Raw genomic sequence first — 72089 nt, 5'->3', positions numbered from 1 at the left:
TTTTCTACCACTAACTTCCCTTACAAGTATTGATGCATTTCACCAAAGTCAAGGTGACAAGCATGGGAGAGAAGATGTGCATGGGGATGCTTATTATCCAAAAGATAATATGATGGATTAACCTTGCCATAATGTTGTAGGATTCTTCTAGGACTCTCTTTGATAATTTCAGCATCATAAACCTTTCCAAAAACACACAGCAAAGTTACCCTTATTTGACTAGGATTCGTTTTATGCTTCTGAAGCTTCCATCTGGGACTAGGTTTGACTTGCAATTGCCCTGTTTCTAGATGGTTTTGGATTCTACATACTCTATGACATATTGTCTTCTATAATGACCAATAATCTTCAAGAAAAACTCCAAGTAGATTGCTGAAAAAGATCTCCCAAAAAGTTTCATGAAAAATTGACAGTTTCTGGCTTATCGGGAAATAAAAAGCATGTCGCATTAAACCTCTAGAAATTGAAAGTCACGCCTACTACTTTATAGCCATGACATTAAACATACCTTGTAGTGTGCTATAACAAGAGCTTTTTACCAATAACTACAAAATGACACGACTATTTACCAATAGCAGACTCCAAAACCAATAGTCCATGCGGCCAACAATTGAAACAGGCTGTCAGCCCATTTTATAGAAAAAACACTCAAATATTAAGAAAATTACGAAACATGCCACTGAGACTCACATAACCCATTTCTCCCAAAATCAGAACGGTTACATAATCAAAACCATCACAAAATCCAAATCCCCCTTATATCGATCTAGGGCTCCGATGAAGGTAGGGGACGAAGCAGCTGGCGGAGCGAGGTGGCGAAGTAGCCGGCGAAGTGAGGAGGTGAAGCTGCCGGCGAAGGGAGGCTGCCAAGCAGGCGAAGCAAGGCTGTAACTCAGTGAGTCTGAGTCTGAGTGATGGGTCAGGGACTGAGTTGCGGAGCGAGTGACGAGCATGGGCTATTCAGGGCCATGCAACTTGGGAACCTGGCTCTTCATATTGGTGCAGCTAATGGCCAGATCGAGGTGGGTTCTTCCTTATGTTTTCGGTGATTGCGTTCAAAAATTTTGGAGAAATGGGGTTTTTTGGGTTTTTGTTTCTTGCTGGGGAATCAGTGTTCTTTTTTTATTTTTTTTGGTCTAATGATTTTGGGTTTGATTTGCAGATTCTTTCTCTGCTGTTGGAACGATCTATAAATCCTGATGCGTTGAATCGTCACAAGCAGGTGATGTTTTGGCTCTGGATGTGAAAGTTTATTGCTTTGAAAATGTTTGATCTTTAGTTTTTGCTGGATGTAATTTGCTCATGGTTTGTTGGTTTTGAATGGTTTTCAGACTCTGCTTATGTTGGCTGCAATGCATGGCAAGATCTCATAGGTGCGTAAGCTTCTTGAAATGGGAGCAAATGTATGTGAAAAATCACAGCTTCGGTATGGTTTGGATTTCTGAATTTTTTTTTTTCCTCCAGATATGAGTGTGAGGCTAATGTGGGCTATTGTGTCAGGTATTAATGTTCGATTGCCTTCACGGAAGAACCTGCTTGCATTATGCTGCTTACTATGGCCATGCCGATTGTAGGACAGTAGCTATAGTCTGATTATCAGTTTTATATTGCGGGTCAGTAGCTTTAGTTTTTTATTTATATTAGTTTCTTATGGGATTAGTGGTGTTGTGTAATGCTTTAGTTTTGTGTTTATGTTAGTTTGACAAAAAATTTGTTGCTTTTTGTGGTTATGTGTTCTTGCAAGTTCATGGATTATTTGCAAAATTTGCTACTTGTATCTTCTACTTCCTTTTGTTTTTTCTTTTCCAATTTTTATCTCAGAAAGAAATGGAAGAAACTATAGAGATTATTAGAGATTTGGCTCCAAGTTTAGTGACAGTTCTTATGTGTTTGAATGCTATGATTTTTGAAGAGAAATGATTAGAGTTGTTTCAACATATTTGAAGAGAAAGGATTAGAGTTGTATTTGCCAAAGCAGTTTTGGGCACACTTTGTTATCCCTTATGCTTTGTGTTGTCGGTTGACTTACAAGATGGAGCTAATGAAAGCAATGCTGAAGTGAGCAAATGTAAGAAGGTCAGGCTAGTATACTACTGGGGGTCAGTATACTAATGGGGATCAGAACACTACTGAGGGTCAGTATACTACTGGGGGTCAATATACTACTGAGCGTCAGTACTCCAAGAAATCCTGCTGGAGAAACTTCTTCACCATGAGAAGCTGTGAAATTCAAAACAACTTGTATTTGAAAGCTGCAAAGCCAAAGATAAAATGATACATTGTTCAAGTTTCATATTGTAATATTCTATATAGTTTTTGGAATTATTAAATAAAAATGTTTTGTTTCTAAGAAAAACAAAGACGGAATAAAGAAATATTATTTTTTTCATAATGCTACTGACATTCAGTAGTGTTAATTTACATTATCAAACCCATAAGGGCAGATTTGTAATTTATTTGCCAATAGAAATAATTAAAAAAGGAAAGGAATCTGACAGCAAGGTATAAAACCTTGCGCATGGGCCCTACACACTAAGTTATGGGAATTTGAAAAAACAGGCATGTTGATGGTAATTTATGAAAAAAAAGTGTAGGTAGTGGTAATTTGCTACTATAACAATATATAATTTCAAAAATTCCTTATAGCCGTGACACTAGATAACATACCTCTATAATAGGTATCTAATAAATTGCATTGCGATGAGGTATCTAAACCTCTATACCTCTTGGCATGATATTGGGAAAAAAAAAAAAGAAGGAGCAAAGCATAAAATAGCCTACCTTATAGCCATGAAAATCACTAATTATATATCATACCTTTGGAATAAATAACCAATGAAATAGCATAGAAACTAAAAGAGCTAATTTCATTTGACCTCCCTAACTTTTACACATAAAATCAGTTATGACTCTGCACTTTAATTTCATCACTGTACCCCGTTATTTTAGGCTAATTTAATCAATCATGTCCAATCATTATTTTTTTGGTCAAATTTTTGGTAAATTGAAAAAGTGGTTCTAATGAGCTCCCATTTAAGATGATGATTCACAGCATGCAAAACTATATCGTGTTTGACTACAATTTCAAATTACATCACAAAATATTTGGCAAAAAAGTCAAAAATTAAACAAGATTCATTGAAATTGGTAAGTACATGGGCACCTACAATGAAATTAAAAGTGCAAGGCCCTAAATAATTTGTCATGCCCCGATTTTTAATTTTGTTTTTAAACATAATTAAAAATCAATATAAATCCTCGAATTATACGTGCTTGATGGTTCAGCCATCAATATAACATACCTGGAAAATTATTCTTTTTAAACCAAGTACGTACTGACGCCCTGAACGCAAAAGATTAATACAGACTCACTCCGTAGAGTCATACGTTACACTATGCAAATTTATGAATTATTCTTGTCACAACAAAATAAAACGTAAATGCTCCTCGGAGCTTACAACAAAACAGATGTCTTATCGATGGTAAAGTCACAAAATTGACTTCCTACCATAATGTTGTAAATCCACGATCTCAGTTTCAGCCACGATTATCCTGACCTACAAGATTAACCCCTACAAAGACCAAACATTTAAATTATGTCACCCAAGACCAAAAAATGTTCCACAAATCTCCACACTTTTCAAAACAATAAAAATCAATACTTTGCACAGTATATTGTTTCCCGACAAGTCATATCCAAAAACAATAAAATGAACCCACTCACAAATATTGCTTTCATCATAACAAATCCACCAACACACACACACACACATATATATATAGTCATTCGCTCAGGAATACCACTAATAACAACTATAGTTTGGAGTTAAATAAATAACTACCAAAACCAATAAGGTAAATCCGTTCGTAAATGAACATTATGAGATTACTCACCTCAAAATTCCCGTTGCATCTTCACACAACTAGATAACTTACAAAATGCACTATGTCAAGCACCTATAGAAAAATACAATCTCAACTCAGTATGCGAAACAGAACAATTAAAGTTTGAATCCCCCGTTTGAACTGAAAACCCTAAAGCAATGTCAATCGAGACAAAACTTTATCCGACACCATCATAAATCTCCGGAACACTCCTTGGATCAATATGTCAAAATAACAAGTCGATCCAATGGTCGGATCCGCACGGATCAAAAACCGAGACAATCGAAATTATGAAAAAACCTAACATAATCAAACAATCTCCAAAAGTTAGAAATCATATATCAAAATACTTGTATCGACGAGTAGATGATAAATGAAGCAAGAAACTGCCTCGGACAAGGCCGGACGCTCCTCCACAGGCTGCTGCACAAGAGCTCAAAACCAGCACGGCCCAACCGTCCAACATGGAGTTTGCATTACGAGGATCAACTTTAATACCTGGGACTTGAGCCAACTTGCCATAAATTGCAGCAAATCGCCATTGCAAGCCAATAACCACTGTTCAACGAGAGTTGAAGCTCCTTCGATGTAAATCGATCCTAGGATAGAACGAGGATGCTACCAGGAGCAAAATGCAACTAGTTTCGAGTCCTACGGTCGCCGGAGGAGAGAGTTTCGGCTGGGTCAGTAGCTGCTGATCTTTGCCTCTTCAATCCACCACCGTGGATGTGAATCGAAGCAAGCCGCCACTGTCGGAAGGATCGAAAGGAGGAGGCGAAGGGATCTGGGTTCCACTATCATCGAAAGTCACCGGAATCGACAGAAAAAGCTGGGTCAGAAACCGGGTTCGGGTCAGGTATGTCAGAAGCTAGAGAGCGAATGGATTTCTGGAATTTTCTAGAACTTGCTTAAAACGGGAACTTTTTATTTTTGTGAAATATCTCTGAATATTCTCTATTTATACTAAAATTTTCAAAAATGGAAATAAATTTCGCCGACCATAAGTTCCTCATACAAACTCCGATTTATGCGTGCCATATGTCCACGAACTCGTATCAACTTGCTCTATACATTCATGAAAGAAGTTTTTGGAGAAACTCAATTAGGGATGATAAAAATCCCGAGTGAGGCAGAGCTTCATTGGATATATAGCTCCTTATCACGCAATTAATCAAATATATCTACATGGTTTTGATCTTGTAGTCTGCTATAAGCTAGTTAATTTGAGGGTTGCAGAGTAAAGAGTTTGGAGCACATAACTTTACAACTTGAGGATGTTCTTGAGCACATAACTTGCGAGCTCATTACGCACTTCATCAATTTCCACTTGACTATAAACATGGTTAGCTCTCCTACCCCACTGTAGTAGTTTAAAAATCAAAAATTAAACTCATGCCATGCCATTTGATAAATGAAACAATAGTACGTACTACTTTGAAAACTAACAGCAAATCTGCAGACTTTGTCATTTCAATATAGGTTTCAGGTTAAATTTCAGAAATGCAATAATGACACCAAACTAGAATAGCAAAATGAAACAACTATAAGATACATACAATTTATTCAGCAGTTTCATTAATCGCATCGTGTTTAAAAGTTCCTTGTTTGGTTTGGCGTCCTTTGACCCAAAGCATTGCACTATCGATTTCCTCCACCAGCACTGTTTTAGACTATATCTCAAAAAAGCTCCATCAGATTTACATTAAAATGATATATGATGTAGCCTAACAACTAAAAATATCTGACATTTGTACTAACCAGTGGATATTATTTATCTTTACTGAAGTTTCTTTTTATTAATTCACATTCATGTTAGAAGCATGTTCTAATATTATTTAGGCCACTGATGCTTGTTTTTATGCAGACGTCATTCGTATTGGGACCTGAATGGAAGAAGATGGTTTTAAAATCTGCTGGAATGAAATGGAGAGAATTTAAGTCAAGACTCACAACATTGTATGTGTTGCCATATTTGGATGCTCCTGAATCTTTACAATTTTCCCCATATGACTATAGGTTTATAACAGTTGATGACTGGAATGCTTTTGTAAAGGAAAGGACAAGCGATTCATTTTTGGTACGTTTCTTGATCAAATTTTTAACTACTTTCAGAAAGGCAGATTGTATTGATGTGTGCTTGTTTATGTAAATGAAACGCAGAAAATGCATGAGGAACAAAAGGCAAGGCATCGCAAAAATGTGTATGATCATCATATGTCGCTTAAGGGATACGCGGGATTGAGAGAAGAGATGGTTAGTACAAATGTCAGATATTTTAAGTTGTTAGGCTACATCATATATCATTTTAATGTAAATCTGATGGAGCTTTTTTGAGATATAGTCTAAAACAGTGCCGGTGGAGGAAATCGATAGAGCAACGCTTTGGGTCAAAGGATGCCAAACCAAACAAGGAACTTTTAAACACGATGCGATTAAAGAAACTGCTGAAAAAAATTGTATGTATCTTATACTTGTTTCATTTTGCTATTCTAGTTTGGTGTCATTATTGCATTTCTGAAATTTAACCTGAAACCTATATTGCATATGGTAGGAGACACTGAAAGGTAAGGAATATGATGGTGAGCTGACCGTAAATGGAAGTAATGATGTGCTGACATTAGCTTTGGGGACTCCGGAGCAAACGGAAGAGTTAGAGGCATAGGGGGTTATGTTTGTAACCCAAATGGATACTTTCCACCTTCCAAAACGCAGAAAGGAGAGAGTAAATGAGTCAAGGAGACAAAGTGTGAGGAAGATACTTGAAGAAGAGAAATATAAATTGGAGGATGAGTTGAGGGAGAAGATATATGCTGAAGAGAGGGAAAAGATAGCGGCCGAGGAGAGGGAAAAGATAGCGGTTGAAGAGAGGGAAAAGATAATGGCAACTGAAAGGGCATTCTTACTTTCTAGGATTGAACAGTTGGAAGCAAGAGTTGATGTAAGGAGCTATGAGGCAGTTACCACTGTTGGAGTAGGAAAAGTTGTGGCCACTGACCACACATCTGGCCAAGCAAGTTGTTCACATGTGATAGATTCATGTCTTAAGACTGCTAATAAATAAGACAATGTTGTAGAAGATGGTGCAGTGAAAAATGTTTTGGATGTGATGGAGAAAGAGTTGCTACAAAAACAAATGAAGAAGACTTCAAAGGTCAAGAAGTCAAACATTGATTTTGAAGCAGCAATTGAAGAAGTTGCCCATGAACATAATGTCGGGAAGAATCAGGTGCATATTGATGGGGTGATAAATGATAAAGAGGAAATAAAATCGGTGGATTTGACCTTGCTTGATCAAAGAACAAAGGTACATTTAGCTGCATTATTATTTACATATTGTTCTAGTTGCATCTGTGTGTGATTCAATTCTGGAATTCAATAATTTATAGGCTGGGTTTTTATTATAGTTGATATGTTGAATTGTGTAGCTGCCCAAAATCTGTAGATTGACCACTGATGGTCAAAACAGATTGTTCTTTTAATGTTGCACTAGTTTCTGCATATCAGTGTGCTCATCTTATTATGTGTACTATTATTTACTTATTGCTGGTATAGGTAAATCCTACTGAGAAGAAATGCAAGTTAGCATTCAGTTCAACTGACCATATTTTTACTCTTGCTACGGTTATGACAAGCGATGGTCCATTAGAAGTTTGTCATGGAACTCCATTGGGAGATGACAAATTACGTGTTTCTGTTTATGCTGCTTTGGCGGAAAAGGATGTGATTCCATTTGTTGTAGAAGATGAGATAACAACAGTCAATCAAGCTATGGGAGCTGGGTAATGTGGCCGAAAAAACTGATAATATTTGATGAAAAGGTACATATCTTTGCATATGAACAGCGAGTTTTTATTTTGATATTGTGAGGATTTTCCCATCGGTAACTATCTTGTTTGTTCATTTAGAAAAAAAAACAAGTGGTAAAGCAAGTAGGAAGCAGAAAAGGAATCATTTTGTGCAAGATGTAGAAGAAGAGTTTGACTTGCAGCCACTCCAATCAAGCTTGCCAGCCGCATTGCAGAAGTTATATGAGTGGGGAAAAGAAGGATTCAAAGATCGGAAAGCCGTTTGCTTTTATAAAGAAGAGCATGTATTTGGTATTAATGCTAAGAGCTATCTACTTGGCTTGGATGTTAAAAGGCTTGCAAACATGGCAGAAGTAACAAGAACCCTCATAGTGCTGTACATGAGGTAAATTTATGTTATTAACATGAAGTTTAGAACCTTTTTTGGTTATTCATTAGTATGTGATATATGCATGTTCCCTGTGCTTTAGGTACTTACATGATGTGCTAAAAGAGTCCAAAATGCTAGACATGGTTGGTTTCGTTGACCCTGCATTGACTGGTGATATAGGATGTGGGAGTGCACCAAAGAGGTCCCGAAGTATAAAAGATTGCCTGATAAGTGCTTCTCCAAATCTGATTTTCTTGGTGCCTTACAATGCATCATATGTATATGCTTAAACCAAAGCTTTATTATTCATATATTTGCCGCTTTTACATGCACATGGATATTTTCCTAAAATGATTTTAATGAATTGTAGTGCTCATTGGATATAGACTGTGATCGATCCGGACAATGACACTGTCTATTTCATGGATCCGTTAAAAAGATGCCTTGGGGGTAAAGGAGAATGGAAATATATTGTTGACACGTAAGTTGCTCAAAACTGACTTTTTACTGGAAGTTAATTTGTTCAACTATGCTGGTCCTTTTCTATTGTTAGTCACCTTATACATTGTTGGTCTTTTCTAATGTTGATTTGCTTATATATATATAGTGTCATACCAATGTTTAGAGCAAACCACAACAAAAAAGGACGAGGTTTTCCTCAATGGAAGAACATGGCAGTATGTGTTTGATATATTCATTTTCTTTTGAACAATAATTCAGTCAATAAGGAGTAGTATATGTATGTTGTTGATTGATGGTGCACGTTGTGTATTTTTGTAGGGTATTCCATCATAGCAAAACGACAAACAGTGTGGCTATTTTGTAATGAGATATATGAGGGATATCATACATGAGACAAACTTGGGTTTTGCAGAAAAGGTAACTGAGTTCGCTGTTAGTTTGCTATTTTGAAATGACAAAGTCTGTAGGTTTGCTGTTAGTTTTCAAAGTTGTACGTACTATTTTTTCATTTTTCAACTGGCATGGCATGAGTTTAATTTTTGATTTTTAAACTATTACAGTGGGGTAGGAGAGCTAACCATGTTTATAGTCAGGTAGAAATTGATGAAATGCGTAATGAGCTCGCAAGTTATGTGCTCAAGAACATTCTCAAGTTGTAAAGTCTGCAGTTGCTCATGGCCTAGAACCTCTGAAGTGAAATAAGCAAGAAATGTGTTTTTGTACGTGGTCTGAAGTGATGATTTAAAGTACATTTCTTCACTTATTTTGCCATTGGAGTAGCATATATAGCTGTGGTTCTTATTTTGCTATTGGAGTAGCATATACAGATGCTCCTTATTTTGTATTGTGTAATCCATTTAGGTACAATTATGTGGGTTATAACAATATTAGATTGATCTATATTAATATATATCTAATTACTGTTCATTCGGTAATTACTGATTTTGGAACTGTCACGTGAAAGCCTACTTCTAGCTATTTTTCTGTCATCAGAGTTCAAAACAGACAATGGATGCTTACAAACAAAAAAGTGGTGTGAATAAAAGTCCCACAACGCGCACAAAAATAAACAATCGTCATCTGAATTCAAAACACACAATGGATGCTTACAAACAAAAAGAATGGGGTGAATAAAAGTCCCACAACGCGCACAAAAATAAACAATCATCGTCTGAATTCAAAACACACAATGGATGCTTACAAACAAAAAGAGTGGCGTGAATAAAAGTCCCACAATGCGCACAAAAATAAACAAACGTCGTCTGAATTCAAAACAGATAATAGCTGCCTTGTAAAGAGAGTTGTGTGACTTAAACTCACACAACGGGTAGAAAATAAAGCGACATGTAAGTCGCAATCACACAACAGTTGCTAAATCTACCCGTTGTCTGAATAGCAGTCACACAACAGCTAATGCTATCGACAGACTGCCAGCATGTTGTCGACATGTTGCCGACAAGCTGCCGAGCCCTTCACACGACGGTTCCTACAATTGACCTTCATCAGACGGCGCTCGATATACGACAATTTGCCTCCCTATCAGACAACGGTTTTTAGCCGTCGTCTGATTCAATTTTTGTAGTAGTGCCTGCTACCTTAGAACCATGACGTTAGACATACCATATAGCCTTGACATTAAATAACATACATAAAGAATAGCTAACCATTAAATCACAAAGCAATGAGGTATGTGAAGCTATATAGCCCTTGACAATGCCTAACAAAAAACTCATAGCATGAAACAACCTACCTCATAGCCATGCACACCACTAAATAATCAATGAAACTCGTAGCATAAAAAATAAAAGAAAATAAAAAAATTGGTGGCATTAAACTTTTAGAACTTCAAAGTCTACCTAAACATGACATTAAACATATCTTATAGGGATGTCATTAAGTAACATTGAACATACCTTAGAGCCATAAAATTTAATAACATACCTCTAGAATAGATGACCAATAAACAAAGATGAGGTATCTAAAACCATTTATATACTTCTTGACAAGGTATCGGAAAAAAATTCATAGCAAAAAATAACTTACCTCATAACCATGAACATCATTAAATGTCATACCTTGGAATAGGTAACCAATGAAATTCATAGCATAAAAAAAATAATGATAAATAAAAAAGTTGGTAAGCATTAAATTTTTAGAAGTTGAAAGTCACGCCCGCTACCTTAGAGTCATGACGTTAAGCATACTTTATAGCCATGACACTAAATAACATACCTCTATAATAGCTAATTAATAAATCACTTAGCCATGAGGTATCTAAACCTATATACCACCTAACAATGTATTAGAAAAAACACTTAGCAAAAAAAACAACCAACCTCATAGCCATGAACGTCACTAAAAAAAATGAAATTAGTAGAATAAAAAAATTCAAAATAAAATAGAAAGCAGGTAGGCATTATACTTTTAGAACTTGGAAGTCACGCCTATTACCTTATAACCATGACATTGAACATACCATTTAGCCATGACATTAAATAACATTAAACATTCTTTATATCCACGGCATTCAAAAACATACATCTAGAAAACGCTAATAATCACATATCAATGAGGTATCTAAAACTATAATACCTCTTGTCATATAAAAAAAAACTATATACCAGTTGACATGATATCAGAAAAAAGTATTAGCATAAAACAACATATCTCATAACCATGAACATTACTAAATATCATACCTTTAGACTAAATAAAAAATGAAATTCATAGAAAAGAAAAAATAAAATAAAGTACAAAGCCGGTAGGCATTAAATTTTTAGAACGGCATTAAACATACTTTGTTTCTGTATAGTTTCGCTGGTTGTTAAGATTAATGAAATCACTGATATCCCGGTCTACAATCCTCTCGTCGCTTGATTTTGAACAATTGCGTGGTTGGGTGATACCCACTGCTTCGTAGTATGAACCGGTTAACAAATTTATATGCTGGTTGGCTGAAGCTGTCTACTAAACTATGTCAGCCAAATAGCCACTCTTAAGTATAAGACATGGAAGCAATAGTATAGGGATTTAAGAAAGATTGTCGAACCCACGAGGATTATATTCCTTTTAATAGCTAGGGTGTGAACCTAATGAGAGCTAGAATATGTAAATGTACAATCACGAACCTAGAATTACAAGGAAATCTAGGCTCATGGGGAGTATGTGCAAGACGGGAGAGTGATTTGAATTTGGTTTTTGAATATAGTTTTGAATTGAAAACAACTAGAGGCTTAAAAGTAAACTAAATTACTTTAATCTAAACTAGTGATCAAATTGATGAAGGTTAGGATTTAGATTTTTTACCACTAACTTCCTTTACAAGTATTGATGCATTTTACCAAAGTCAAGGTGACAAGCATGGGAGAGAAGATGTGCATGGGGATGCTTATTATCCAACATATAATATGATGGATTAACCTTGCCATAATGTTGTAGGATTCTTCTAGGACTCTCTTTGATAATTTCAGCATCATAAACCTTTCCAAAAACACACAGCAAAGTTACCCATATTTGACTAGGATTCGTTTTCTGCTTCTGAAGCTTCCATCTGGGACTAGGTTTGACTTGCTATTGCCCTGTTTCTAGATGGTTCTCGATTCTACATACTCTATGATATATTGTCTTCTATAATGACCAATAATCTTCAAGAAAAACTCCAAGTAGATTGCTGAAAAAGATCTCCCAAAAAGTTTCGTAAAAAATTGACAGTTTCTGGCTTATCGGGAAATAAAAAAGCTGGTCGCATTAAACCTCTAGAAATTGAAAGTCACGCCTACTACTTTATAGCCATGACATTAAACATACCTTGTGGCGTGCTATAACAAGAGCTTTTTACCAATAACTACAAAATGACACGACTATTTACCAATAGCAGACTCCAAAACCAATAGTCCATGCGGCCAACAATTGAAACAGGCTGTCAGCCTATTTTATAGAAAAAACACTCAAATAATAAGAAAATTACGAAACATGCCACTGAGACTCACATAACCCATTTCTCCCAAAATCAGAACGGTTCCAAAATCAAAACCATCACAAAATCCAAATCCCCCTTAAATCAATCTAGGGCTTCGATGAAGGTAGGGGACGAAGCAGCTAGTTTGACAAAAAATTTGTTGCTTTTTGTGGTTATGTGTTCTTGCAAGTTCATGGATTATTTGCAAAATTTGCTGCTTGTATCTTCTACTTCCTTTTGTTTTTTCTTTTCCAATTTTTATCTCAGAAAGAAATGGAAGAAACTATAGAGATTATTAGAGATTTGGCTCCAAGTTTAGTGACAGTTCTTATGTGTTTGAATGCTATGATTATTGAAGAGAAATGATTAGAGTTGTTTCAACATATTTGAAGAGAAAGGATTAGAGTTGTAATTGCCAAAGCAGTTTTGGGCACACTTTGTTATCCCTTATGCTTTGTGTTGTCGGTTGACTTACATGATGGAGCTAATGAAAGCAATGCTGAAGTGAGCAAATGTAAGAAGGTCAGGCTAGTATACTACTGGGGGTCGGTATACTAATGGGGATCAGTACACTACTGAGGGTCAGTATACTACTGGGGCTAGTATACTACTGGGGGTCAATATACTACTGAGGGTCAGTACTCTAAGAAATCCTGCTGGAGAAACTTCTTCACCATAAGAAGTTGTGAAATTTAAAGCAACTTGTATTTGAAAGCTGCAAAGCCAAAGATAAAATGATACAGTGTTCAAGTTTCATATTGTAATATTATAAATAGTTTTTAGAATTATTAAATAAAAATGTGTTGTTTCTAAGAAAAACAAAGACGGAATATAGAAATATTATTTTTTTCATAATGCTACTAACAGTAGTGTTAATTTACATTATCAAACCCACAAGGGCAGATTTATAATTTACTTGCCAATAGAAATAATTAAAAAAGGAAAGGAATCTGACAGTAAGGTATAATACCTTGCGCATGGGCCCTATACACTACCTCATGGGAATTTGAAAAAACAGGCATGTTGATGGTAATTATGAAAAAAAAGTGTAGGTAGTAGTAATTTGCTACTATAACCATATATAATTTCAAAAATTCCTTATAGCCGTGACACTAGATAACATACCTCTATAATAGGTATCTAATAAATTGCATTGCAATGAGGTATCTAAACCTCTATACCTCTTGGCATGATATTGGGAAAAAACAAAAAACAAAAAAAGTGCAAAGCATAAAACAGCCTACCTTATAGCCATGAAAATCACTAATTATATATCATACCTTTGGAATAAGTAACCAATGAAATAGCATAGAAACTAAAAGTGCTAATTTCATTTTACCTCCCTAACTTTTACACATAAAATCAGTTATGACTCTGCACTTTAATTTCATCACTGTACCCCCGTTATCATAGGCCAATTTAATCAATCATGTCCAATCATTATTTTTTTGGTCAAATTTTTGGTAAATTGAAAAAATGGTTCTAATGAGCTCCCATTTAAGATGATGATTCACAGCATGCAAAACTATATCGTGTTTGACTACAATTTCAAATTACATCACAAAATATTTGGCAAAAAAGTTAAGAATTAAACAAGATTCATTGAAATTGGTAAGTACAGGGGCACCTACAATGAAATTAAAAGTGCAAGGCCTTAAATAATTTGTCCTGCCCCGATTTTTAATTTTGTTTTTAAACATAATTAAAAATCAATATAAATCCTCGAATTATATGTGCTTGATGGTTCAGCCATCAATATAACATACTTGAAAAAATTTTCCTTTTAAACCAAGTACGTACTGACGCCCTAAACGCAAAAGATTAAAACAGACTCACTCCGTAGAGTCATACGTTACACTACGCAAATTTACGAATTATTCTTGTCACAACAAAATAAAACGTAAATGCTCCTTGGAGCTTACAACATAACAGAAGTCTTATCGACGGTAAAGTCACAAAATTGGCTTCCTACCGTAATGTTGTAAATCCACGATCTCAGTTTCGACCACGATTATCCAGACCTACAAGATTAACCCCTACAAAGACCAAACATTCAAATTATGTCACCCAAGACCTAAAAATGTTCCACAAATCTCCACACTTTTTAAAACAATAGAAATCAATACTTTGCACAGTATATTGTTTCCCGACAAGTCATATCCAAAAACAATAAAATGAACCCACTCACAAATATTGCTTTCATCATAACATATCCACCAACACACACACACACACATATAGTCATTTGCTCAAGAATACCACTAATAACAACTATAGTTTGCAGTTAAATAAATAACTACCAAAACAATAAGGTAAATCCGTTCGTAAATGAACATTATGAGATTACTCACCTCAAATTCCTATTGCATCTTCACATAACTAGATAACTTACAAAATGCACTATGTCAAGCACCTATAGAAAAATACAATCTCAACTTAGTATGCGAAACAGACCAATTAAAGTTTGAATCCCCCGTTTGAACTGAAAACCCTAAAGTAACGCCAATCGAGACAATACTTTATCCGACACCATCGTAAATCTCCGGAACACTCCTTGGATCAATATGTCAAAACAACAAGTCGATCCAACGGTTGGATCCGCACGGATCAAAAACCGAGATAATCGAAATTATGAAAAAACCTAACATAATCAAGCAATCTCCAAAAGTTAGAAATCATATATCAAAATGCTCGTATCGACGAGTAGAAGATAAATGAAGCAAGAAACTGCCTCGGACAAGGCCGGACGAGCCTCCACAGGCTGCTGCAGATGAGCTCAAAACCAGCACGGCCCAACCGTCCAACATGGAGTTTGCACTACGAGGATCAACTTTAATACCTGGGACTTGAGCCAACTTAACATAAATCGCCGCAAATCGCCATCGCAAGCCAATAACCACTGTTCAACGAGAGTTGAAGCTCCTCCGATGTAAATCGATCAACCTAGGATAGAAAGAGGATGCTACCAGGAGCAAAATGCAACTAGTTTCGAGTCCTACGGTCGCCGGAGGAGAGAATTTCGGCTGGGTCATTAGCTGCTGATCTTTGCCTCTTCGATCCACCACCGTGGTTGTGAATAGAAGCAAGCCGCCACTGCTGGAAGGATCGAAAGGAGGAGGCGAAGCGATCTGGGTTCCACTATCATCGGAAGTCACCGGAATCGGCAGAAAAAGTTGCGTCAGAAAACCGGGTTCGGGTCAGGTTTGTCAGAAGCTAGAGAGAATGGATTTCTGGAATTTTCTAGAACTTGCCTAAAACAGAAACTTTTGATTTTTGTGAAATATCTCTGAATATTATCTATTTATACTAAAATTTTCATAAATGAAAATAAATTTTGCCGTCCATAACTTCCTAATACAAACTCCGATTTACGTGTGTCATATGTCCACGAACTTGTATCAACATGCTCTATACATTCATGAAAGAAGTTTTTGGAGAAACTCAATTAGGGATGACAAAAATCCCCAGTGAGGCGGAACTTCATTAGATACCCGCCCCTGATTGGGGGGGGGGGGGATTCGGGGACAAATGGGGAATGAGAATGGGGATCCCCAATCCCCGCTATCTAAGATTGGGGATGGTATTGTGATCCTCATCCCCAAACCCAATAATATATACATATATTTAATTTATATATACATATATTAATTTATTTTTGATAATATAAATCACAAATATATATATTTACTACTTTACTTTAATGGCTATACTTTTACAATATAAAATGCACCATATAAATCCTAACTTTATAAACAACAACGCAACCATTCCTATCTTTCTCTCTAACCCTAACTAGTTTATGATTTACAAATTTAATCATGTCTTAATTTTATTTGTTGTAGATTTTGATTTTAAAAAACGCAATATGAGAAAAAAATTATTTTATTTATTAAATTCTTATTAGGGATTTGGGGCGGGTTTGGAGGCCTAATCCCCAGTAGGGATGGGGATGGAAATCCCCAATATATTTTTATTAGGGATTGGAACTGGGATGGGGGTGGAGAATGACCACGGGGATGGGGATAGGGACGGGGAATCCCCAATATATTTTTATTGGGGATTGTATGGGGGATGGGGGTGGAGAATGACCACGAAGATGGGGATGGTATTATGATCCCCATCCCCAACCAGCCCCATTGCCATCCCTAAACTCAATGTACAAAAAGTCAACCTTCGTACCCCCTAAAACTATGCGTTTCGAATAATTATTCGTCCGAAAATAATTTTCAAATCACAAATAACATATAAACAAAGCATAACAACAATAATTCGTATAGCTGGTCCATTATTAATTTAAATAACAAAAATTCAGGTCATCACATAATTTTGGCTGAAAATATCAAGGAGGTAAAATGAAATTTGCCCAAAATAAAAATAAAAGAGAATTCCAATAGGCATTAAATTTTTAGAATTTGGAAGTCACGCTTACTACATTAGAGCAACTCCAATAGTCTCCCTATAAATGTTAAAATCTTTATAATTTTTCTTCTATAATTCCAATATCTTCTCTATAAATATGGTAATATTTTTTAAATTTGATAAATGTAATCAAATAATTAATGACGAAAATTATAGAGTTTGCTGTAAATTTTGAGATTTTTATTTTTTTCTCTCTTCACATTCTCTTAAATGAGGATAGGTGCAGGAATCTATTGGAGCAGAAAAATACATATTTCCCCCCTGACATGGAGAAAAAATGATTAATGATGAAAAGTCATATAATTGAAAGAAAGAAGAAATAAAATGTAAAAAATTTCCAAAATGATAATTCTCTATAATTTTAAAGTTTGTTCTAAATTTGAGGATTATTGTTTTTAGAAAAAAGGTATAGCAGCACCAGACAAAAGTTGGAAAAATAGAAAACCTAACTTTTGTTAGTTTCATACAAATAAGAACACAAAGCCTCGAAAAAGCCCTCATGTTTTTTTGCGCAATTACGAATTACAACAATTTTTTGTACCTAATCATTTCAATGGAGCTGCTTTAGCCAAACGTGGCTAGAAAATCTTAATGGTGTCACAACTCGAATTTTGAATAAAGAAATTCCAATTCGAAACGCAATAAACCAACAATTCGCTCAAAAGTACTTAGAATTTTTTTTTCATTTAATTTAAGCAACATAAAAAATCAAGCCCACAAGTGTCAGTACCGATTCGTTCTCTAGAGTCACATATTACATTACAAAGTGTTTACACAAACTCGAAAGCATTAAAGTAAAGTGTAAACGCTCACTAGAAGCATACTACAAACAATGATAAAATAACAAATTAGATTCTGAACCTAACCTAACACTGCTGTAACAACAATCCGTGGTCTCAACCCTAGTTGCTCTGACCTGCAGGAATAACCCTTACACCATAGAATAGTACACAGGGTTGCAACAATAAACCTGGTAAAATTTTTAAGCTTGTTTGAGTAAATTGAACTAAAATGACTCAAACAACACATGCTTAATTATAATTTTCTCAACTTAAGAATAAATTAAAGCAGCCAACAATTAAATTCCAACAAAAGCACCCTTTCAACTCAATGAACAATCACACATTTTAAATGTGAAACTCATGTCTCTCTTGGACAATAAAAGAAAGAATACACTCAAAACTCTCTTTTAAAAACATATACTCATGAGTCGCAATAACACACAATTACCCCATGATGGTACAATGGTAGACATACTATCGCTCTAACTGATCGTAACCACTCACCCGGCCAAAGGCATGGTTCTCGATTTACTTGACTTGAGGTTATCATAGTAACCTCCGATCCGCAGGCCTCTCAATCCTCAAAACAAAACATAAAGAGGTCCCACATAACCCAAAAATGTTACACAACGCTCAAAGTAACTCTTTCAAAACATCATAAATCAACCTTATCAATATATATTGTTTTCCAAAAAAGAGTAAAGCCTCACAACAATATCATGAATAATCATAAATGTTGTACTCACCACAATTCCACACCATCAAGATTTATATTTCACGAATATAATTATATATATATATATAGTCATCCAGGAATGCCACTAATACCAACTATAATTCACAAATTCCAAAACCCTTGAAAAATCTTTTTTATAACAAACCTCATTTTTAACTTGCCTAAGAACCATAGACGATCAAATTCATATAATTCAAAACTTCTATTTATTTCTGAAAACGATTTCACAATTCAGCAAATAATCAAAAGCAAATAAAGTGAACTCCATTCATAAATGAACTTCATGAGATTTACTCACCTCTAAATCTTGTTGTGTTTTCTCTTACATACGAGATAACATACCAAATGCACTTCTTCAAGTTCTTAAGTAAATAAAATCTCAACTTAGTACACGACTAAAAACGAAAGCGGTTATAGTTCGAATCGAGCACTTGAATCAAAAATCGAAGATTTCATCCATTGAGACAAACTTCTTCTGAGGTTTGCCATGGTCTCAGAAACACTTCTAGGAACAATTTCTCAAAATTATACGACGGTCCAACAGTTGGATCCTCACAGATCACAAACCGAGTAAACCAAAACGACATTAAACCTAACATGCTTCAAATGATTACAACATGACCCCGTAATATATCAACATGCTCGTATCGATGGGTAGGACACAACAAAGAAAACAAAAGCACAAAAAGTGGTCGTATGCGCTGCCGCCTCAACCTTCAAACCTGCACACCTAAACAAGTGATTTCCTCCCGTCCAATCTCTAGCTCCACTAGGCAATGCCAATCTCTAGCTCCACTAGGTGATGCCATTTGGCTTTATTAGAAAGCCTTTTCACTATAAATATTAGGGTACCGTTGTTATTCAACTCACACCAGCTAGCTTGCTATTCCTAAATTGATTTATATCAAAGCTTCAGCATTATATCGCTCAAGTATATGGTTCCCTATAATGGATCAAGCTCGAACCCCAAATGCTAGTAACACTTATGCTATTGATCGACGTTCAGCTAATTTTTCTCCCAGCGTTTGGGGCGATTATTTTCTGTCATATGCATCAATGGTACTTGTGCTAGTTATTTTTGAAGTAATTTACAGCACCATGCATATATAAAATTATAAATGTCATATTTATTTTACCCGCTTCAAAATTTTCATCTATGTAGGAAACTGTGGATATTGAATCCAACCAAAATATCCAAGAACTGAAGGAAGAAGTGAAGAGGATGCTAATGAGTTCTCTGTCTTTACAAAGATTACACTTGATTGATTACATTCAGCGCTTGGGGTTGTCCTACCATTTTGAGAATGAGATTCACCAACTTTTACAGCAAGTTTACAATTGGTACTGTTCCTCTGATGATGATGATGATGATGACGACGACCTTCACACAGTTGCTCTACGATTTAGGCTGCTTAGGCAACAAGGTTTTAAGGTTTCATGCAGTAAGTAGTCATTCTCTCTGTCAGTTGTATTGCTCTCATGACCGATCATTTTTTGAAAAATTTGTATGTATTTGACATTGGATTATTTCCTCTTATTTCTTCTCCTGGTTGGTGGATTAAGAAGACATGTTCAACAAGTTCATCGATGTTGATGGAACATTTAAGAGCTCATGCATAGCTGACATAGTAGGATTGCTAAGTTTGTACGAAGCAACACATCTAAGGACACATGGAGATGATATATTAGATCAAGCACTGTCCTTCACCACCACTCATCTTGAGTTTGCAGTTGCAGCACACGGCCGTTTAAGCCCCCCGCTTTTGAAACAAGTATCTCATGCCTTACATCAGCCACTCTGGAAGGGAAACCCAAGGATTGAAGCGAGGCACTACCTCTCTATCTATCGGGAACTAGACACTACACATTTCAGCGGAAGTCTTTTGGCTTTTGCGAAGTTGGATTTCAATCAATTGCAACGAATCCATCAAAAGGAACTAAGTGACATCACAAGGTCAATCAGCTCCCATTACTCGATCTCTATATTCTAAAAATTGGTGCTAATCTATTTATAAGAATCTATGCTCATACTACTAAATTGTTAGCTATTATTTGTTAGTTCAGGTGGTGGAAAGAGTTCGACTTTGTAAACAAACTACCTTTTGCAAGGGACAGAATAGTAGAGTGTTACTTTTGGTCTTTGGGAGTCTACTTTGAGCCTAAGTATCATTTTGGGAGGACAACAGTATGCAAAGTTTTTGGCTTAGTAACCTTGATTGATGACACTTACGATACATATGGCACACCTGTAGAACTAGAGCTCTTTAGTGAAGCTGTTGAGAGGTACAAACGAATACTCGTAGCCGCCCAGTTTCTTTTATTAAAAGTTGCCTTTCAATTACATATTATCCTCTTTTATTTAAAAATTTATTGTGACATGCTAGGTTGACATCTACATTAATTGTTTTTTTTTTTTTTTTATGATCAATCAGGTGGGATATCTCTGCCATGGATTCATTGCCTGACTATATGAAAGTTTGCTATGAGGCATTGTTGAATGTCTACACTGAAATTGAAGATGAGCTTGCAAAGGAGGGAAACTCATATCGCATCAACTATGCAATAGAAGCAGTAAGCCTTATAAATTCTCAGCTAGAGCTGACTGATATATTTAGTGTTTATGGTTTAAGGCCAGAAAGCCATGTGGGTAATATATAATACAAAATATACATAACGTATGATGAATACACACACGCATGTTACTTAATGTTCTACTGCAACACATCCTTTTTTGTTTTCATCTACACGTTTTGGTCTCTGACTATATTAGAGAATGATTATATATATATATATATATATATATATATATATATATATTTTGGTCTCTGATAATCAGGTGCAAATTTTAGTTAGATCTTACTTCGAGGAAGCCAAATGGTTCCACCAAAAATACACACCGAAAACCTTTGATGAATATATGTCGGTGGCACTTGTATCAGCCGGCATGTTGACGATGGAAGCAACATTTATTGTTCCAATAGCCGATGATACTGTTACAAGAGATTCCTTGGACTGGTTGTTCAGTGATCCTAAATTTGTAAAGGCTTCGTCGATAATTGGGAGACTTTTAAATGACATCCGAAGCCACAAGGTAAAAATACATGCATAACACTAATTAATAGTAATTTAGTGGTCCTAATCGTTGATTACGCCTAAAAGAAAGGGGGATCTGCAACAGGTCTCTTTTGCAGATGTCTTCTCCGGTCCATATGGGGCCAATATCTCAATACCTTGACTAGCTTTGTTATAGAAGTTTGTAATTTATTTTTAAGTGTAATATACGCGTGCAGCTTGAGCAAAAGAGAGGACATGTTGTCTCAGCGGTGGAATGCTATATGAAAGACCACTGTGCTACAGAAGAAGAAGCGGTGATTGAACTAACTAAACAAGTGAATGATGCATGGAAGGATGTAAACGAAGGATTGCTTCACCCTATCGCTACTGTCCCTAGGCCACTACTATTGCTAATTCTCAATTTTCTACGCGTAACTGATGTTATATACAAGTATGAAGATGGTTATACTCATGGCGGAGTTGTGCTTAAGGATTATATAACTTCTCTTCTTGTCGAACCTGTTCCAATATAGGTTATAAATCAATATTGGACTTGTTCTTGTCTATATTAAGATAAATAAGGACCCGTCTAAGGCTGAGCCCCTTTGTGGTAGAAATTAAAATAAGTACCGAGCCAGTGCTTATGGTGTAATGAGCTGGATTTTCATGTTAATTTCTTGTATTTGGCGTGAAATTAATAAAATTCTCAGTTGGTACAAATTATAGTTTCGATGCCTTGTTCTTATGATTAATTGTGAGATAGAAATTGTTTCTGACATTTATTCGCTTGGAATGCTTTGATTTAAGGGTTGACTTTTTATATGTCAGGATTCTGTAAAAACTTCCTTCATGGAAATCGTAGAGCGCGTCGATACGAGTTCGTGGACATGCGGAATACGAAAATTAGAGCTCATATGAAGAAGTTATGGTCATCTGAAAAAAAAAAAGAAAAAAAAAAAAAAAAAAAAAACAAATCATTTTTGTATATAGTCCAAAATTTCAGAAAAATTGCAAAAAAGCCCAAGTTTCCAAAATTGGAAACCCGAGCTCTCTCTCTCTGCCCCAACCGGAAATCGGCCTTTTTCTTCCTCCGGTGATATCTTTGCCGTTCGGCCACCGTTGGATGCGCCACGGTCCCAATCACTTCGTCTCTTCCTCCACCTTTGATCTAGGGTAGGATTGCAACCATCTCGGCCTCTAGGCGGCGTAGCAAGGAGAACCCTATCCAAGCTGCAGTTTCCGATCAACGGTCATTTCTCCTTCCTCTGGCCACCTCAGGCCCCGTCACCGGTCATTCCTTGAAGCCCAGAAGACGCTGATCATCCTCTCCAATTGGCTTGAACCAATTCGAAGTGTGGAGGAAGAATCGAAGCAGATCGGAAAATTGGGATATATATTTTCGATTTCTCGAGCTTTCGAGGTAATTTCAGGCCAAATGGCTTTGATTCAGACTTTGTGCTAGTTGTGAAAGTTGTTGTACATGTTGAGATGAAGACTTTGGTATAGGTCATTCCACCCAATTTGGGGGATACCAGCGGCGCATGGAGCCCAGGCTCAGCAACTGCTTGCGGCTCATGGCGGGGCTTCCGATTGGATTTTTGGGTTATGTTTTCATGGTTGTCACCTGCTTGTCAATACAAGCTTGTCGATATATCATGACATCATATTGTGATAAATTGAAGCATGCTAGATTTACGTAATTTCAGTTTTCTCAGTTTCTGATCCGTGAAGATCCGATCGTTGGATCGTCTTATAGTTTTGCGAAATTGATCTTAGAGGTGTTCAGAAGACCTTGGGAGGTCTTGAAGGAAGTTTTGTCTCGATTGACAAAATCTTCGGTTTTGGGTTTAGATGCTAGGTTCGAACCGTAACCACTTTCGCTTTAAATCGTGTGCTAAGTTGAGACCTTATTTTACTTAGGTGATTGATAAAGTGTGTTATGTACTTTATCTCAATTGTAAGAGAAGATGCGGCTGGATTTAGAGGTGAGTAAATCTCACGTGGTTCGTTTATGAACCGAGTTATATTATTGTTTCATTTAATCGCTAAGTTGTGAAATTCTTTTCTGGAAATAAAGATGTGTTTTAAATTATATGAACTTGATCGATTACGGTTCATAGGTAAGTAAAATGAGATTTTAATTATAAAAATAATTTTTCTTGAGTTTCGCGATTGTGGACTATAGTTGGTATTAGTGACATTTCTAAGTGGATGACTGTGTGTGTGTGTCACGCCCCGGATTTTAAACACACATAAAATTCGATATATATATATATATATATATATCTTTATTAATTAAGTCAATTTTCAGGAAGAATGGTTAAATTTTTTAAGTACCTGTAATACCCACGATTTATTAAAACTCCAAAAGTATATAAATACTGTCCAAAGGATATGATGGTAATCTTGACAATAAAAGGCAAACAAAAATTACGGGAAGAGGATTTTGCTGCGACAAAGAAGAGAAGAAAAACAAAAAAATTCCCGAGAAATGAGAGAGAGAGAGAGAGAGAGAGAGAGAGAGAGAGAGAGAGAGAGAACAAGGCGCAATCGCACACGATCTCCAAACCAGAGAAGAACTGCCAGGCCATGATCTCAACACAGACGGATGCTCAAGATGACGTGGGAGAAAATCGATGTACAAATGGATGCATCAGGACTCATCCTTCTTGCAATTTACAGTTGATACGAAAATAGAAAACAGAGAAAGAAAGCATATCAAAGCAGAATCAAACCCATAAGGAAGAGAAAGAGAAAGAAACAAATCGGAGAAAATTATTATCAACTCGGCTGACAGTTTGCAGATTCACTTGAAGTCAGACTTGATATTGTTATTGGGTAATTTTCGCACAAGGAAGAAAGGCCTCTTTATCTCATTCTACATCTTCAAAATCTCAAGCCTCTAATTCTTCATCCGCACCGCCTAAGCATGTGCATTTTGGCCCCACTACTCCTTTATCATTACCTAGGGATCTTCATCAAGGGGGGAGGAATAAGGCGGAAGCTACTTCATCTACTTCTATTGATACACATGGTTCATCCTCGGGTTTGAGTTCTAATGGTTCACCGCCTATTTCGTCATCTAGTGAGCATCGGGAACAACATCAAGGGGGAAGTAATAAGGAGGAAGACTATTCTCATGTACCTTTGGATTCTAGGGATAGGAGTGGACCGATCCATTCTACACTAGGCGAGGCCTTGAGGGCTAGTAACCCTAGTGGGACGGTTACCACCCTTAGGGGTTCAAGGGGGAGTCTCACTTTTTCTCCACCTCTTGATTTGAACTCATCGGAGCCTAGACTTCCCTATCCACAAGTTAAGAGGGATCAAGATCAAAAGAAGCGGAAGGAGACACAAAAGCAAGAGTTCATTGAGCTATTCAAGTCTGTTAACATCAATATCCCATTACTTGATGCCATCAAGCAAGTACCGGCCTATGCAAAATGCTTGAAAAACATGCGCACTAGTAAGAGAAAGTTTGTGGAGAATGAAGATATATATTTAAGTGAGCAAGTATCAGTCGTACTTCAAAGGAGGTTGCCTCCTAAGCTTACTGACCCTGGATCTTTTACTATTCCATGCACCATTGGGTCACGAAACTTTGATCGAGCATTATTGGACTTGGGGGCTAGCATCAACCTTATGCCATATGATTTGTACAAGACTTTGTCATTAGAACCAATTAAGCCTCTAAAGATTAAGCTTAAGATGGCGGATAGGAGTATCAAGTACCCTCGTGGAGTGGTGGAGGATGTTCTTGTCAAGGTAGATGAGCTTTATGTACCGATTGATTTTGTAATACTTGATATGGACTCCCCTTCTTGTGATGATGATGATGAGTTACCCATCATTTTTGGTAGAGCTTTTGTGGCGACCGCCGGGGTGAAGATTGATGTTCAAAAGGGTCTACTCACCATGACAGTCTTTGACACTACTATTGGATTTCGTATTTTTGATGCTATGAGGAGTCCGTTATACCATCTTGATGAGTGCTTTCGGATTGATGTTATGGATGATATTATTGGGAAGAACTTTATTGAGCATTCATCGACTGATTACATGGAGACTTGTATTGCTCAAGGTGGAACTAAATTTGAGAGTGAGGAGCACATTGCGGCTATTGCACACTTAGAGGCATTGACACCATATTTGCCTAGATGTGTTCCACCAGTTTTACCTTTGCCACCTTCTACTACACCACCTATTCCTTCATATGAGACTCCACCATAATTGGAGTTGAAGACTTTACCTTCGACTTTGAGATATGCATTTCTAAGGGAGGAGAGCACATTACCGGTTATTATCTCGTCGAAGTTGAGTAAAGTTGAGGAAGATAAGCTTCTGAGGGTGTTATGTGAGCATAAGAGAGCTATTGGTTGGACCATTGCCGATATCAAAGGCATTAGTCCATCCAAGTGTCAGCATCACATTTATTTAGAGGAGGGGTGTAAGCCCACACGAGAGGCTCAGAGGAGGTTGAATCCTCCTATGATGGAGGTAGTGAAGAAGGAGATTATTAAGCTTCTAGATTTTGGAGTATAAACCCACCAAAAGGCCAAGCAAAAACCCATGCCGGCTGACCGGGTGTTAAACATAGCACGATGCAATGGGACTGATATTGTTGGAAACAACACTGGAATTATGAAGAAGAAAATTTTCAAGTTAACAATCTGAGCTACAACATCAAGCAGAACGGGTTATATTTCTCGTGGCATATATGATGTTTAGCAGCCTGTCTGAATGTGATTGATATTTAGTCTGTGTTGCAACTTCATGGAAAGCGAGACCAACATCCCCGGTTGTTGTAATGTCACTTTGAACAAATGTTTTATTACGTCCAACATGTTGGTTATGTGAAGAATCATCCGTGTCCGTTTCCTCCTCACTGTCTGATGCAAACCCTGTGTGGAGGGCATTCAATGAAGAATCTTGCTTCCTATCGCATTCCTCATTAATAATCTCAGTTGGCACCTTCCCTTCTTGTTGAGGAACGCTGACATTATTGAAATTTTAGCCTAATTCGTGCCTCAGCTCCTGGAATAACTAAGATTTGTTAGGACAACAAAATAATTTGTCCTATTTGCACCCCCACCCCACCCCTCCTCTGAAATTATAATTTAATTAGTAATCCCTTTTTAAACACACAATTGGAAACATTTTGGGATGTCAATAAAAATATTATAAATCACACAATGTCATGGTCTCATAATAACCCCGTTTTGACAGGCCCGACAGGAAGTTAAAAATACCTCAAATTCTGTAGTAATTGTTCGTCCCGTTTCATTTGCACGATAGATACCACCTTGCAGTCGGGGAGTAGTTGACTTCTGAGTTTCCAATTGTTCCTGCAGTTTGTAGCGAACTGTTATTAATGGCAGCATTCGCACGTATATTTGTGACGTAGTTGATTTTATTAAAATGACCGGTACAAAATTAACTGACTCAATATACTTGAGCGAAGGCATGATATCTCATTGTCCTTGTTGGAAACAATCTTTTCCTATGGCATTGACATTGGAGTATGTAAGTCACAATGAATTTAATGAAATATGTTACCACTTGCTGCCACCATTGAATCCCAATTCACATGAGAACGGACGACATTTAGTAGTTGGTCCCTCGCTTGTAGAGAGCGGTTTTGCGCAATTTATGTCATTCCAGCAATCTGCCTTATTAGTGAAATGGCCGTTGTGCTGGACACCGGGATTACACAAATTAACAGATTGAGTTAGTAGCATGTTCAAAAGCGAAATATTCCATAATCATTGCAGATAAAGTAGCACAAGGTAAAAAATGCCAATTGAAATGGAAACTTTTACGTTTTCAACAGCCTTATTCCTATGAACGTATGGTGTGAAGACGGTACGAGGGATGGGTATGCACTCAAACTTGCAGTCAACTGCAAGTGATACCATCCATATATTCTAATGAGGCATTATGAATTGGTCCTCCCCCCCCATTTGAGACACCGTCTCCATTGTTGTCGTATTCATGTCTTATCGAACCACATTGTTGGGTGCTTGTTTCAGGTTTAATAGATGCCTAGATTGGGGGCCATCCCCTTTTCCGACCCGTTCCTTTCACTGACCCATCGGACCTGTCGAGGTTAGATGTGCACTTCCGTATTACACTTCTCCTTCCCTCCATTCTATTGGACGGCCTTCAGTGACAATTAAACAGATTGTACCGCTACTCCATAATCCGACGTCAAGTATTACTCTGCATAATTCTAATGTTAGCACTCATTACAGCAGATATGTTTAGTAGAGGCCTAATTATATAGAAATTATCAATTCACAAATCGACATAGTGGGCAACATTTGCAGGATGAGGATTGCTGAGGCACAATCTGGGCCTCAATTACTAATGCTCTCCTCTCTTCTAATATATCGGAATAGTTGGAATTACAGCATCCCATTCATATCATTTAACCGTAACCCATTTCGAGATTGTAAATCAGCATCTATACTAACCTGTAAGCGGATGCATAAATCGTCGTGGATTGTAGAGCGTAATGAAATTTGATTCGATCCGCCTGCCTTGGATGTCCTTGTACCACAGCGCCGATTCGTTGACAGGGTTCATCACTTCATTGTGAGAAAAAAGTCCAAAACATTCCGATTAGGGTTTTAACAAAATTGTTGCCGCAATGACAAATTTGACCTGGGAACCATTTGGGCCAAAAAAGGTGGGTAAATGGCAGCGGTTGGCTGTGTGTTTGAAACAGATCCTGGGCCTATAGTAGGCCGCTACGCCAGGCCTATACAAGCCCTTATATATGTGTGTGTGTGTGTGTGTGTATTTATATATATATATATATATATATATATGTGTGTGTGTTTGTGTGTGGAAGCATATATATAGAATTTTTGCTTATAACATATTATAATTACGGTTGACCAATTTGATCCGATGCAAAAATATGGTCAAATTGGCTATAGTTTTTAACACAGTCATAATTTATTGTAATAATCTCATCCAACGGTCGGTGTTTACATTTTTTTTTTGAATTGTAAAAGGTTGCCAATTGCAGTGTATGATATATAAATATATGTTGATAAAAGTCGGATACAGTTGACCTAGTTCATAGAATTCGAAACGATAACAAATTGGCTGCATTTTTTGCAAGCACCATAATACATTACAATCGACCCATTGGTTTCTTCAAATTCATTTTCCACTTCATGGTTGCTTTAGAATGGATCTGAAGAATTTAAATGCAATGTAAAAGTCATACAACTTACCAATAAACGTATTATAGGGCAACAAATTTGTCATTAAAATTGAAATTTTTATTTTCTGTTCACGCACTTCCATGAATGAAAAATTTACAAATGTGATGTAAACAATTTTCAGGTTTCACGGTTGTCACGCCATTGGTCAACCAAGAAAACTTACAAGTGACTACGATTGACCAATTTGATCGGGTTCCAAACTATGGTGAAATTGACTACATTTTTAACTAGACGCAAAATTTACAGGCAGTAATCACATCCAACGGTTGGTTTCATCGGTATGTTTAAATTGATAGAGGTTACTCTTTGGACTGTATTGTGATGCCCCGGAAATTCGTATTTATTTTCTGAGGAATTCCCGGAATCTAATTTATGGTTGTTGGACGGTTTCGTGACTCGTGGACGGAGCGGAAGTGTTTCGGATGAATTTTTATTCAGAAAATGTGGTTTTAGGGGGGGTTGAAAAGGTTGACTTTTTATTCGTTGGGATTCTCTGAAAAACTTCCTTCACGAAAGTTGTAGAGCGCGTTAATACGAGTTCGTGGACATGTGGAACGCGAGAATCGGAGTTCGTATGAGAAAGTTATGGCCATTGGAAGGAATTTCCATTTTGGTATAAATAAAAGTTTCCCAAGTTGGAAACTTACTATTTTCATTTCTTCCATTTTTGGAAGTTGCTTTCTCTCTCTCTTCTCTCTCGGCTGCTACCTTCAGAGTCGAAGTTTTTCGACTGACCCGACCCGAACCCGGCGATCCCACCCGGTCGGAACTTGCATCTCCGGCGACCTCTTCCGGTGAAACGAGCCCAGATCAGTTCGCCTCCTTGCTCCGGTTGTCTCTGTGGTGGTCTCTAGCAGCGATTCTCCTTCACGGTGGCGCTGCAAGACGGCACAGGTTGAGGAAATCGGACCCGACCGGAAAACGTAGCTCCGGCGACGGCACGGCTTCAAGTTTCCTTCCTTGGCTTCATGGGGGTCGTCTGAGTCGATCCATGGTGTTTGTTTTGATCGGTTTACGTGGAAATTGGTTCAACTCGGGTTGGATTACTGTTCACGGCTTGTGAGGTAGTTTTCGACCCTTTATGCTTGTTTTCTGACTTCGAGCTAGTTAGGAAAGTTCACAAGCATGCTTAGATGAAGAACTTTGATGTTGGGAGTTTTGTGAAATATTGAGTTTTGGCCGGCGGCGGTGCGCCTCCGTCTGTGGCGGCGTTCCGGCGGTGTTCCGGCCACTTAAGGAACTGTTTTTGGTATTATATATGTTCTACTTGTTGATACGAGCATTTCGATATATAATATGCAAATCTTGGAGTTCGTATGGAATTGTTATGATTTTTGCAGTTTCATACCGATCGATTTATTCTATCCGTGAGGATTTGAGCGTCCGATCGACTTGTGGTTTGGTCACATTGATCGTGGACGTATTCCAGAGACTTTGGGAGGTCTCGGATGTGGCTTCGCCTCGATTAGCGCCACTTTGGGGGATTTTAGTTCAAAACAGGGGTTTCGGACTTAAATTGGTTGTGAATCGTTACTGATTTGAGATCATTGGTGATTAGGTGCTTCTAAAAGGTGAATTGGACGAGTTGTTGGTGATAGTGTTAGTTCGGTTCTGTATATAAGACGCAGCGGGATTCTAAGGTGAGTAATCTCACGAAGTTCATTCACGAACGGGAAATACCCTTATTGTTTTGAGAGTTACTTATTAACTGCAAACTATAGATGGTATTAGTGGCATTTATGAGTAGATGGCTATGTGTGTATATATATATTATGGGATGTATATATGTACATACGTATTCATGTATTAGTAGATATATGTTTACATGAAATATATATGTTTTGGGTGGTTTGTGGATTTATGAAAACAATATGCATGAAATGATGCTTTTTATTGTTTTGGGGTGTGGCTTTTGGAAAACAAATGATTTGTGGAAATGATTGATTTCGATTTGTTTTGAAAAGCGTTGAGATTTGGGAAAAGTGTTGAGATTTGGGTATGAAAACAATAGGCATGAATTGATGCTTTTTATTGTTTTGTGTTATGGCTTTTTTCGGAAAACAATGATTATGGAAATGTTGATTTCAATTGTTTTCAAAAGCGTTGCGATTTGTGTAACATTTTGGGTCCAATGCGACTTCTTTAATGTTTTGCTCCAAGGGACATTGCGGCCCGAGGATCGAAGGTCTATGACCTTGGGCAGAATCTCAGGTGACCACGTCTTTGGCCGGACGAGTGGTTACGTTTTCAGTTAGAGCTCTAATCTGTCTGCCATATAGGTAATTCATGCGGTAAGGGGAATTGGTTATTTACAACTCATGAAATTACATATTTTTAGGGAACAAGGTGTGAGTTGCTTCCTTATTAATGGTTTTTAAGGGGACAAGGTGTGAGTTGTTTTCCTTATTAACGTTTTGATAGAAATCAAGGTGTGAGTTGCTTTCTATGGTACGCTTATGGTACAACTGATAGAATTCAAGGTGTGAGTTGTTTTCTATGTTTTACTGATAGAAATCAAGGAGTGAGTTGCTTTCTATGTTTTATTGATAGAATTCAAGTGTGGGTTGTTTTCTATGTTTCGTTTTAAAACGAAACAAGGTGTGAGTTGCTTTCTTTTATTTCGATTTGAAAGGAAATTAAAGTGTGAGTTATTCTCCTTTATTTCATGTTTTAAGGAATTAAAGTGTGAGTTGTTTTCCTTATTTTTGGCGTGAGTTGTGTGTGGTTTGAGTTACTCATACGGGCTTGCAAAAGCTTACCGGGTTTGTTGTGTGGCAACCCGGTACACTATTCAAACGGTGTAGGGATTAATCCTGCAGGTTAGGATAATCGGGACGGAAGCTGAGGTAGCGCCTTCGCATCTTTACGGTAGGAAGCCATTTTTGTAACTTTACCGTTGATAAGGACTTCCGTTGTATAGTTAACTCTGAGGAGCATTTACGTTTTATTTTGTTGTTGACAAATTGATTCGTAAGCTTATGTAATATATAACTCTATGGAGCGAGTGTATATTAACTTTGAAGGTTCAGGGCATCAATATCTGTGTAAGTTAAAGGGAAAAAGATTCCAGGTATTTTGTATTGATGACTGGACGTTCACGCATATATAATTATGGGGTTATATATATCGATTTTCATGTGTGTAAAATCAGGGGCGTGACATGTATGATATATAAATATAGATTTATAAAAACTGTGTGTCTTCACATATTTATTTATAAATTAATCCAGCATGGCCCGGCACAAAAAATCCTGCAAGTCTCTATTTTTACGGACGGCCTTAGATGCTTCAATTTACAATAAAGGTCAGCCCAGGCTGTTATTATACTTACAATGTCGTAAGACCCGACCAAAACTCCATATAAATGGGTATGGCCCGGGCCATTTACGAGCCATAATATGTCAGATGTTTGTGTTGATACAGTTGGAAGCGCAGGTGGAAGACGATTTGTAATCTTATTGCCTTCCTTACAGTTCTCCTAATCAGGAGCCCCTATTGCTGTGGGCATATAATGGACCGGATCATACTTGTATTAACATATTCAATTATAGGCCCAGTGAACCTTTGCGCTTACACATTGCATTGGCAATTTATCAGTTTTACAATTTTTAGTTCATTTCAATTCATTCGAGGTACTGACATGCATCCAACTGCCTAAATATAACTGCTCATAACAGAGTAAATATAAATGCAAAAGTAGGATTCCTATTCAAAATATTGCGACACAAGTTAACTACATGGGGGAAGGGAGAAGTAGGATAAGAAAATTGTCTGAAATGTTGTTTAAAATACTGCGACATAGACCACATAACACATTGTCCCAGGGCTGCAACCAACATGGATGTTAATATTAATATTACCTACAAAATCAAATTGTCCAACTTCTTACCTTGTTGTCTTCCATATGAGGAAGACCCGCTGTCCACGATATGCCACCACGCATCGGTCATCGTTGACCAGACCATACCCCTTCATGAAATCCGGGAATCCCGCTATAAACCTCATTGTCTTATTAGATCAGATGAAATGAACCCGCCATGATCTGCCATCAGGTACCCTAATGTCACACCAAAATGGTTTTTTCTCTTTAAAGTGAGCGGTCACAAACTTCGTCGGCAGTTGCTACATAAATAAAATAAAGGATAAAACTTTGTTAGTTGTACGTATATCACATATGATAAGAATAGCAACATCAACCTCACAGTTATATATATCATTGTCACTGCCATAAAATGAACAATGCTTTCAGAAACTGCAGTTTAAACTGTGAAGTCTTACATGGTTCCTTACATTTATGACTCATATTTAATCTCGCTTTGATCAATACCGTAAACCATACCTCTATCCAGAAGTTGCCTATATGTATATTTTGCATTAACCGAATGCATGATTTGTATGTTGACCATGTTAAACATGTCCGCTATACATGTGTTGGGAGAAGTGGGGTGAACCTACTTCCCCTCTGACTATGTACATACAATGAATAACTTATTTTCACATACCCTAATAACTTGATATATCATCACTAAAGGTTTGAATAACGTACCCCATAATTATATTTTCTGATTCTCATTTCACAAGAAGGCAGCTCCCCATCTTCATCCGAACTTTCTTCGTTAGGTGAGTACACGTCAACAGAACTAGGATCCTCCCCAGCTGACTCTTGACCCTCATCCACTGAACTAACATCCTCCATGTCGATTGACATAGTTCCGTCACTATTGACATCCTCCATGTCAGTTGACATAGTTCCATCACTACTGACATCCTCATATGCAGATTGAATCGACAGTAGATTATCCACAAACAACTCATCCAACTGATTTGCAAGCACCGTCATGTTTGCAAGGGATGCTAGCCCCCCATAGTTGCTGAATATCCTTGCACGGAAGTTACAAGGAGATTCCAAAGTCAGAATACACCATTTCGAGTAATCCCCAAAATTGTCTTTCACAAACTGATTCCATCCTCCACATATAACCTTCCTGCCTCCACGCACCATCAGCGTTGCAGGCCACGACGTCCCTGTCACACCCTCAATATGCAGGCCTACATTTCCAATATCATCGTGAGGGACAAGTATAGAGGTCCACTCCGGTAATTCATGTATCAGTATGAAATCAACGTGAACATACATGTACCATACACAATATTAGGGGAATATGTATACATATGAAAAACTATTACAGTAAAATGTACCTATTCAACTATACAACATGTCATAATGGTATCCCGTACATAATAAGTGTTCTCCACTTACCACATCAGCGTTATTTGTTCGATTTGGCGTAACCAGTACGATGAAGCATGGATAAAAACCAGGGATTCCAGGTGGTGATCCCTTCGCCCATTTCCCCTCTGGAGCCTTAAACTGAAGATCACCTCGATGGTCAAATCTTGTCACTGAAAATTCCATACCACCCTTGTACCTAAACATCACCATCAACCACTCCTCATCCATATTATCAGCAACAAATACCTCCCACCCTTTTCTAAACTGAACTACATTTCCCTCCCTATGAACTGCAACTCCCCACTTGCACGCATCTCTCCAATCCATATAACTTGATATTTCCCCTCGTTGCATAATCCCCCCCCCATGAAACGCTTAACAAATGGTTGAGGGACATCCTGCATCCAGTTTGACAGTTATGTTGATTATTAATAGCTGAATCAGCAACATATGTTAACAGCACGGATCACTGAACACCATATTTTACAAACTTCACTAAAATTTGAATTTGAATTTACCATCTGAAGGCGTCCTTACTCACCATCGTCACGGTATTCCGTGCAGCTGGACTAACTATATGGACGAAAACTGGGTCGTCTCGAAGCATAAGTGGATTGTTGTTGTGTGTCACGCTATGCTGTCCACTTTCTGTCCGTCCCATCTCTTTCACTACAGCACACATTTAACACCATATGTTTGATAGGATACTTATGACATTAAACCAATATATGCAACACAACCTTCTATCCCATCAGACTATTTCTTTCACAATCCACCTGGTTTTGGTTCAAATGACCTTACAAAATATATAATTTTTCACTCCTTACTTTTGAATACATGATCAATTCCCTGCTAAGGCCTTTTTCATCCCTGGTGTCATTCAAATGCCGTTAATTTGCGAACAATTTATGGTTTTACTTATGTAAAGTAGCAATTTTGTTACCGCCTTATTATCTGTGGTTATATCAAACAATTTTTGACAGTCCCAGTAATATATTTAATCAAGTTTTTGGATCGGTCTTTATCATATACTGACGACAACTTATCATACACACTTAAATTTTTAATCTTATTTCACACTCGAAGCACTGAAAACGACTATATCCTATTCAAAGAATTAGAACCTTACCTTTCAACAATGGGAGAGGGAAGCTTGATCTCGTTCTTCTCCTATTTCTGAATAAGAACAGTGGCGCCACCGTCGTCCCCTACCCAGTGAAGTCCTCTTACCCCCTTCCTATTACTAAGTGTTCCGCTGTTATAGAAGAAATGTGTAATTTCCCCCCACCACCCTCCTAAGTTCTCAAGAGTTTTGACCTAAAACCGTCCCTTTCACTGTCTTTGCGGCTCGGGGAATTAATTTGTTCAACGGAGGTACGCTTTATATAAGTTTCCAACAGACGACGTCTATTTCTGTTTCCAACGACAGGTCGTCTATTAGAGCAGCTATGTCCTCCTTATTGTCATAAGCAAAGTAATGGGCCAAGCCCATTTGAATCATCTGTAACCGAAGACAAATGGGAGTTTAATTGAGTCCAGCCTGAAATGAATTGCATGGCTGCTGCCTGACAATCATCTGAAATATTTGGAGAACAATTTTCTCCATACTTTCCAATTGAATAATATTATATTGCATAGGGATGGCAATGCAGCGGGTTGGGGATGGGGATCACAATACCGTCCCCATCCCCGGGATCATTATGTACCCCCCCCCAATCCCCAATTAAAATATATTGGGGATTCGACGTCCCCATCCCCACTTGGGATTAAGCCTTCAAACTCGCCCGACATCCCCAATAAGAATTTAATAAATAAAATAATTTTATCTCACATTGCCTTTTTTAAAATAAAAATCTACAACAAATAAATTTAAAACATGATTAAATTTATAAATCATAATTCAGTGAGTGCAAAGTCAAAACACCATTAAAGTAAAAGTGTAGTCATTAAAGTAAAGTAGTAAGTGTATATATTATTGTGGCGGGTTTGAGAATGGGCATCACAATACCATCCCCGCCTCATCCCCAATCTTATATAGCGGGGATTGGGGATCCCCATTCCCCATTTGTCCCCGAACTCTCCCCCATTACGGACGAGTATCCAATGGAGCTATGTCTCGCAAGGGATTTTTGCCATCCCTAATATTGCATTCTATATTATTTTCTTTATCTATTTTTCTTTTTCAATTTCATTAAATACTCATTTAAATCTTCAACAGCACTACACCCAGTGCATCCATTGTCAACAAACCTTGCAGACCACGGTCCTGCATTTGTTTTGTATATCACTCAGCCTACTCAAGTAGTACAACATAAGTAGCTCATATTTATTGGGCACCTGACGATATCAGTTTGAAACCCAGTATAAACGTTCAATCACACTAATAACCAATTTCTACAAACGTGTCCTTATTACTGTTTAGAAATTTCGTTGTCTATCCCATCACTATCACAAAACGATACATGCACAGTAGCCATGCATAATGGATGACGTTGATGCTATATTCACGACCGTTAACCTGTGCATCATGTCCAATACTATGTTCAATATTACCACACAAATCTCCCCACTCCCTCAAAACATAAACACACACTGAATCAACACTTGCATTGCATAGCTAACTAAATATCTTACTTACTATAAGTACATACACTTTACTACCCACTTGCGCTTGCTAATATCACCATGCCACCTTATTAAATACCTGAATCATTATCCCCCTAACTTTGTAATTACAAAGACCCTGCTCTGACTCACAGGAACACCAGTCTGCTTCGTCCCATTGCATGGACCCGGATGGTAGATCTGACTTCTAGTTGGAGATCATCCTTCATTTTCTTATATCCTGCACTTAAGTAGTAGGTTGAGTTAGTTGGCACCGCCCTAATGAGCCAGACCCGACCGTCCGATTTTTGGACCTTGATAATCGGTTTTTCTCTTCGCCCAAACAGCGACCTAGCAAAGTCACTCGGCAGTGCCTACAATAACATCGCGACATTAATGTAAATATAATATGAACCCATAAGTAGAGGTCACACATGCACACGTACATGACTGGAAATTCTAAATATCCAAAAAATACACTACTTAATTACACAGTTTCGAAGCTGAATTCTACATTGGGCGGAACGGAATCCATTCCACCTATCAGGGCCCTTTCCTCTTATACCTATTGGTGACCAGGTTCTGGCATATTCCCATCTGTGATTAGTTCTGCAAAATCATCCCCATTGGCTCCTTCTTCTTCCACTGCCGGTTCCACCTCAGCAGGCACATTAGCTAGAAGAACGCCAGGCAGCGGTCTTGCCGGGGTCGGCTGGTTCCCCCACATTGTCAGAGTGCCATGTTCTGTGTTGAACACAAGTACAGAGAAACACAACCAACCGATATAGGTGAAAACACAGCATCGCGTCCCGTCTAAACCATTGTTTGACCGAAATCGTTCCCACCCGGTTCCAAACGTCAGCTTCCTACTGGCAGTCATCTGAACCCCCCACCATTTTCCAGGCACTGACCTCCAACGTAAGTTGCATAGGCCCGGCGCGCCGTCCGCTTTCAGTGTATCATGAAGCGAGCCTCTTAGTACGACCGGCTATGGACCATGACATTTGTAATGAGACTCACATTTGAAATATGACTACACCGGACCATTACAACAGATGCTTCAGTTTAAAAGTATCAACTCACCACGGTGACGTTCTGATCCTATGCGTCCCACATGAAGGAGTCCAATAGCCCCGTCAATGTTCCTGCTCGGTCCACTTCATATCCGTTGGGCGGTTTCTGGTTCTGCAACATTAACTGCCCAATGACATTAAATCGCTTAATGGTGAACTCCATGTTGCCGTTGTATTCGAACAACAATACCAACTGTCTCTCCCCATCTCTGATACGATCCAGAAATATTTCCCATCGATCTTTCAGCCACTTTACGGGTCCTTCTTCTTCCACCTGTACCAGGTACTCAATGTCCGGTAAGCCGGCCAATCTTATTGAAGCGATTCCCAGTTGTCGCCCACCATGTGCCTCTCTGTGAATAGAGGGGGAATTTTCTGCACAAGGAAGGACCCAGTTGAAGCAGATGAATAATCAATTTAACATATCTAAACATGATGAGTTTGACTCGGCTTGTCGGTTAACATTTTGTTGGTGTAGGCTGGGGTGGGGTGCATTACACACACAACGCATACACTCACCGCCTTTTTGATGTTCTTCTTCAGAAAAGCAACAGTTATTATGAAGTAAGGGAGGTTGACATCGCCGATTTCTCCCATTTCGTATCGATGAACTTATCCGAACCTGAAAACCAACTATTGAAGGACATTAAAAACCGTCAGTACAACTTCTTGCTGGATCGGATCCAACGCTGAACTTACCTTCCGCTTATTTGATGAGTGCTTGATTGTGGAATTGGTATACCGAGTGCCAGCGTTAATGTTGAAAATGGTTAGGGTAAGCTGGGTAGGTGGATTCTAACTTTTGCTTCTCTGGTAAAGGGGGACTGCAAAAAATCTTAAACCTTTCGAAAGGAAACCTCATTTTCATTTGCAATTACGAATATTTCCTTATTAATAATTACTGCGTGACATGGTCTACTATGAGGGATTTAAATGGAATTTCCAGTAGCCGACTTTTGAAAGCAGCAGTCCACCTTTGGATATGAACTGTTCCAATACCTCTTCATTCATTAATAAATACAAACGATGAATATATTCATGTTCACTTAAGCACACACATACTATTATTTTATTACACATACATATAGACCATATAGAGACGTTATGTTGAATCTATTGGACCGGTAGTTTGGCCAAATATTAATTTAATACAATTATTAATCTCTTGTAGTAATGTGGAATACATTTCCTACTTCAGTAGCAACAAACAATCCCCTCATTGAGACATTCATTTACTTCCCCTTCATATCTATTTTCTTTTTCTTCATTTACAACATCTAGGTGACTATGACAAATATCCCTTCGTAATGATTCTGAAATCTTAGTGACAGATCTTATATCCTTTATTCGACTCATTAAGGCTAATGTCTTTGTCAGTTTGCTTCATCCCGAATAATGGGTTATCGTGTCAGAATGGAGCCACTATGCATCAGAATGGATTGAAATCGGGTCACTTCAATTGTTTAACCAAAACATGTAAATGGACATGTAACGATTTGTAAACTTCTCCAACCCCACTTTACTAGATTTTATAGTAGCTATGTCATACATTTTTAAAATTCATTTCGGATGTCGATGGTCTAAGTGGCCACGGATCCATATTGATTAGTTTTCCTCCAGTTCATTCTCCTTAAGTAAATACATAATACAGTTTCGATACGTTAGTCCAATTAATTATATGGATCCATTTCATAATTGAAAGCATAAATCAATTTACGTGAATTATTTCTGTCAACTCTTTTCCATGCAAAAACCATGCTGTTTATTAACATGGTCGATCAGGTCCTCTCAAATCATATAGGCCTCATTTCCACCTTCAAAGTTTCGTCATGACATTCTACACCCAAATGACGTTGACCGCTGGATATTTTACGTTTCAACAAACTTCGTGCAAGAGGTCATTCTGGAAATATTCCAAGGGGATCATTACACAATCCCTCCATGTCTTTATTATAATCCACATATTAAGTCTCTTAAATTATGTCATTGTTTCCTACATCCGTCCCCTACATTCACAGGATTCCCTTGCCTGAAGAGAATTGAGTTTAACAGTGTTTCCATATCCCAACAATCGTTCGACGATATGCTTGGTCACTGTCCATTGCTCTAAGTGTTAATTATCCACGACTGTGATGGTTTCACCCATTTCCAAATTGACGCACCAAACCTACATTATCTTCACCTTGCAGGTCATGTTGATGATGTTACTATAAACAATCCCGCAAGCCTCACTAATATTACAATTTCTCTGTCTGATGGAGCTTTCGTGGTTCCGGATTGTAGTAATTTTGTCAAGTTTTTCAGTCCCCTTGCTCGTCTTGAAAGGTTGACCATTGAAGATTACTTTTTAAAGGTAAACCATTGCTTCATTTCAACTTAAGTTTACATTAATTACACAGCATGACCTTTGTTTAATCCACAATACTTGGTACTGCTATAGTATTTATCTATTGGATGCCTACCTACCATGCTGTCAAATCCATGTTTTCATTTAACTCATCTTTCCATATCCATCAACTTCACTGCTATGGAGGAGGTTTCAACCACTTTCTGTCTTCTTATAAGTTGTCCTGGTCTGCAAGAACTACAAATTCGCTCTAGCCATAATGAACTTCAAGGTGAACATATAGCCGGAGATGTCGATGATCTTAGTCAGCCCTGGAGTTTCCTGTTTCACCAACATCAACATCGGTTAGTGAATCACCATCTGCGTCGCCTTAGGATCACTCACATATCTGGAGTTAATTCTGAACTGCATTTCATCAGGTTTCTGCTTTTAGTGTCGCCTGTGCTTCAATTAGTCACAATTAGATCCGGGTGGTCGTGTTGTTGTCCAATATTTAACAAGTTGATTAGTTTCGAGCGTGCTTCGCTTGTAGCTAAGATGATCAACTTAGATATATATTGCTGCCATGAAGCAGATTGGAATCCGATCCGTCATCTTCTTTAATTCTACTGTGCTACATATACGTACCTTAATCTTTATTTCCTATATCTAAGTTGATTCAAAACTACACTGTAAATTTGATAGACATTAGTGATGTTACAATTTTTCTACAACCTTGTATTTCCCGACGTATCATGTACCATATGTCGGTTACATTTATATGTACTTGTTGGTGTACATTTGTAAGTAGTTTTGTGTATGTAATTTATATGTCGTTTTTATAATTTGCGTTAGTGCATGACTGCATACCTATAAATATATATCGTCATAAGCTGCGATTGTGTAGGTTTGTGGTCTATTGAAGCATGTTATCAATTACACTGGGAATTGCCTCGCATTCGGTGGGTCGGTTACTGACTCATCATATGTTGCTGTAGAAATTAAATTAATTACAGTTCAGTTATCCATCTATGGATTCTGCCATTGAACTTGATACTGCCCAAGGTCTGATGTGGTCTGTTTCTAACTCTCTGAAATAACTCCTCATGCATGGCTTTTTCCCATCATTCATTTATCCACTACTTGTGATGGGTAGCAACCATGCCTACTTACCAACTATTTACACTGGTTCTAAATTATATAGCTTTATGGGTCGTACCTACGATTGATCTAATATATCATCACTAAAATCCCTTTGCACACCGATTCTTTGACAGGAGTCATCCCCAAAGACGGTATCTTCAACCCATCCGAACTATGAACAACTGTTGCGACATGCCGGTAGTGGTCCAACTTGACTACCTAATAGTAGCTACGGTTTATGGGACGTAATTTGCCTTCTTACATATTTATTGTTATGCAAATTTTGTTCAACCATGCATTACTCGCAGTTGTTCAACGAGGATTTTCATTTCGACATACCCGAGTGGTTACATATATTATATGTACTTTCACTTATATATATAATGACGCCTCAAATGTTGCAGCCCACATAATATTTTATACACATACCGCCTCGTTTCAAATAAATTCCACTCTATGTTTTGACAATACTCAATACGATGATTGTTAATTAGTACACATATTATTGTTGTTTCAGCTTGTAAATAACTTGGTTCATCAATTCAGTTCCTTCATGCCTGTTATACCGGAGGACCAACAGTTAACTGTTCATAATTGTTCCACTTACCCTTCCTCTTTTAGTTATACCTTGTAATTGTTGCTTCTGCTATGTTCCAGACGAGTAACGAAAAAACCACTTCACTACTACAACATGCAGAACTCCATTAATAACAAAACAATATGATAGTGCCCTGTCAGTAACAGTCCCGGTCAAATACAACTAATTAACTAGCTAGCTGGCAGAATAATTTACCATGCTTAAACACCTAACGCCTTATCAAGGGCAATTTTAATACACCCATTTCACCCTTACGGTGAGTAGTCGGATAAATAGAGAGATGGATGCACTCCAAGTTCGTCGCATGAATCGTCTGGCAATAGTTCCTGTAACGCCTCGTTATCCATCTCTTCCATGCCAACATCAACCCAAAATTCGTCTGGCTCTTGCTCCGTAGACCAATGAGAGCGTGATGCCGATCCAACTTCACGTACGGTTTTGAGGGGACTTCTCAGTTGACGTTCGTAAATCCGCACCGCTCAGAGTTGCACAGTTTGGATCGACCTGAAATTCGATTAATTTGTTGGGCAATTACAATCCATGCATGCAAGCTAACATGGTATACTCATATTACATGTTGTACAGAAGAAAGAGGTTCCTCACGTTTGTCGCCATGCATAGCCAGTACTTCTCGCCTTCGCTTCATTTATGTTGTGATATGAAGCTCTTCATTTCACCCCGCATTTGTAACAGCTCGGATTGCCGACTGGAACTGTCAGAGGCCGGACCTGTTAAAACTCAGTTTCTTAAATAATAGTGCCTGAACCTTATTTCTACAACTTTTGACGACTTCACCTGTGATGTACGTTCCAATGCTTAGCGACTTACATTTTATAATGAACTGAAATGGGCTCATTATATAATTTACATTTTATCATGAACTGAAAGTGGGTTCATACTATAACTTACGTTGTCGGCCATCACATTTGGATGCTCGTGTGTTGTGAGTAGATAAGGTTTTTCATCCACCCACATCATCCCTCTGCAACAAATACCTTCACTCTGTATGAACCAATATGACATCATAGTTCAAATTATTTTACATCCAAAACTAATGCCCCATTACAACATTATATGAGGATAATAAAGCCACTAATTTACATTCTATTATAATTATTGGACTGCATGTGTTACCTTCCCAATTACGCTATCGGACCGCCAATAAGGCCGGTTCACATAGAACCGTCTTTCAGTAGCCCGTATGTGCATCTTGCGCTTGCAATATATACAAACGAGACGTTGCACTACACCAAAAACGTTAACACACAACACTTTTTGCACAACGAAAAAAAAAAAGTGTTGTGTGATGAAGAAAAGTGAATCACACAACACGTTTAGTAAACTTACGTTGTATAAGGTGGTTAAAATTCTGAAGTTTTTGTTTAGAAGGTTATTGCACAACGGATACAAGAATAATCTGTTGTGTGAATGAAAAAAAAAACAGAGGCAGATTTCCCTCTTAGCCTAACTCAAATTTGGCTCCAAATTGGTATTCCAAAGGATAACAGAATAGTTATATCTGTTGTATGAGTGTAGCTTGCAAAACATCATACAACAGTTTTTTACTTTGTGTTGTCCAAGTAATGAAGATATATACTGGGAAAATTTCAATGCATCCAAAATGTCATTCATTCCCCCAAAATGAACAAACTTTGATCGAAATGTAGGTTACATATATGTACTCCTACAACGTAATTTCTTATTTGTGTTGTCTGAATGAGAGATACCTATCCCTAGCGCCAAAACTAGTACTATGATTGCACATAGGCGGGAACTATCCCTCCTTGCTCCCTCAGCTCAAATTTAAACTGTGTATAATCAGACAACATAGTTTCATATATGTGTTGTCTGATTCATGAATACAAAATTTAAAAAAAAAAAAAGACCAAACCCCCGCGCCTCGATAGCTATTATCTCCCACTTGCACAAAATAACAAAGGACCTTTTCTTCGAGCCTCTCTCCTCAAAACATCATCTCCTCTCGCATTTTACTGTCCCTTTTCCTAGATTGCTCCTCTCCCTATTGTCTCCGCAATCCCTTCCTCCATCTACATCATGATCTTCACCTACACACATCACCGCTGAGATTAGGGTTCTATTATCTCGATTCAGCCATCACTCAATTCCATTTGTGAAGAAATAGGGTTTTGCGTATTAGGAATTGGGAAGAAGGAGGAGGTTCTTCAATCCGCTGAAGATTAGGGTTCTTCGATCTCTAGGTTTACAACGTAAATTTGGGGATTTGGGGGTTTCACAGCTACTCGATTTGGGGTTTTTACAGCTTTTCGTCCTCTTTTCGATTTGGGATTTCTGGGCTTGTGTTGGTCTTCGAATAAGAAAGGTAATGGAGCCTGGGCTTTCGTCTGGGCGGCAAGGCGACTAGGCGAGTTTTTTTTTTTTTCCTTTTCGCGACATCTAAAACGGCCTAAACCATTCGATCCCCAAAACTCCTATTCGCTCTCCGGTCTCTCCCTACCAAGCCACCGCGCCTCTGCATCACTCGTCCACGCCTTCATCGCAGCTCCCCCGAACCACCGCAGCTCTCCCCAAGCCACCGCAGCTCCAGTGCTTTATCTCGGCGGCTTCAGACTCGCTTTGTAATGCGCACCGCCTTGAATCTCTAACTCTGTAAGTCCCTCTATTCCCTTGAATTGGAAGTTTGAATTGGTATTTTGAATCTTTGATTAGTGGGTAGTTGGGTAATGACCGTAATGGGTACTTCACTCTGTAATAGGTAATGGGTATTTCACTCTGTAAGTCCCTCTTCAGTTCTTCGTTCTTCACTTCTTCATATCTGCTAATGCTCTGCAGCTCTGCTTATAAAGATGTGATCTTTATATGAAGGTTGTTTTGATTCGTGCTTCAAAAGAGCAAACGATTTATGACTTGCAACAAACGACACGCAACGAAGAAGAAGATAACCAAATCCCAAGACTCTGTAATTTGCTCACTCTCACTCTCACTTTCTGACTCCAATAGAAGCTCTGGGATTTCCGTCTCTGAATACTCACACCATTTCGTGCTCTAGTTTTCAGAAACGAAAACCCACCAAATTACCATATGAAACAAACCATTGTTCAAGCTCTTCTTCAATACCGAAATGACCCTCTTACAGAACCACCATTTTATAAGTAAATTCTCAACCTTTGTCATGTTCTGGTTACTGGGTTTCTCTTCTTATTTAAGTTTTCTTGTCTATTTTCTAACTTGGGTCGTTTCCAATTCAGAGTAGGAGTGCTACAACAATGCAAGCTGACAATGAAGATTTCGAGTTGAAGCAAATGAGAGATATGGCTGCTACCAAAAAAAGATGGGATGCTCTGGTATGCTATGAAACTGAGAGTGAAAGAGAGAGACTTCCTCTTTTACTTTACAGATTGTAATGATTTATGTTGCATTTAGATATATTAATGTGATTATTTGGAGTTTTAACTGTTTGATATAGATTAGGGACAGAAAGATTAAACCTTTAACACCAACGGAAGCTGGGTATGCAATTCAACTATCTAACAAAACCCTTCTTGATGTTAATTTGTCCCTCTATAGAACACAAAAAGGTAGACACAGCTTAATATTGTTTCCTTTCTATATTTGTTTTTGTGACTATGCTTAAATTTTCTCAAGTGTGTTATAGGCATGGGTCAAAGGCTCAACCTGGATTCCAATATTTGATGTTGGTGACAAATTCGATGTTGGAACTCTTTATAGAAAGATTATGGGATTCACTATGGGTATTGTGCTATCTTGTCTCTCTTAATTATGATCTAGTTTTACATTACTGCTATGCTTTATGCTTTTGATTTCGGGACAATTTTTGTGGCTCCCTAATGAATAGTTGAAATAATATCTTTAGAATATGTTATGGGTGAAGGTAGTATTCCCTTGGTTAATCAAATGGCTTCTGACTTGAAACTTATCATTGCTTCTTATTTTTGGTTGTTTTACTCCACAATGTTAAATTCTTTTTTTAGCTTTTGTGTAGGGGGTTGGTGGAGTGGTGTGCCTACATTGGCGTATAACAAGTATGTCAGTTTTGGAGTCACTTCAATGAGTTCAATCTGTGCCATGGCTTTCTTGCTTTTCATCTTGATGTTGTTAGTACTGCATGAGTTAAGTTCATTGATTACATAGATTCAGAAGGGTATGAAATAGAAATAGAACATTGCAATGGATAGAACTTTTAATTGTTGCTTCACATGTGCATGGTTGTTCGGTTATCTTGTTAAATGGAAGTGTTCTTTTCTCCATCTCTATTGTTTGTTTTAAGGGGCAATTTGTTGGCATATGTTTTCAGCAAAAATCAAGTGATAGAATAACTTGCACATAATTATCAGTGAGATCAATTCTTATTATTTCTGGCATGCTTACATGGGTGAAACCTCTACAAGTTTTACCAGCCTTTTTACAGGATATCAACATGGTACTGCAACCTGTTAAAGGCTTCCTAAGCCAACTGAGTTGGCGATGAGATCTTGTGCACTTATTTTATAAATTCATCAGCATTTGATTTGGCCTTGTAGTTTTAAAGCATCTTTCTTTGTTTTTATCATATTGAAAAGTAAAGAAAGAAAGTCCTTGTAGAACTCTGCTATGTTTCTTGTTGTTTATACTTTGATTTAATCACGGCCTTATCTCTGCGAGTTTTACCTGTCAGTTGCTTAAGTTTTTCATTTGTGAAATTTAGTTTGGAGTTGGTTCGTTGTGTTACTTTTTCCATCGCTAAATTTTACCCTATTATTTCCTGATGATTGAAGTAAGGAATTGTTTAACTGAACCTTGCTTAATTCTTCTACTTTACTTGTTTGTCTAAAGATTGTAAACCTTGTATGGCTCTAGCTTTTGGAAAATCTAGAAATTACATGCATCTGTTTCGTCTTCAATCTGGTATTTCTCGAGTTTTTAAGAGGCGTTGACGTTTGGTTAATCCAAGTTTGTGCCTTAATCAGTTTCTAGGCTCACAAGTATCCTTTTCAGATATCTAGGTGTATGGGGAAAGGAAATAGGCTCACTTTATTTAGGCTGTTAGGAATTCATTTTGTAAGTGGTGCGGTTTGGTTAAATAATAAAAATGATCTTATTTTTGTAACTGGCTTTCTTCATGTGATGAATTATTGTATTTGCATATTCATTGGTTTTCCTCAACAGCCAGTTGTCAAAGGTTGATCAGAAATTTCCAAAGGATACCAATCTTATCGTTGCATGCCAGAAGGGATTGAGGTGCCCTATCTATTCACCTTTTTGTAGTATCATTTGTCTGGTTATGAAAATGATCTACCAAGTAAGATTGTGGCAGCCAATTAAATATAACTATTGTATTATGAGGCATTTGGAATTTCTGCTTTGACATAACTGTATTTTATTTTTCATACAATTAATGCTATCCAGTGATTTGATTGCATACATAGTATATATGGTTATTACATTGTTATTCCTATTTAATTATGACTCAAAAACTTTCTAGGAAGTCCAAATAGAACTAAGCAATACACTGAGAAAGGCTTTTAGCAAACAGTTATGTTATTCAAACATAATGAAGATCATGTGGTCATTTTCTCATTTATATTCTTGCCTACAAAGTAATGATCTAAATTGGTAGAAAGTTGAGCACTGGATTTTCTCATTTATATTCTTGCCCACAAAGTAATCTACGCTGTATATTGCTCACCAATTTCATTACTGATCTAAATTAGCAGAAATTTGAGCACTGGATATTTTCATTTATATTCTTGCCCACAAAGTAATCTACGCTGTATATTGCTCACCAATTTCATTACTGTCACATTTTATTGGCAGATCTATAGCTGCTTGTGAGGTGCTGTACAATGCTGGCTACAGGAACCCCTTCTGGGTTCAGGGGGGTCTAGAGACTGCTGAAGAAGAGGTAATTATGGTGTTATTGTAATTTTGATGTTGTTTTGTGACTACCATTTCCATATTTCTATTCTCTTTGGGTATTTCGCTGTGAACCACTGAAAACGTCTTATGTGGGAGCAGGATCTTGTCAGAGAAGCTATTTTTATACTTGCTAGATTTTTCTGGAGATATCCAATGTTGTGCATAGTATTAGCTGTGCTATTAACTAATCACTTTGAAAGAACATAGAATGTAACATTTTAGTTTAGAGTTGCATAACTGAATATTGTTGCTTTGTCTGAATTATAGGTTTTGTACTTCATATGGTATTGCTGGTAGAAGTGAGAAGGGGAGTAGGGGTAGAAGCTTGGGGAGCTTCGGAAAGATGATGAAGTGTCTTTGCTCGAGAGAGAAGTTAAGAGCACCACATATGATTTGGTATTTTCATATGTGGAATGAGTGGGCTAAGTTTGTCGTCAATACATATATATAGGAGCTATTAGAATGATTTTTTGCATTTTAATGTATAGATGATTGAGAAATAAGTTCTTTATTGTACATTTGATTCTCTAATGTATGAATTGGAATACTTCAATAGATGAATTGGATTCAAATTTCTATCCAATATTGATCAGTACCATTATTTAGGTAATAATGGAGTATTAATTTTGTCCAATTCTGATCACACAATGATCAAGTAACAATCATACCACACTAATACTCTACAAACTGTTGTGTGAGGAGTAATGATACAACAGAATTAATTAAACTCTGTTGTCGTAAAAGTTAATCGCACAACAGAACCAATTGAACTCTGTTGTCCTAAAGTTAATCACACAACAGATATAGTCCAAGAACTGAAGTTTGAAGATCAATCAGACAACAGACAAAATAAAAAAATGTTGTCTGACACGCTTAACATACAACAGCTTAAAACTGGCACTGTTGTCTGAAGACAGCGCCTCAACTGCTGCGCAGCTGCGCTTGGCATCTGCCGAGCTATCACACAACAATTATAACACATACCTGTTGTCTGTGTGTTTATCACACAACTGTGTTCCACCGTTGTCTGATTTTTCATCAGACAACAGCTCACTCTACAACGGTGGGACTCCAAATCCCACATCGGTTTTCTGCCGTTGTCTGATAAGATTTTTGGTGTAGTGGTTGGTCGCCAGATGCATGATTACAAACCATATTGCTGGAGGATGCCATTCTCGCTATTTCTGTAGTAGCCGAAGCTTATTTGGGGGAAGTGTTTACCTTCACTTTGCATATATTAATTTCATCGTCACTCCTACTTCCCTATATACCCTAATTACCCTGGATGTGTGGTTATTGATGTGCTGCATTGTATGGGATTGCATTCTGGACACACGTCGGTCAGAACACAACTCTCGAAATTAGGACCCGGCCCTTTTTAGTTTTTGCTATCTCAACCACGATGGCTTCACTTGACCCTATCATTCGGACAATAATTGTCATCTTTTGGGCAACCATTGCAGTGAACTTCACAGTTCAACGGACTGTGTTGTAATATTTTGGGATTAAATACACCAATAAATACCCACTTCCCGGATAAAATGATATCATTTCCTGAATCACTACTACAAAAATTGAATCAGACGACGGCCAAAAACTGTCGTCTGATATGGAGGCAAACCGTCGTATATCGAGGCACTGTCTGATGAAGGTCGATTGTAGGGAACTGTCGTGTGAAGGGCTCGGCAGCCTGTCAACAGCATTAGCTGTTGCATGACTATTCTTCAGACGACGGCCGACTTTAGAAACTGTTGTGTGATTGCAATTCAGTGGTCGCTTTTTTTTATGCCCGTTGTGTGACTTTCATTCAGACTACAGTTTTTCAAAGTATCCATTATCTATTTTAAATTCAGACAACAGTTTTTATTTTTGGGTCATTGTGAATATTGTGCACATACGACAACTTTTTTGTGGTTGTTGTCCTAATATAATCATTCAATATATTGTATATGCTGAAATTGAAATAAAAAATGATCAAATTAACAATAGCTGATCACTATATAGAAGAAATTGTTATAATCCACATCATACACCAAAATAGATTGTGCAAAAGTAATCTTTCATCTACAAAAGGAGTACATCTAATACTACTCTCCTAGTAATATACATCCAGAAATTTACTTAAGGAATCTAGCTTTGCTGCTCTCATGGCCTCATTGGAGTCTAACTTTAGAAGCTTCAGTAGGAGCTTTTGCTCTCTTTTTGTAGTTGCAGCTGCAAATGGATCAATAGTTCACTGAGGGGTACACATGCCAAAACAGAAACACTGCAATTCAATTGTAGTTGTGCAAAAGTATATTGATGAAGCAAAGACGTATATAGGTCTTATTACTAAAAGATGTACAGGTCGCAATAATTGAAAGACCAAAGAGACAGAGAAAATTACCATTGCATTTGAAGGAAGTACAAGACCTCCGGGTTTTAGCTAGTGATATCTGGCTATAATGACACTTCCAACCACACTCTATGTTGAAAAGTAATCATGTCAACCAAATAATTTCGAACCATATATGCCCATATATGCCCATGTATATAATTCAAAGGCACAATTATAAACTAGCAGTAATTATACAATCCAATAACCAACATTTTAAGAATATAATATACGAAACTTTTGATAGCTACCTCATACAGAAGCATGTATCCCATCCACTCTGAAATTATAACACCAACCTCCTCATCAATATCAACATCCTGCAAAACTAAAAATGTTAGCAGTACGATTGGCTGGCTTATACATGTGTAAGTCAGATTAATAAGTCGGTGCAAGGGAAAGCAAGAATACAATAAGTCATTGTACATGACCTATCTTCAATTACTCCCAAACCCTCGTTCAAGGCATAGGCAGCTTTCTTTCCTATAAACTGTTATAAACAACATTTCAGTTAGTTTTGAACGCTGGTGATAGATCAGGAAGTTCACCAATTGTTTTATCTAAGAAGCCTATATAGAAAGAATATTTAAATAAAATAAAACCAATCATAATCATCAAGTATCAGATAAAAGAAAGAGGAAACTATGGTGGCAAAATGCTATCTCTTAGTATAGATAGAGACATGTAACAGACATGATGACAAAGAGTTGCTAATGCTCTTATACACATAGTCCTTCCAACACAAAAATGTATGTAAAAATAACAATCCCAAAATCATTGACAAACCGAAACCAAGCTCAAAGCCCTGAAATCAAACCACCCACAAACACCCAATCAAAAAGCATACAAACCAATAAAGAAACACACTCAAATTGATTCTGAAAATCTCAAGCGCTCAGTAAGCAAACTTTATCATAACTAGCTGGATCAAGCATGGCAAGGAAATAAACAAAGAAAAGAAGAAAGAACTACCAATGAAAAAAAAAAAAAAAGGAGCTGTATTGTAGAAAGTATAAATGAAAGCTTAAAAGTCTCCTAGAATTCTCAATATATGGTGTGACAAGTGAACTCAAATCGATAGAGGTTAGACTGCGACCACCCTTAGCCCCGGTGGTTAGGTCCAATACCCACATAACACCCTGTGGTCAGGTCCAAAATAACACAAAGAGTTTAGTCCCGCGCCAGACATTCTTACCCACATTTACCCCAGTGGTCGGGTCCATAACCCACACTTAACCCTGTGGTTAGGTTCCTAAAACAACATAATCAACCTTAACAGTACTTCAAGAAAAGAATAACAGGAGTCTTGCTGAGCTGCAAATATTGAATATAAATATAAACATGAATGGAGTAGGTACGTGTATGTGTGTTTGCATATAGATATGCGCGTATTTATATATATATATATATATATATATATATTGTGCAGTGCAAAGAAGTTTAGCGAATGACATGCTTCCTTATGATAATTGTATGATTATACATGTGAGTGATAGCTATGATTGTAGTATAGTGCAGTGCCTATAAAATAAAGGAACTATAACACTTCTTTTGTTAGTGTTGGATGATGTTTAATTAAACACTCAGTTTCTTATGATAATTGTATGATTATACATATGAGTGATAGCTATGATTGTAGTACAGTGCGGTGCCTATAAATAAAGGAACTATGACACCTCTTTTCATAATTTACCAAGTTTAATTAATTACCAAGTACATACAAAATTGACAGTCACCTACTCTATAGAAAGAAAATGGAAGGAAATAATAAGATGCCAACCTAAGTCATGCCAGGAAATAATAAGATGCCAACCTAAGTCATGCCATCTGGTATTGTAATTTTCATGACATCACTATGGACACTGCCAGAGACGATTGGTTCAACCTGCAATGTTGTGCACTCAAATGAGAAAAACAGTAAAAACAAATTGTTCAACAGAAAAAGAAGTATCATATGATTAAGTTTCCCTGGAGTTTTCAGTTAAGTTGAAAATAGCAACAATAACAAGAACATTTAATAATATAAATTGAACATAATCTTTTCATTAAGATGTTGTTGTTCTGATGTAAACTAAATGAATATTATTCATCCTGCACAAATATAATTACGTTATGCCTAAAGAAGATGAAAGAACACCTGCCTAACTTAGCAACTAGTTAAATCAAGAAATCATGTTGAACATATAGGATCATATCAGATAAGAAAACAATGACCAAGGATCTGATGTCAGTACCCATTCAGTGCCAAGACCACATGCCAGAACACAAAGAGCAAGTGTACCCCTGTAAACAAGGTACGTTCTGTTGCAGTAACAGTCATCTTACACTCATCCCAATTCAATTCGCTTGAAAGGGCATGAGATTCAAAGACTGTTTCCACCTCTTTCTTCCAGACTTCGTTTAGATTCTCTTCTTCTGCACAAATAATCACACGGGTTTTATTTCAACCATATGAGACAATAATGGGGGAACACATAATCATTTTGTTAAAACCCCCATCGGGAGAGCAATCGAGAACGGCCCAAAAGCCATTAATTTAAATCTGAATACAAAACCAAAGGTGAGAATAAGAACAAGAGATAGAGGAACGTACTGCAAAGCCCCTGCTTCTTGAATAACAGAGTCATTGATTCGTAGCCAGAAACACAACAATCAATTAGATTGCGGTCCACCAGTATACCCAAACAAAACTGATGAATCTTGCTCCATCTGCAAACAAAATCGATTCAAAACCACAAACCAAAATTCCTCCACAGATAATCAGAAACTGAAAAATTCTCTCACCCTTTTTCCAACTATAACCCAAGCAATCCAAAAGCTGTAACAAAAACTTCATTAGAAGCCAAATCAGAGAAGATGGTAAGCACAAAAGAATGATCCAAATCCAAGTTCACAAATCAAAACCGAAAAATGGACATCAAACACCGGAAAAAAAAAAAAAAAAAAAAAAAAAAAACCCTTCACTCTCAATCCCTTACACGATTACAGACAAGAGAAGCAATACACTAATTATAGAAATCATTCTAGCAACTCACAAAATCTTACGAGACTTGTTCCACCATGGACTTCTCCATAACGCTTGGCTGTTGATGAATTTTTGTTGTCCACCTGAAAATTGAAGAAGAAAACTTAGTCACAGTGGGCGAAACCCTCATTCACACAAAAATGAGAAGAAAGTTAGAAATTAGAGAGAAGAACACCATTGCCGAAAGATCTGAAGAACCCTAGAAATCCATTAGGTTTTGTACCACCTTTGACCAGAAAACCCCAACCCATCAGTTCAATTTCTTCAAATTTGGGTCTTAGAAACGAAACAAGAAGACGACGGCAAAGAACAAGCGTCGGAAATTGCAAGAGAGAGGTCAGAGTTGGACAAGAAAGGGTTTGTCGAGGAGAGAGAGGGGTCGGGGTTTGTCGAGAACGAGAGAGTGTTGGGGTTGCCAGTGAAGTGTGAGGTGAGAGAGGGTTTTGGGTTTGGGTTAATGGGTTTGGGTCTGTCGAGAGTGAGGCGCTGTCGACAGAGGGTTTTGGTTTTGGGTATGTTTTGTTATGTTTTTTGCTGTAAGTGTTAGGGTTTCAAGTGGGAAATCTCCCTCCTTTATGTTTGATATATAAATTAGTCCACAGTTTTATTCTTTCCGGTCATATGATGAATACATGTTGGGGAGAAATTTGGGGTTTGAGATGGGGTTTGGCACCACATACATGGTGGGAAATTTGCCACTCAATTTTTTTAGGGTCATACAACGATTTTGTCCTTAAACGTCTTCTGAACTAATTCATAATTTCATATCAGACGATGAATTTTATAAAAACGACATCCAAAAAAATAAAAATCAATCAGACTACGAAAAACTATAATGTGTCGTCTGAGAGGCGTCGTCTGATTCAATTTTTGTAGTAGTGAATACTTGTCATTGTAGTGTCAACTCCGTGCAGTCCACGTTGAAATAACGAATGCGTCTGCTCCCCAAATCGATGAAATCTTCAGAATCTTGTATGGGGTGTTCTTCCCCATGTGGCTTATAATTTTATCCTCGTCTGACAGATTATATCGATGTTATGTGTTTGTAATATTGTGGGATCTCTACACCAAAAAACGAAACACACAACGGGTAAAAATCATTGTCTGATTTGGCTGATAACCGTTGTGTATCGGCGCGTTGTGTGATTAAAATTTGCATAACGGTGTTGCACCGTTGTATGATATACAAACACATGACATCTTTTTGTTATCACCGTTGTGCCTTCTCTCGGCAGATGCCAGGTATAGCTGCCGCAGAGCATGGCAGGTGCATCCTTCATACAACAGAACTTGTTTCCAAATTGTTGTTGGAAAGCCTAGTCAGACAACGTGTTCTATAATTTCACCGTCGTTTGATATAGCATCGCACTTCAGTTGTACACAATGGTTGTTGTGTGAATTGACTTTGGACAACATTGTTCAGTTCTTATCGTTGTGTGATTGTAAATCAGAAGACATTTTTTAAAAAACTATTGTGTGATATGTAAAGAATGCATTGAGTGAATGACCCAAATTTTTGTATTCAGACAACGTTGGATTGCTACACTATAAAACTGTTGTACGATCATTTTCATTTGCTCTATTTTGTGCATATATAGCTCCTTTGTACCTAATGAATAGTGATAAATTGGGAACAAAACTGATTGCAAACCATCAAATGAGTAATCCAACCCATACTATAAACTTCAAATGTAAAAAGGGAGCATCCCCCAATCATCCAAGTCAACATTAAAAGAAGAAAAGCATTCTATAATACATGCCCATCTACTTGGGACAATAAAAGTTGATACAAATACATATTGTTGCAAAACAAGATATCATTCTAGTGCCATGCCATTAAAAATATCCATAAACCATCAAAAAATAATATGAATAATGAAAAAAACATGAGCAGCTGCTGCATGTGAATATTATATGCCAGCAGAAGCAGAAAATGGTGCACCCATAGGTCAATATTTTCCCCTATTGTGACTCGACTCTGTATAGAAAAAGAAAAATTATTATTAGTCACAGACAACTTAGGCCAAGTACAACTACATTTTAATTGTTGGCACTTCAATTCAACTTCTTCAAGTGATGGAATAGAGGAGCCAGATTTGTAAAAAAAAAAAATGAGATTACTTGATCTAACTTCTAATCACAAGAATTGAAGCACAAGAATAATTTCAACTCATGTGAAAATTAGTTTCTAGGGCTGCACTAAATTACAACTTGTATGCCAAGTACAAGAGAAAGCAACCCAGAAAGCCAAAACTAGCAGATGGAAGTGAACAGTACTAAATTATGGACCAATTGAACTATGAAACTACACATTGAAACAAAAAAAAAAAAAACTATGAAACTACATAAGAAACTACACACCTTTATAAACATGATATTGAAAATTAATTATATGAACAAGAAAGCCATTTCACTCAAAACCGATCGAAATCGATAAAGACAGTATAGTTTGTGGTACCTGTGATAGTATTGGAAGGGAGAATGAGCCAGCTATGGAAGCCAAATTCGGACATGCCACTCCACATCAAAGATAAACAAAAAGCTACAGAAATCACCATAATTCCATTCATTTTTGGAGATCCAATATGATTTTACAGCAAGTAAAAAAGTGAAACTCAGTGCTAGCAACTACCTCGACAATCTGTTGACAATGTAAAACTAGAAGTATCACCATATACTTCTATGAGATATGATAATTGTTTCAAGTTTTCAACCAATTACTTTTTTGAGCCAACAACAAAAATATGAATAAAACTCATCCCATAAAAATTTGCAATTAGTTAGGCCCAATCGTACCCATTAGAGTAATGGAATCACAATTACATCAGAAAAGCAAAGAAAAAAATTCTTCTACTTAGCAACATACAAAGTGCACACACACACACCCACCCACCTATGTGTACAACTAGTGGTTCAATTTTGATCATTAGGGAGAATTGAGATGATACTAGTACACTTGATCATCATCCTCCAGTATAGACCTCATGAGATCCTCCTGTCAATTGTACACCTCTGAAACAAGAGGGAAAAAGTTGTCATTAAGTATTCTCACTTTTTAACCGTTGGTCTAGCATAAAAATTGAACATAAAAAAGAAATATATCAGACTACTATACCACATATACAGCTTTCTGCATCTAACTCAGATCTCTGCTGTTGTTGAATATGCTTAAGGAACGACAGAGTTTTGCACAACAAGTAAAACAACTTTTCCAATTTAATATTCATATATGTTTCTTCATGTCTAGCCTGAAAACATATACACTGACTAGCAATCACATATTCATGTTCAATTTACAGGTTACGGTCCAAGTTTGTAAAATTCTATTAATTGATTATGAATGGATTCAAATAGGTTCTTTATGCACAAATGAAACATCTACAAGTTCAATGGGTACTTTTTGAAGAAAAGGCGATACTTTTTGAAGAAGAAATGTGTACTAAGGATTTCATATAGATATAAACTTCCCCATACAAATTAGCAAAGTTAATACCTTCTAGCAAGTAGGCGATTTAACAAAACTTACAAGTGCACCAGAACCATCTTTGAGCTGAAAAGTTGAGTTGAATTCCATTTGAGAGCATCATCTCCTAGATAACTGCATTTAAAGAAAACAACGTATCAAATGGGAAAATGTTGACTAACCAACTCTAAACTACTAAGAGTTGACATAGAAATGCTGCATACTGGTAACATATCAAGACCCGGTGTAGCCTCACTATAGACTAGGATGTATCCTTGAAGTTTGTTGCCAATTAGGTCCAGATAGAAAAAATTCAAAAGACTACCAATTGAAGGCGGAATTTGCCTACTCAATCTATTGTTATTCAAATCTCTACAGTAGTATATATAAATATGAAGAAAATTCCAGATTTAGTGCATATTTTGGCCCAGAGATAACATCATCAAAACCAAAATTAACTAGTTATAATAAAAATAGTTTTAATAAAAAAAAATATTGCAGCTTTAGAGATCTTTACAGATATAGATGCTTCAACAAGATCCTATAGTGTGAGGGATAGACTCAGAGAAACTGTGACCATCGAGGATTCCTCCATGCAAACGTGTATTTAGTAGGCTAATGGTCAAGTACCGAATAATTGGCTATAGAAGATGAGAAAAGTGCCATTAGCTGAGAATGATTGTGCATTTTCATAAAACTTTATCATTCACAAAAGTATCCATGTCATAGGCCTCAACTTCTTTAATTAAGTCCACCTTGTTTGATTAACCCCATTCATTTTCTATTGCACACCAGCTAGTAAACAACTATATATATATATATATATATTAGGAGAAAAATGATGAGAATGACCTACCTACTGCCCAAAGCCAATATCTTGAGTGAGTATATTTAGGTGGGAACACAAATGTCATTCGTGGAATTGCTATACATGGAATCAATTGGAACATCATGTACAATCTAATATCATTGCATGCTCTGCAACCAACTAGTAAGAACCACAATTAGCAAAAGATTTCATGCTACCTCCAAAATACGAGTCTAGCAAAAAACACGAAGGAGAAGATACAAACTTAAAGTGCAAAACTGACCTTTCATAGGCAGTACTAAGAAACACAATGAAGAGGAGTGAATAGGCAACTTAAGCCAATTCTCTCTCCCACCCACTATAAAACTAGAGAAAAGCGAGGAGAATGCGACCATAATCTACAAACCAGAATTTACTTCAATAGTTGAACCAAACATAGAGAAACCAAAAAAGGTGGGAAATGCCTAAGAGCCCATTTTCCTTTAGTAGATTACCATACTAACATAGCTCATGTTGTTCTAAAAAAAACAAAGTAGGAAAATAATTGGCACACACATATATTTCCCTTCTGAGTAATAAGTTGATCGAAATTAGGCTTAGTTGAGCGAACACATTTCCTTTTATCAGTCAAAAATTTTGAAAAATCAATATCATGGTGTTTTCTTTTCTGACAATTTCTGGAAAAGGGAACAGTAGTATGGTACATATGAACAGGTAAAATTGATAGCACTTGAAAGAAATTGAAATGCTAGCCGGCAAGGTATCCCAAGTCACTCTACTATCATCAGGCTTCAAATGATAATAAGCAGAGCCAAACGTCAGCCCTGCAATTCCTGCATAGAACAGTGCCCAACCCCAAACTTCACCTGGCAAACTAAACCAAACCCATTACCAAACAAAACCAACCAATTACATCACTATAAGACGTGAATAAAGAGATAGATAGTGCACAGTTATTGAACCTAATATTGAAAAAGCCTCCTTGGACACAGAGAACAAAACCCAGAACCCCAACAACCAAGAATGGGAAATTGGTGATCACATTCAATGTGTTGGACACTCCTGTCAAAAACCCAGATGGAAGAATTAAAACAAGAAGTGTCTAAATACAGTAACAAAGTGAAAAAGATTGGAAATTTATTGGGTAAAGGAAATTGCGCATGCCAGCATAGTGATGGTGATTTGGAGAGTGAGAAATTTTGGGGCTGCAAGCTTGCTTGTGTTTATCATCTATTGAAATAAAATTTCACTAGTGCAGGTGTTGAAATAAAATAGATCGATCAAGATACCAAAACAGAACATGAGTTAGCAATAATGAAAAGCAAGCAAAGCAAAAAGAAGAAATGAGCAACGCACCTAAGTAGATCTCTCTAAAGGTCTACTATTGTTCTTCCGGCCGACTCGGAATCGTCCCCCTACTCGAGGCTCTATTGCCCAAAAAGCCACTTCTCTTCACTGCTTGGAGACACGGTCGCGACTAGCTAATAGCCAAATAATGTAATTAACCATATAAATCTATCAAGCAAACATAAATTAATCGACTCCAAAGCGTTAATACCCACTTACCCAGAAGCCTCAACCCTATAATTGAATCAAAGCAACAGAAATCAATTATCCAAAGCTCCCTATTGTAACTGTAACTTCATGACCTTAGTCCTAGAATCACTCGAGTCACATAAATATAGAAAAGAGATGAAGATGGAGAGGTGTTTACCGAACAGAAGCGACAACCGATGACGAGAGATTCTTCACATACTTGGTTAGTCATCGACAAGATGAAAAGAAGGGTAGATGGTAAAGCAAAAGGGAGAGAGATTTGTTCTGCTTCTTTTCCAGAAGCGAATGGTTTTTTTTTTTTTAGCGACGGCGTTTAATACTCTTTAGTGCCCCGGCCACTAACTCGTGAGATCTATTGGAGGTTTTAAAGACCCAGCCTTCACATTCTTTGATGAACTTCTTCTTCCCAATACCCAGAACTAGCAGATCAAAAAACCTCTTTATTTTTTTTTTCCAGTATGAAGAACCCTAATCTCAAGTCGAGATAGTGGAGAAAGGAGAATTACACGCCTCTTGAAGTTTGAAAATCGGAAATCGAAGAAAAGAGAGGGTTAGGGTTTGCAACTCAAACAATTGCAGAGAGGGAAGTGAAATGAGAGAGGGGAAGTGTGGAAGTTCTTTAGATGAAAACTCTCTAAGGCCAAAGTGGGAGTGAGAGATGGAAGGCTTGGGATTTTGCTCGAAGTGAAGAATGGCTCGGGGTTTTGCTCCAAGACTTGAAAAATGGCTTAAATGGTTAAGTGTGTGTAATGGTGCCCTCGAGTTGTATTAGGCACCACGCATTAATTTTTTTTTTTTTAATTACTCAGACAACATATAGAGTTCTATATGTTGTCTGAAGTGTAGCAAAACTGAGGGAACAAAGATGGAAATTTCCCGCCTGTGCAATCAAAATTTCAATTTTGGCGCTTAGGCTAGACATTTCTCAATCACACAACAGAAATAGTTTATTACGTTGTAGGAACTTGCAAGCATGATAAACCATTGAAGCCAAATTTGCTCGTTTTGGGGAGAGAATGAATGTCATTTTGGAGACTTCTCCAAAGTTTGCCACTCACTTGCACAACGGCACATTAAAAACCATTCACTACTACAAAAAAACCATTTAAGGACGTTCAAAAAACGTCTTTGAAAACTTTAGATGACACGCAAAAAAAGCGTCATCTATCAAGGAGTCATTGTAAGTCACTTACAAGGACGTTTGAAAAACGTCCTTAAATACCTATAAGGACGTTAGAAAAGTGTCCTCTAATCTGAAAAAAAAACGTCCTCTAATGTTTTATAGGACACTGAAAAAGTGTCCTTAAATCTAAAAAAAGTGTCATCTTATATATACGAGGACGCTGAAAAAAGGTCCTGAAATCTAAAAAAATACGTCATTGTAACTATTACAGAACACAAAAAAAAAAGTCTCAGTATGAACAAAAAGTGTCCTTGAAAAGAAAAGAGGACATTTACTGATCTGTTACTCATAACAGTTAACTTAAGCTACAATTACAACTAACTAAATAATTCCTAGTTACATGTTGATATCATATGTGATATTAGATGACGGTAGATATACGAAACTTGGTTTCATCTCCAATATCTTCTATCAGATTCCTGTTAGATATAAGAAAAAACCAACTTTTTAATAGATATCATTAGGACAAGTTAATAATGCATATTATATCTGCTACAATACAATACAATACAAAAGAAAGAAAGAGAGAAAAAAAAGACAAGTTTAAATTTCTGAAGCCATGTTAGTTTATCAAGTAACTCACCTTTGTTACAGTTTCAAGAAACATGACAGGGAACCATTACAAGCAGCTGTTTGTCTCTTGTAACTGAAGAATCTCCTCCAAATTCTTTTCTTTTTTCAAAACCTACCCATATAGTTTACCTGCACAAGGATTTTCAATAGTCAAGACAATAGGAGATGATGATGGTAAATTTAAAGTAAACTGTAATTATTCACAGAAAAAAATTCTTAGTTAGCATGGTACGTTAGTAGACATACTATTCATAAAGAAACATGAATTTTAGAAAGAAAATTAAAAAAAAAAACTCTTAAGCACTAAAACACAAACAAAAACTTAAGAAACTGAAACTGCAGAAATAATTCAATGCAATGAGCTCCTTAAATATTGTAGTCTATTACTTGGATGCAAAAAATGAAAAAGAAAACATGCATTGTCAGTCATTAAGTTTAGCGCTTAGGTTACTGAAGAACAAGTTGTCAGTGATAAGACCTGCATAATGAGATATAAAAGAGATACATAATGAATCAGATTAAATAAGCATAATGCTCACATGTACACACCATAGTTAAATAAGCCATAGCTTGAGAAGGAAACTTAAGCTATTCATATAACACAAGGCAGTACATATCATGGTGCTTTTTGTCACATTGCATCATATTAATTAAACACAAGGAGGAACAGATGCTTTACCTCTCAATTTGACTAACAAGGGAACTCAAGCAACTGCACGTATGAAGGGCCTTATTCTTCAGGTCGTCAAACTCTATCTTAACCTTAAAATCACCTAGATGACATTTTGTAGATGACATTTTGCATCATTTGGGGTAACCAATAATAACTCTCATGAGCTACTCACTCTTTTAACCCAAAGCTACTATCATGGGCAGACATCCTTCTCTCGAGGCAAAGATAATTTTAACAGCATTAGCCTAACAATATGTGTATGATATAGACTTCAAAGACCCTCTTAACATCTGTAAAGCTTCAAGTTCCAAACCCAACATGTACACATCAACCAGATTTATTGTATAGACTTCTTTTATACTGTTGAAGTTTGAAAACCTGCAACTAAAAACAGCATCTTGGTATCAGTTGAAGAAACCACCAAAACGGTAGACAACAAGCATCTCTTTTTATTTGGGCAAAGTATGGGAAGAAATGAGAGAAAGATCCCAAATTTAAGTTTATTATAGTTATGGACAACCAAACATCAACTACCAACAAAAAAATTATTACAAAATTGAACTGAAATCTGAGGAATCTACCAGAATATATTGCAAAAAATCTAATAAAATACTGAAGCAAAGATCATATTGTGCTATTCCCCTTAAGAGAATCACACATATTGTGCTGCATAAATGAAAATTTCTAAGACCCCATATGAAGAAAATATGCCCATAATATATAGACAAGCCCCTAAAGCCACTCTCCATGTCAACCCCACAAAACCAAAGACCCCATTCATCAAACCTAAAGAGATATGCAACTATATCATACACTTGCAATTTGAATAAAAGAAACCCAGTTCCAAACTGGGAGCAATTAGCCAAAACTAAGCCTAGAAATCAGCCACCCATATAGTATAACTGAGCAAGAGACCAATAAAGACACAAACTTGCCAAGCACAACTCACCAAAGTATGTGAAGCTTTAATCTAGTAGAAGTACTACACAGCTTTGGGACATTAAAGCTGTAAAAGAAAGAATCAAAATCCACTTATTTGAATTACCAAATACATAGACATGAACTGTCTAGTTTATCTAAGAGAAATCAAACAAAGTTGGATACAAGCATTAACATCGTGAATGCAAACAATTTATTGACATGGACAAACACTAAATAATAAGCCAAGTACTTTGCCTGACTAGCTTACTCGACAACAACTTGAACAACTCAGCAGAAACTAAATAATCTATTTCAGTAGGAAAGAGGCATAGTAACTAGATAGTCCCACAATCTTTTAAAAATACTAAAATCCAAATTCAATATTAGCTCCCTTAGAATCCATTTATAGTAGAATATATTATAGAAGAACCCAGATTTGAAGGCCACTGCCACCTTCAATCCACCCATATCGTTGAGCATAGAGAGTTGGGTCCACTACCACCTTCAATCTGCAAATAAATAATATGAACACTGAAATTTTACATGAACAAATAAATAACATAGCAGGAAATTTAGAATACTTAATACTTAAAAAAAATAGCATGAATAACCTTTAGACAAAAAAGCTGCCTTTTGAAGCAAAACTGCAAACTGACAAAATCTTGAAAACAAGCCATCTCAAGTCAAAATTGAATGAATCGGACCTCAATTTAAGAATAAGAAACAAGAGTGACGAAACCCATAACTCAAATTTGCAATCCAAACAGCTGAAATTATCTTGAATTAAAAAACAAATTTTATAACATGGATTAGAAACCCTAAATTAGATGGATACCATAGATTAGGCAGCTGGATTCGCGCATAGCTGAGAGGCTGGTCAACGCCCGCTGAATCGAGTATGAGATCTTGCCCTTCACGAGGTTATAGTAGAAGTGGTGGAGGTCGTCCCGGCGATGGCGCGTAGTGATACTTGGCGTGTTGGAGGACATCAAATAGGCCGATGGTGGAGTCCAAGGACATGGCGATTCGATAATGGCAAAGGACAGATTTGGGCGGAGAGACTGAAGAGATTTGAGGGGGGAGTGAGGGAGAGAGAGAGCAGAATGCGAGAGTGATTTTCTAGGGAGTGAATAGTGTTTTATCTTTTGTGTTGGTTAGGTAGAAATGACGACCTAGACTTTCACTACTACACTACGTTTAAGGAAAAACACGGAAGATTTTAAAACGCGACGTCCTAATTAAGTTATAAGGACAGTTAAATAAAAAACTGTCATTGTATCTTTTAGGTGGGTGTCTACAAAGCCCATTTCTGTAGTAGTGATTGTATGATGATTTGCAAGCATACTCCAACAACACAAGTAACTAAACTGTTGTACAATTTAGTGGTATCTAGGGTACAATTTGGAGCAAAATTTGAGTCCATCTAGGAGAAAAATCTGCTGCAATTTTTTTTTTTTTTTCACATAACAGATTATTCTTGTAACCGTTGTGCAATGACCTTCTAAACAAAAACTTCAGAATTTTAACCACCTTATACAACGTAAGTTTACTAAACATGTTGTGTGATTCACTTTTCTTCATCACACAACACTTTTTTTTTTCGTTGTGCAAAAAGTGTTGTGTGTTAACCTTTTTGGTGTAGTGATCAACAACAAAATGTGTGAGTTTTGATATCTAGGCATGAAGGCGCAGAAAATGCTCTCAAGAGGCTTTGAAAGAGCATAAGGCAAAAAAATTAGGCGTAGGGCGTAAGCGATGCATTTTTTCCCCCTTTTTTTATTAGTAAAACCATATGTGCCATTGTACTCTTAAACCTGTTCGCGACTCCAAAACTGATGGTCTTGTTTTGTTTTAAAAGAACAACTTCTGGGTTTGCAACTTAACTGTGATGATGGACTGATGAGAACAGAATGAGAAGGGGTAAAAAGATGGAGCATAGATCCGTCCTTCACAAACTGAAGCGTGGTTTATTATGAATTATTATGAGTTATGTTAAACTAAACTAGCATCCTTATCTTTATCTTCTGATGATAAGGACTGTTCTTCAATTGAATTCATAGTTTTAAATTTCTAGTTTTGATCTTTATGTCATACATGTTGTAAAACGATAGTAAAAGAATTTGAGAGAGGGAGAGTTTAGACACCAAGAATGAAGTATGAGAAATGGAGTGATTCTATTCATCTCATAATGAAGTTTATATAGGAGTACCTCAGGTTTACAAAAGGTAACTATTTAACGATTACATCAATCACTCGTCTTAATACAATCAATCAATCGCTAATTATATTCTATTAATCACCAATCAATCTTAATTGGCGTATATCACGCAACACTAATTGCTATTACATGAATAGCCACATTAATATTTACAACTCTCCCCCTTGGATATTCCATGTCAATAGTGTTGCCCCTGCTATGCGCTTCTAAGTTGCCTCGTCAAAAAACCTTGCCAAGTAATAAAAACCCTGTGGGAAAAAACAACCTTAGTCGAAGGAGAAAAAGAGCACAACGCGCTTGAGTGTGGAGTAGCAGTATCACAGCTTCAGAGATAGGTGGAGTCTTCTCATCAGCACCATAAGTAGGTAGTATGTCTACGAGAGGGATGCATTAGAGTTGCTACACCAAAACCTTGCCCGGTAAACCCAGTGGGAGAAACCCGTGGTCGAAGGGAAAAGATGAGAAAATGCATATATATGTCGAATCAAAGCATCTTCTGGATGCAGTAAGTGGGGGTGACCATACTAAAGATGTGCCTCGTCAAAACCTTGCCAGGTAAGAAAACCCAGTGGGATGAAATAACCCTGGACGAAGGACAAAAAGAGTACACGATGGTCAAACGAGTATGCTTCAGGATACTCCCCCTGATTTCGACTCCCCCTGAAAATTAGATGTTAGGTAATTCAGATAGTTTACGTAGACCAATACCTTGGACATGCTTCTGGAATGTAGACTTTGGTAGTGACTTGGTGAAGAGGTCTGCATGATTGTCTTCAAATCAAATCTACTAAACTTTAATCTTCTGATGCTCCTGTTGTTGCTAATTGAAGGAGAACTTCTGTACAATATGTTTGGTGTTGTCTCTTTTGATGAAACTTGTCTTTATCTGCTCTATGTAAGCAGCATTATCCTCGTAGATAATGGTTGGTTCATCAGTGGTGGAATGCAGTCCACATGTGCTTCGAACATGCTTTGTTATGGCTTTTAGCCATGTACATTCACATACTGCTTCGTGAAGAGCTAGTATCTCTGCATGATTCAAAGATGTAGCAACAAGTGTCTATTTCGTAGACCTCCAAGAAATTGCAATATTCCCAATGGTAAAGACATAACCAGTTTGGGAACGTGCCTTGTGCGGGTCTAATAGATAGTCTATATCAGCATATCCAACAAGGCAAGCATCATTCTGAGGATCAAGGCGGTTTGATCCATTCCTTGATGCATAGGGATAGAATAAGCCCATATCCGCCGTACCTCTAAGGTAGCGAAAAAATGTCTTTTATGCCATTCCAGTGGCAGCATGTTGGCGCAGAGCTATATCTAGCTAACAAGTTCACATCGAATAAGATGCCCTGTCTAGGGCATTAAGCCAAGTGCAATAATGCTCCTATTGCACTTAGATATAGGACTTCTGGCACCAACATCTTTTCGTTATCATCTGCAGGACGATACGATTCTCTCTAGACTTCAGACGACCATAGGTGTGCTTGCTTTTATCCTCATTAAAGCATCGTAACATCTTCTGGATGTAATTTGGTTGATGGACCAAAATTTCATCTGCACTGTGCTCGGGCTCCAGGTTGAGACAATAATTTGTTCTCCCAAGGCCTTTCATCTCAAATTTCAACTTCAGGTGCTTTGCGGTTTCCTTGATCTCTTCAAGAGTATCAATCAAATTCATGTCATTGACATAGACCGCCACAATTCCAAACTAGGAACTTGTTTCCTTAATAAACACGCATGGGCATAGTTTATTATTCACATATCCCATCCCGATCAAATATTCACTTAGACGGTTATACCATCTCTGTCTAAATTGTTTCAATTCATAAAGTGAACGCCACAAAACTAATGGAGAGCGTGTTCCGTGGTCTAGAACTATTTGCATCGGGTATATTAAGTCCTTCAAGAACTTTTATGTATATCTCTGTATCGTGATCCCCATAGAGATAAGTTACGACCACATTCATAAGCTGCATATTCAGTTTTTCAGAAACTACCAAACTGATGAGGTAGCGGAACGTTATGACGTCCATTACGGGAGAATATGCATCCTCGTAATCAATCACAGGGCGTTGAGAAAATTCTTGCGCCACTAGACGAGCCTTGTGTATCACAATCTCGTTTTTTCTCATTACGCTTCCTTACAAATACCCATTTAAATTCTACAGGTTTAACATGGGGAGGTGGAGGAACAACAGGTCCAAACACCTTTCTCTTTATCAAGGAATCTAATTCGACCTGGATTGCTTTTTTCCTTTTTGGCCAGTCATCTCTTCATTGAATCTGATCAACAAAGCAAGGTTCGAGGTCATCGCTTATTATAATTTCGGTGGCCACCGCAAATACTAATATATCATCGATGATAATCTCAATCCGATTCCAAATCACACTAAATTTACCGAGATTTCTCTATTCTCGGGAGTGGGTTCAAATGTTGTAGCGTCCCCCAACATCGTCTCTTCTAGGACATACCCATAATCCGGATTTATCTCATGAGATGGATCGGTTTTGAGATTGCGATGTCAAGAGGATTCGTTTGTGCCAAGTTTACCCTCTTCTAGGGAAAAGAATCCTTCGAACCAAATAGTTTACCTCACTTCAGGGCAGGGACATATGACTGGTTAGCCGCCATGGTCGTACCTTGTCCATCTGGGACGACACATCCTACAGGACGTCTATCCTTGCAGGCACATTTGTAGCAGGTATATATGATCTCCTCACTTTAGCTAGATCAGAGAAAGCGTCTGGCATATTTTGGGCTACACTCTGTAGATCTAGAATTCTCCGCACTTCATTATCACATTGTGCGGTTCGGGGATCAAGATGAGACATAGTGGGGACATTCCACGTCAATTCACGTCGTTCATCAGGAATGGTAACGTTCTTATCTCCCCCTAACGGCGGGAAGACTGTCTCATCAAAGTGACAATCCGCAAATCTAGCGGTAAAGAGATCGTCTGTCAAGGGCTCGAAAGAGCACATAATGGATGGGATTCATAATAGACATGTATGCCCATCCTTTGTTGAGGACCCAATTTTGTACGTTGTGACGGCACAATTGGCACGCGGACTGCATACCCAAATGCGTGTAAGTGCGAAACATCAAGTTCGTACCCAGTCACCAGCTGTAACGCGGAGTAAGGTTGGTAGCAGTGGGCCTCAACTGGACCAATATAGCTGCATGCAAGATTGCATAGCCCCACGCAAAAACTAGGAGCTTGGTGCGCATTACCAAGATTCTATTTGCGAGACCATCTTGGGTGTGAACATAGGGAATTATATGTTCAGCATCAATACTAAGGGATATGCAATAATCATCGAAAGATTTCGATGTAAACTCTCCAGTATTATCAAGTCTTATGGACTTTATGGGATAATCCTAGTGGTGAGCCCTCAATTTCATGATCTGGGCGAGAGTTTAGCAAAAGCAGCGTTTTCTTGTGGACAATAGTGTAACATGTGATCACTTTGTCGATACATCAACCAAAACCATTAATATTTACCTGGTCCACATGGTGGTTGGATATGTCCACAAATTTCCCTTGCATTTTGTGCAGAAAAATGGTGGTATATGTACTAGTCTTTGCATACGATGGTCTAGTATTAAATATTCTTAACGAGTATGACATAGTGTGTCATTATATACAGGACCCTTATTCAAAAGTGGATGCACCTGTGATGAGTTGAGGATACAATGCATCATACTTTGACCTGGGTGTCCCAAAAGGTCATGCCATAGCAAGTAGTTGCTTGAATTAGTTAGCTTCTAGCTAACATATTTCAATTTCTCCAATGTACGCTTCTGGCCATACACTCAGAGGTTATGCAAAGATATTCCACTCATTTTTCTCAGTGGTTTCAACGTGGTAACTGTTGGTTCGAATATCCTTAGCACTCAATAACGTTCTTCTGGAACGTGGAGATTATTAGGCCTCATTAATGGTAGGTTCAGTACCATTGGACAACATACTGTGGGTTTTACCATAGCCCTCTATCAGGTTGGATTGCCCTGATACGGTTGTCACAGGGGTATGAATAGACAATAAGTTTGAAAAATATCTCCGATCTGGGAGTATGGTGTGTGTAATAGCACTTTTAACCAGACAACAAACTTCCCCACAAGACATGTCTATTCATAAATTTAATTCAATGGATGACATGTATGAATAAATTTATTGAATTAAATATATTCGAACATAACCACATTTCTATAATCCAAAATAATTGAAAACATAAATCACCAAAATCCGAAGATGTTTCATTCATTAAGATGAAAATATGGCACAAGGGGCCAATTATACCCATGTCTTCGAGTTCTAATTCTCGGTATGTTTAGTAACTGCTTGAAAATCCATGATCTCTAGTGTGGAATCGATGGAAAATGACCCTTCAATAAAGTTGGTATTTCGAGTTCCGTGACCGGCGTATTACTCATCTACTACTTCGGCTATCGCACAGCAGGTGCGGGACCAGCAGTTAATTCCTCCACATCGATAACAAAGATCATGCTGATTTTGGTGGCGGCGGGCCGAACCAGTGTTCCTTTCCACTTTGGCTTGTTAGGCAGGGGCACTATAACATGGGGCCATGTTTTGGGCCGGTTATATGGGCCATTTATGGGCCCACCTCTCTTTACTTGTCTAAAAAGATCAGACTCTTTGTCCCTTCCACGGTCACAATCTCTCCTTTCGAGATTAGGTTTGCGATGAGCAACATCAATTCCTTCAAGCAAAAGTGCTGCTCAGGTACCGATGGGCTTAGCTTGATCATTCCTCAATAGGAGGTTGTTGTTCATTTTAGTGAGCAACAAGATAGTGATCAATTCTGAGAATTAATAAAGTGACTCTCCTTGTATTCTTTTGGGTAGATGGGTTTGTTCAATATCTTGCTAATCATGTCTTGCTTCAGGCAAGAAAATGGTCATTTGGTAGTTAAACTACTCTTCCAGCGTGACCCAAAGAGTCTGTGGATCCTCTTCATCGGATACTCAACTTGGAGTGCTTTCTTCATATGTTTCTTTATGAACATTATGGCACTCTCCTTAAAAGCCTCAGTGACGACATTGTCAATATCGATTGTTGATCTCATCTTCTTTGTAGTCAGATGAATTTTCACATCTTGAGTTCACTTTAGATAGTTTCTTCTGGAGACCTTCAAAGCAACAAAGTTAAACATGTTGAGATTTTGACATTTCTTACAAGTAATGAGAACTTCAGGTTCTATAACATGGTATGAAAAATCGGATTAGACATGTAAAATCTACTGGTTTTATCATGTGTGGTGAATTTATGAAAGGAAACTTCAAGTTTCTTAAAATGCATTATCGAAACTACAAGTTCAATTTATGTATGAACTACTGGTTCATTTAGAACTTCTAGTTCATTAGGTACCTGCATTTTCTACACATATATTCTAGTGCGAAAATTTGGACAAGTAACACAATAATATTGAATTGAGAAAATTGAAATAATCTCACAAATTTGGATAAATAAAAATCACAAATCAATTGAGATATTAATTGCATGCTACTAATTTAACAGATTAATTATTACACAATTATGTGAATAAATGCTTCTGGCAATTAATTACACATATTAAATATGGTGAATCTATTTACAATATGAAATCATTTTTCCTTTTATTTGATTATGCTAGACCAAAGGAGTGGGTTTGATAGTGAAGCCTATCGGGCTTAGTCTGCAGGCTTGTGACCCGGGTTTTCATGCGTAAGTCAAATGGTGTGTGAGACCTGCTGGGCTTCTAGGTCCTGCTGAGGGAGAGTGGGCCTGCTGGGCTCAGGCTAGTCTGCCAAGAAATGAAAAGTTATTACTCAACCATTTCGGTAACTCCAATTGAATACGACCAGGTAAGGAAGGATGAGGTTTAGGTGGAGCGAGGCTCACTTAAGTACACGGCCTCATCTGAACCTTGCCTAGACATCGCATCCAACTAGATGAGCCTAGTTTGAGAAGATTTATAACTTTTGTCATGGCAACATGTGATGAACTTCTGTTTTGGTCTTGCAACTTGGGCTTGAGCTTCTGGCTCGGATTTGTTGTTGTGACTTTGGGCTTGATTTGAGCTTCTGACTTAGCCACATTTAATATTCACCATTAACCTATCTTTTTTTTTTTTTTCTTAAATGCTTCTGGCATTAACGCTTCATTAACCCCATAAATATTACATAATCATTATGGCAATAAACTTAATGTACAGCATTAAGAAATTGTAATGAAGTAAATAAATATCATAAAGTCAATAATGAAATCATTATGGTGATGAGCGTAATATACGACATTAACAGGAAATGATGCACATTATTATGGCAATGATTTGAATAAACGCTTCTGGCATTATAGTAATATTAAATAGAAATCCTACATGTCAATGTGTCATGGTATATGTCAATCAAATCCAAAAACATGAACAAATATATATGACAGATATATATGTATCAACCAAATAAATTAATAAAGTAAATTTGGGGGTTCATGCATCATGGTGATTGTTCATATAATCAAGTTTGAAAACATGAATTAAAATTAGAATTTGGAGAACTTAACTCAATGTAGAACGGATGAATCTTCAGTTTATATGTGCAGAACTGAGAAGGTTGTCTTCTCAGCCAATCCAAGAGCTATTCGCCTCTTTTGGATAGCTCCCACTTCGAATGGTGTACAGGTCTCAAAACGACTTCAATAAGGCTGAAATTTGGAGGGCAGATAGAAGAGGCAGAGACGAACAACTTTAATGAAGGAAATATTTTGATCTGAGGTCCCGAACAAGAGGTTTCGGGGCGTACAAGTAGGCTGCAGCAGAGGGGTTTTTTTTTCTCTGGCTAGGGCTTGGGTTAGAGCTTCGTGCTGATAACGTGTTGTAAAATGATAGTAAAAGAATTTGAGAGAGGGAGAGTTTAGACACCAAGAATGAAGTATGAGAAATGGAGTGATTCTATTCATCTCACAATGAGGTTTATATAGGAGTATCTCAGGTTTACAAAAGGTAACTACTTAACGATTACATCAATCACTCGTCTGATTACAATCAATCAATCGCTAATTATATTCTGTTAATCACCAATCAATCTTAATTGGCGTATATCACGCAACACTAATTGCTATTACATGAATAGCCACATTAATATTTACAACAATACAGCAATTTTAGTTTATCTTCTGCTCATACTCGTATACAATTACTCGAATTTGTAACTAGGGCTAATATATATAGTTAAATACACCATTCTCAATCAATAATAATCATCACAAACCTTTCATTAATGATAATCAATAATTATTTTCTATATTATTAATATTCTATATATAAATATATGCATATAATTTTTTAAATCATAAGGCTTACCCCTTAGTGAGGCTTTCCCGAAACCTTTCAACATACTTCTAGAATAGTTAACTAATAAATTACAAACACAGAATTAAGCCGACAAAGATACTAAGAGTTAAGCCAACAAAGACCAAAATCCATTTGAAAGGCAAGCTAGATAATAAAGAAAAAAAATACACCCTTAAGAGGCCTAACTCAATAAGACCAACAAACTTAACCAAAGATAAAGCCCAAAAAACCAAATCCAACCCACTACGGCTAGACCGGAACACCGACGAAGAAGCAGACTAGGGATGCAGCACCAACACCATAGCCACCATCTCCAAATAATGCCGAAGCTGGCAGCACCGACAATTTCTGGATGGTTC

At 37.3% G+C, this 72089-nt stretch overlaps 3 protein-coding genes, 1 long non-coding RNA gene and 2 pseudogenes across 7 annotated transcripts; 2 read left to right on the top strand and 4 right to left on the bottom strand.

Annotated features, from left to right (window-relative positions):
• Nucleotides 1–19306: 19306 nt before the first annotated feature.
• Nucleotides 19307–22192, top strand: LOC112191281 ((-)-germacrene D synthase). 2 transcript variants are annotated; one of them, XM_024330612.2, is made up of 7 exons: nt 19307–19477; nt 19581–19860; nt 19985–20372; nt 20483–20701; nt 20851–20989; nt 21255–21509; nt 21709–22192. In XM_024330612.2, the coding sequence occupies exons 1-7, from the start codon at nt 19367–19369 to the stop codon at nt 22003–22005; spliced, it is 1689 nt and encodes a 562-aa protein (XP_024186380.2). In that variant the 5' UTR covers nt 19307–19366; the 3' UTR covers nt 22006–22192. The 2 variants fall into 2 exon arrangements, with proteins under 2 accessions (XP_024186380.2, XP_040368851.1); XM_040512917.1 differs by having other exon boundaries at nt 19982–20372.
• Nucleotides 22193–26090: 3898 nt separating this feature from the next.
• On the bottom strand, nt 26091–28085 carry LOC121050979. Of its 3 annotated transcripts, XR_005804609.1 has the most exons (5): nt 27946–28085; nt 27292–27691; nt 27029–27165; nt 26722–26817; nt 26091–26506 (listed from the first exon to the last, which is right to left on the bottom strand). It is a non-coding gene; the product is annotated as an uncharacterized LOC121050979 (long non-coding RNA). The 3 variants fall into 3 exon arrangements; XR_005804608.1 differs by having other exon boundaries at nt 27029–27691; XR_005804607.1 differs by having other exon boundaries at nt 26722–27691.
• Nucleotides 28086–32368: 4283 nt separating this feature from the next.
• Nucleotides 32369–35262, bottom strand: LOC121051100. The gene is made up of 5 exons (XM_040513078.1): nt 35070–35262; nt 34482–34609; nt 33968–34338; nt 33254–33756; nt 32369–32829 (listed from the first exon to the last, which is right to left on the bottom strand). The coding sequence occupies exons 4-5, from the start codon at nt 33707–33709 to the stop codon at nt 32725–32727; spliced, it is 561 nt and encodes a 186-aa protein (XP_040369012.1). The 5' UTR covers nt 33710–33756; nt 33968–34338; nt 34482–34609; nt 35070–35262; the 3' UTR covers nt 32369–32724.
• A 2383-nt stretch (nt 35263–37645) lies between these two features.
• LOC121051785 lies at nt 37646–42893 on the bottom strand. The gene is made up of 4 exons (XM_040515098.1): nt 42819–42893; nt 42594–42686; nt 38137–38239; nt 37646–37992 (listed from the first exon to the last, which is right to left on the bottom strand). The coding sequence occupies exons 1-4, from the start codon at nt 42891–42893 to the stop codon at nt 37646–37648; spliced, it is 618 nt and encodes a 205-aa protein (XP_040371032.1).
• Nucleotides 42894–44929: 2036 nt separating this feature from the next.
• On the top strand, nt 44930–47876 carry LOC112191269 (annotated as a pseudogene).
• Nucleotides 47877–55941: 8065 nt separating this feature from the next.
• Nucleotides 55942–59017, bottom strand: LOC112191260 (annotated as a pseudogene).
• Between the last annotated feature and the right edge of the window lie 13072 nt (nt 59018–72089).

The sequence above is a fragment of the Rosa chinensis genome, chromosome 1, assembly GCF_002994745.2.
Source record: "Rosa chinensis cultivar Old Blush chromosome 1, RchiOBHm-V2, whole genome shotgun sequence".
In the NCBI taxonomy this organism is placed as follows: Eukaryota; Viridiplantae; Streptophyta; class Magnoliopsida; order Rosales; family Rosaceae; genus Rosa; species Rosa chinensis.
This window is presented reverse-complemented; position numbering and strand designations above follow the sequence as displayed.

What these genes read in the sequence shown, in the direction of transcription:
- LOC121051100 (XM_040513078.1), bottom strand. Translation starts at nt 33,709, where the DNA reads ATGGTGCGTGGAGGCAGGAAGGTTATATGTGGAGGATGGAATCAGTTT. An exon ending in TCAGAAAATATAATTATGGG is followed by an intron (nt 32,830 to 33,253) that starts GTACGTTATTCA and finishes TTATTTATGTAG; the next exon opens with CAACTGCCGACGAAGTTTGT.
- LOC121051785 (XM_040515098.1), bottom strand. Translation starts at nt 42,893, where the DNA reads ATGCACATACGGGCTACTGAAAGACGGTTCTATGTGAACCGGCCTTAT. An exon ending in CCGATAGCGTAATTGGGAAG is followed by an intron (nt 42,687 to 42,818) that starts GTAACACATGCA and finishes TGGTTCATACAG; the next exon opens with AGTGAAGGTATTTGTTGCAG. An exon ending in AGAAGAACATCAAAAAGGCG is followed by an intron (nt 37,993 to 38,136) that starts GTGAGTGTATGC and finishes TTCCTTGTGCAG; the next exon opens with AAAATTCCCCCTCTATTCAC.
- LOC112191281 (XM_040512917.1), top strand. Translation starts at nt 19,367, where the DNA reads ATGGATCAAGCTCGAACCCCAAATGCTAGTAACACTTATGCTATTGAT. An exon ending in TTCTGTCATATGCATCAATG is followed by an intron (nt 19,478 to 19,580) that starts GTACTTGTGCTA and finishes TCATCTATGTAG; the next exon opens with GAAACTGTGGATATTGAATC. An exon ending in TCAACTATGCAATAGAAGCA is followed by an intron (nt 20,990 to 21,254) that starts GTAAGCCTTATA and finishes TCTGATAATCAG; the next exon opens with GTGCAAATTTTAGTTAGATC.